Source organism: Balaenoptera borealis, assembly GCF_965194805.1.
Source record: "Balaenoptera borealis genome assembly, chromosome: 18".
In the NCBI taxonomy this organism is placed as follows: Eukaryota; Metazoa; Chordata; class Mammalia; order Artiodactyla; family Balaenopteridae; genus Balaenoptera; species Balaenoptera borealis.
Genome location: NC_138877.1, coordinates 29,957,148 through 30,029,236, shown reverse-complemented (window position 1 = coordinate 30,029,236; position 72,089 = coordinate 29,957,148). Strand labels below are relative to the sequence as shown.

Below are 72,089 nucleotides of genomic sequence, written 5' to 3'. Positions count from 1 at the left end.
CTAAGATCATTGATTGATATATAGATTAATAACTGGGTTAGTGGTGGGCAAGAAAACTTTAGGAACATTATAGAGAGCTGATATTTGTTCTGGTCTGTTTGTGGCTGAAGGCAGAGAACATTCAGGTTGGATTAAGACATGGGATTCTGGAAGCCCATGACATTCAGTGACAAACAGCTAATTAAATTATTACCTGTGGTCACCTAGAATGAAGTGTCTATTAATGACAAGGCTTTGAGAGATTGAGTCACTTCTCAAAAAGAACAGAGTGAAGGGCATGAGGAATTCAAGGCTCTAGGGTGGGCTGGTTGCTTTTAATTTTCCTGGACAGCTTAAAGACAATGCGTAACAAGCTCACAGTTCTAAATTCGCAGTTCGAAACTCATACAGACAACCAAAGATGTTCAGTGTCTCTCATTTCTTTTTGCCTCTAAGCTGAGATAGATGAAAATCAAACTAAAAGCTTGATCCTAAGGGTTTTCAATTTATGTAGGTTGAATTAAAAACCTGACAATACATCAAATGTGACAGAGCTTTGAAAGGGAAAGAATAAAACACTGAATGTAGGTATAAGGACACGTTGAGAAATTTGGACACTTTAAAATACACCAAATAACCAAACTCCAAATCAACCTTTATTTCCAACTGAGACATTACCCCTGTCTGATATGACTATCCCTATCCTATTCAAAAATCTTAAAATTATTTGACCAAAGCAGTTTCTTACAAAGAGAATTTAATCCTTCCCATATTCCATACTGAAGAGCTGTCTTATTGTCTTCAGACCACTAACTAAAGTCAAATTCCAGCAGATGCATAAAATTACATATTAAAACACATGAGAAAAAAACTTGTACTCAAAAGAAGAATATAAGATTTTGTTACATATTTTTTAAACAGGAATCTATATGAGATAATGTATTTTAAGTGTACTAGATAAGGAAAAAGAAGGAAGAACATATTTTTAAATGAAGCTGAACTTATAGATTTGGGTGCACTGAAAGAGATTCTGGGTTTATTGTGCTGGCTTGCATAGATATGATCATTTACTTGGATGGTTACTGAAATATTGATTCCAAGGTCATTCACACTAACATAAGTGGACAATCTAGAAATTATTTTGAATATGTAGAGGAAGGAAATGAAGGGCTTAGGGTTGTATTGTTGTGTATGGTATCCTAAAATATTCCTTAAAATAGGAAGGCCAGACAATATTCCCCTCACCAAAGCATTGGGAACACCTTTATTGAGGAGAGAAAATGCATCTGTAAAAAGACCAGGAGTGGCAATTCTCCTGGGAGTGTGCTTATTTAGGGGGGATAGTGTTACATTTGACATGTATCTCAGATTCAAAGTAGAAATTACAGGAATAGGACTAGAGAAATAATCAGACAGATATGATAAACAGGAATCTTTGAAGGTGGCTAATTTTTCATGGAGTCCATAAGACTGAGATGAATCTTTTACCAAATAGATTCTTTGTTATTATTAATAACCAAAAATTGTACTAAGTTTGGCAAATAGAGCACTGACAATTTTTTCCATACCTAATTTGGTTTCTATACCTGTTACTTCATGGACTTACAGTGTCTAGAATTAAGATAATGGCAGGTAATCTTGAGAAATGACACACAAATATGAACGATAAATATTTCTACTATCACTACTGAAATTCACCAGCAAACATTTACCAGGATCATTATTCACCACTGAAAGGGAAATAGCCAACATTTGGGAAATTGATTGGATTGGACACTGGGTCTCAGCTAATGTTAATTTCTGTGGTGCAGGACAACACTCCTGCCCACTGGTGAGACAAAACTTATAGATATTAGGTGATAAATGGAATTTTCACCTAGCACATAATTGCCATTTTGGGCTGTTAAATCCCTGGTTCCTGACTTTATGTTTGAAATAGTTACACACAAATAACACTATTTATGTTAGGTAGAGCCTAATGAAACCCACTAGAACTGTACTCTTCTTCCAAAATAGTAAACTAAAAGTGGAAAAATATTCTTGGGTTCATCATAAACATTATTACTGCTGAGTTTTAGAAGATCAAGGAAAGGTGTTGATTCCTATCTCATTCACTTGTAATTCCTGTTTGACTAAACAGAACATAGATAAGACAGGTTTTTAGAAATACACTAGGCTTGTTATAAACTAAATCAGTTCAATTTCACCTGTTAATTCAGCTGTCTACTTTTACTGAGGAAATTAACACAGCCCTTGACTTGTATGTAGACATTATCTACAATGTCTTTTTATACCTATCTGATTATGCAAAGACTCTCAGAAACTGTGTACTTTCACCTACTAGTGACATAAGTGCACGCTAAGCCCAAAACATCAAGTACCTGATGGGCCAGTTAGTCCAAAGTGACCTGGAACTTCTTTCCATACCATAGGATGTCACACTGTCAATTACACTGTGACATCATTCTGCTAATACTTGGGAAGCTAGAATCAACATTCTAGATGACACAAAATATCCCAAGTTATGAGCCAAAAAAACAACAAGAAAAGATAAGCTACCCAATTCAGTGATGTTCCTGGAGGTCTAGTGATCTTAGGATACATTGAAATAAAATTTCAAAGGAAAAGAACCAAGTCCTGCCCTCAGAATCCTTTATTATTGTAAAAGATACCAATTGCTTACTTTAGGAATTTGGAGACAACATTTGAGTATGCTACTCAGAACTGTATATTAGGAAACCTAGAAGGTTTCTACCTATATGAGGGATTAGAACAATAAATGTTGTCCATCTGTTCCAGACTGTGGCATAGTCATCTCTATTACTTGACCATTTGAGAAAACAGATACAATGTTCAGGCTACAAAATTTCCTTCACTGTGCAATTCCAGGAACACCATTCAAAGTTGATCAAAATGTGAATGATGCCTCTAAAATTAGGGAGCACCCAACTGTCACAATTATACATGATGGCCCTGACAATTATATGGAAAAGTAGGATTCTCTTTAAGTCTGTGAGAAAATCGTATGGGAAATTCAAAGTAGATTCCCCTATAATTTTGGACCATGACCTCTTTAGGAGACAAAAGAAAATGTGGATCTTCTAAAAAAGTGGCTCTTAGCTCTTCTGGGCTCTGATAGAAACTGCATGCTTTACTCTGAGACTCCAGGTGATCATACCACTTGAGTGTCCTCATGACTTGGTGTTATCTGATCCTTGAAGACAGATATACCCAGCAATATTCATTATTGAGCATTATAGATGGGACCAGGTTGAAACAGATTTTGAAGAGACAAGTAAGTTGCATAACATATAACTTATTAACCTAAAATACGCGCCCTACCACTCTTCCCTCAATCTACACTTATGGCTTCATGGGCATACATATATAGTTGATGTAGAAAAATATATTGAGCTTATTTTAAAGAGAGACCTTTAAAATTTTCTAGCACCAGAAAGGAATGGAATATTTTGGTATTTAAGCTCAAATGAGATGATAGCAGAGAAAGGAAATCATTTTGTACTGAGATGTCAATGATTATCACATTGCCACCTTTATTAGAAAGAAGAGATAGCTGGAGGTAAGGATTTCTACCATTTGGGGCTAATGTTTTGAATATATTTTAAGTGAGTTAGTAAGGGTAATATTGGAGTTCATATGGTTAGCTTTGTGGAAGAGTTAAGTAAACAGTACAGAAGCATGATTGTTCCGTGTGAATGCTCAACAAAGGCTTCAGCTGTGGAGAAGCTTGTGGATGTCAACTACCCACTTATCCTATACCCAATTTTCACATAAGGGATTCATGAACCAAGTGACAGTGTTGGCAGGGACAAACAGTATAGGTGGCCCAACATTGACTTCCCCTTATCAAGGCTGACCTGATTAACAAAACAAGTAGATGTAATAATACTAAATAATTCTCTAGTGACATGAACCAATCTTATGTGCCACAATACCTCAGACAATCAGGTAATATAACAATTTTTTTTTACATTTAATATTTCACAACATGAACAAGAGCCATTATTGATTTGAAATTACTGTTACATGTACCATATTTTAGTGAGCATCCCTTCAGCAAAGTTCCTGAATGTTCTATTTAATACCATGATCTAATCCACAAAAATATTTATGACCATAAAATGTTAAAGATACAAGGTTGTATACTACTGCTTATGAGATTCATTGTTCTTAACATGCACTCCATCTTTCAGCAGCTGCCCTAGAGTGTATGGGAATTAATATAAAATATTCCAATTAGGTGACCACATCTTAAAAATTTTATTTCTAACCCTAAAAAATAAAAGCAAATGACTAATAAAGGATATTATTTTTCCTCCCAGCCCTGATGTTTCCTTTTAATAATGTTCTATCCACTAAACCCCACCCCACACATTTCCTTGGCTATACATTCTCAGTTTTCCCTTTTTTCCTTGTTTTATTCAGAGTTGAGCCCAATCTATCACCCTTACTATAAGACTCCACTATAGTAACCCCTTGAATAAGATCTGTCTCACCATTCTTTAACAAGTGTCATGAATATTGTGTGCTTTAGTATCACCCAAGCCCATTCCACTATCAACAATTCCTGAGATAATCACAAGCTTCCAGACTGGTTTTCCAGATTGTCCACCGCTTTATTAGATTCTTTTCTCAAAATAGCAGTCACTATGCTCCTTTCAAAAGGTAAGCTTGGTATGTTATTACTCGGTTTAAAACGCTTCATAGGCTTACTGCAATATACAAAATTAAATACAAGGTCATCTAGCTTTTTAGTACAAAACCTAGAATAAAGTTTCTACACTATTTGGCCTTTTTAAACCAATCTGATCGTTTCTCCAACCACTTTCTTCCTTTCTCGTTCATTGCAGGAATATTGGTTATCTTTTAGAATCAATCTTTTTCCAAATTCTCATTGATTCCCCTGTGGTTAGAAGAAAAAAGATTATTGTCCACTTTCCACTCCAAATAATTTTTTATCTACTGAAGGCTAGAGGGGAAATTTTAGTGTAATAGGATTAGGTATTTTTTTCCATATTAACTCAATATGTTTTCTTAAAATATATATCTCTGCTCACCTGAAATATAAAAACATACACATATAGATTAACAGTAAATGTATGGAAAAATATATACCACAGATCAAAAGAAGGCAAGAGTTTAATTTCAGAGCGAAGAAACTTCAAAGCAGGGAAAGTTATCAGGGAGAAAGAAAGGCATTATATAATGATAAAAGTGTCAATTCTCCCAGAAGACATAATCATCTTTAATGTGTGTGTACCTAACAAAGTGCCAAACTACATAGGGCAAAAATGAACAGAACTTCAAGATGTAATAGATGAATCTACTGTCCTAATTGGAGATTTCAGCACCCCTCCATCAGAAATGGCAGAAAATCAGTAGAGACATATTTGAACTCAACAACACCATCAGTTCTTCCCAATCTGATCTACACTATATATCTCTGCTCTGCGTTTTAACAGAGCCTCCCATTAAAGACAATGCGAAGTTATGTATGGAAGATCTTAGTAAAAAAGAGATCATATTATAGAAAATATTATATTGAAAATAAGTTGGAGTTTGGAGAGTGTGAAAAATTAAGTAAAAGATAAGTTGGAAAAATTTCCAGGAAACTTAACTTCAGAATGACTAAGTCAAAACATTTTTTTAATCCTAAATAAATATCAGAATTCTTCAATATGCCAGCAAATTAGTGTCTAAGGACTGTGGTAGATTACATTAATGACCTCACTATTTTACTCATCCATGCCGCTACAGTCTATTATTTAACTTTGCAGTTTGTCCCATTTAAAATGTTGAATATATTTTTCCACATCTTGACTTTGACTTTTGCAAATGACTGACTTTAGCCTATTGAATGTTAGTAAGAGTAAGTTGACCAATGGCTAGAAAAGCACATGTGCAGTTGGGATTTCTATCCTGTGCTACAGCAAAATCCATGAGAAGAATATCCCTGCGCTAGCCTACTAGTCCCCAAAGACAGATGAAGGGCATGTGGAGCACTGCTGAGATTAGCCAAAACCCCCATAGGGAAATCCCCAGAATTGCTTGTGTGCTCAATAAAATTTCATTAAATCATTTTTTTGTAAAGACAATTGATAACTTTGTATATACAGATTTTCTGATTAAAGAGGTGTTAAAAGCATACACCATTTTTATTTCCTCTGCTATTTATTATAATAGAAGATGAAATAAAACAAAATTTAAAGGCCATTAAATAGCATTCAGAAAGACATTTTAAATAAAACTCAATGACAATTGCATTGAATAAAGTTCTAAAATGAATAGGAGCATATTGGTGACCAAGATGGAAACTCTGGTGGTCATTCTTTGGGAGGAGGAGTGGAAAGGAAGATGAAGGGGGTGATTAGAGAGGTCAGGGAAGAGATACTCTCAGAAAGATGAAAGAGATCTAGTCACAACATCTACTCACATTTCCTTTCTCTGTCAGTCTTCTCCTACATTCAAAATCCTGCATTTTCTTCCAAAACTTCTGTATCTGACTTTACTAGCCAAGATCTGACATAGAACAGAGGATCACCAAAGAAGCTTTAGGGCTTGGCAGATGGGAGAGCTGATTAAGGAGCCTAAAGAGTTTGAATTTATGTTGATTCTTGCTGAATTTATGAGTATATTTTTTCATAGAAATAAACTCATTCTCGTTATTTAGATTTTAAAGCACTCAGTGCATAACTATGGCTCAAGGTCATTATTGAAAAAAATAGTCTTTGGTGGGCAAAACAAGAAAATGTTAATCTTGTGTATGAGATTGCTAATAAGATAATGTGTTCATATGTTGTAACTTTCACACAATTGAGTTGCTTTAGAATCCTACTTACTCTTAATTGAGGCCTGCCTGTGTATATTAAAATAATAATTTAAAAAATCCCATCTTGCATAATGGGATAAATGCATGCGATTTCCAAGTTTAAACAAGTTCTGTGCATAAAATGAAAATAAATATTTTTAAAGATTTTTTATATTATTTAATATTTTGTTCTGATTATTTTTAAATATTATGAATTTGAAGAATCAAAATACATAAATAAGTGAATAAAAATACATGAATTATATTCTATGTTTTATCTGTCACTAGAAATTGGAAATGGAGAATTATTTAATAGTAATTTATTATAGTCACTAAACATTGAAATTCAGCAGCAAATATAAATTATTCATTTTTAGTGCCAACATAGAAACTAGATGAACAACTGTTAACATTTAAATATCTTTATTCATTAGAAGTAATCAAAATTTGATTCAAGTATTATTTGCATTTTTATTTCCCACAAAATATTCATGTTTTTAAAATCTTCATTTGGCTAAACATACCACAAAGTTTTGCCATACATAATAAAAGGCATGGATTTGAAAGAGAGATAAACTGCTTATGATTATTTTACCATTTTTTAAGATGACAAACTTAAGTATGTAAGGAGGGACTACTGGTAAGTGACTAAAAATTAATATTTTTTAAAATGGAACTTGAAGTAAGGAAACACTTGAAGAGTTTTGGCCTTGAATATACAACTATCAAAATTAGAATTTCGGAATGGTGTTACCAGGTCAAAGTCCATGTACACCAGTTGGTTAATATTTTCCAGAGGACTTTCTTGATGGTTGTTGGTTTCGGCATCTGAATCACTTCACCACCACATCTGAGGATGACTGAGAAGAAACCTCAGGGCTTTGATTAGGCTCCAGCTGGCATGATAGAAGGCCTTTCTTGGTTGCATGAGTGGAGTAGCCCACTACTTTCAAAGAGTTTACGTTCTCCTTGCAGTTTCTTTTCTTCTCTTTGTCATCTTTCCTTATTTGGCCAATTCTTCTCTGCAGCTGGTGCTATGGGTGGCTGCGTCATCCACATTCTTGTCACATGCTCTTAGGCTAAACAAGGCTTCTTGGGCAGTAAATTCCAGCTGCAACAAATTGTGAAATTTTTATAGTATCTAATATATAGGGTGAGAATTAAATAAACAAACATATGCAGAAGGTTGAGCATAGTGATTAGAATATGTGTTAATGAGTATCTCATGCATTTTAGTTATTATAATGCAAGTTAATACAACATACTACAGCAGTAGTTATGAGTCCAGATGAAAAGTTATAGCTTCCAGAGAAGGGGAAATATAAGGGGATAAGAAAAATTCATAGCTGAAGAAGACATTAGGTATTTGAATATGTAAACATACTGGAGGACTATCAGTGATAAAAGTGAAGGAAGCATGGGTAAAAACATTAAAAAAAATGTATATTTAATACAGAAAGTGATAGGTAATTTGTTTGATAGAATTTCGGAATAAGTGAACATTAACAAAGAACAATACATTTTAGTATACCGACATAAGGCATTCTTACTTGGTTTTCCAGTTGTGAAGAGAAATCTTGCCCAAATTTGAATCTTGTTTTTTTCACTAACTAGATGTATATCTTGAGAAGGTGACTTAGACTTTATATGCATTGCTTTTTCCATGTATAAAATGAAGTATAATAGTTTCTACTTCATGAGGTTGTTTCAAGAATTAAATGAAATACATATTAATATACATAGGTAGCATATATATGCTTACATATATATAATATTGCTTAGAATAGTTTTTGACGTGTAGTGAATGTTCATTAAATACTAGCTATTTCAATATCAAAATTATTAATAATATAATCCAAAAAGATTATCAAGAAATTGATAGGATGGGCTTATTAAAAACTGATGTCTTAAGCCTTAAAGGAAGGCATGCCCTTACCTTAAGAGGCATGAGAGAAGGTAGAGATTTAAGCTGAAAAGATGGAACTTACAGTTTGGATGATATTAAATTTAAGGTTCTTTTAGAACTTTCAGCCACAGTTGTTCAGGTGATAGTTAAGAGTTTTAGGGTTTAAAGGCTTTTAGAAATCATCAGAGGTATAACTGTGAAGTATGCTTGAGTAAAGGCTGGGATGCATGAAGGTTGGAAATAGAAGGCATACTCATGGATAAAACAACTTGCCGAAGGCCACTGGGCTAATGAGTGGCAAATTTGGGATTCAGAGGTTAGTTTGATAAGTGTAGATAACTTGATTTCTTTGTAACTCAATTACCTATAGAATGATGGGATAAGATTACAGAATGTCTTTTTTTTCCCTGTCAAGAAGAGTCTGATAAATTTAACAGAAACTCTCTAAATAACTTTAAATATGGACAATTGATTTGGGCACAATTTATTTTCTAACAAAAGTAGAAAAAATAAAATATTTGATTCTGTGAACCTTATATTATGCCACTTCAAAACTATCTTCATGGACCATAGTTGTTGTTGTTGTTTTTAAGTAATGGTATTAGTAATTATTTTAAATTAATTCTTTTTTTCAAGTTTATTTCTATTTTCTAAAATGATTTGTCAGGGAAAACAAAAAAAGAAAATAGATTAAAAGACCAATATATTCAATATTAAGTATGATGTTGTATTTGGTGTAGCATTGTAGCTTTCTGTGGCCTACTACGTATATAAGATGCATACACAAACGTTTATGTATGAACTATTTATCTCTTTCACATTGCTTAAAATTTTCAGTTAAAATCATTTTTTCTTGATGATAAAGCATTTTCTTACAATTTTAGTAAATGTCTATCCTTTAACGTTCAAATATTAATGCTGATAAAATTGTCTAATTTTCCTATTGTAAAAGTAAAGAAAATTACATTTTTTTAATGAAAATACTCAAATAGTACCTATTATTTCTTGGACATAAGGTATTTGAAACTTTATATTCATTTAGCTGAAGGGCATGGTCAAAAACAAACATATTCATATATACGTATTGGCTTTCTCTAAGACTTTATTTTTGTTTTATTTCTCTCATTACTATCGTATTCTTTATTTATATGCTTTATTTATTTATTTATTTATTTATTTAATTTTTTAAAATTATTTATTTATTTTTTATTTTTGGGTGTGTTGGGTCTTCGTTTCTGTGTGAGGGCTTTCTCTAGATGCGGCAAGCGTGGGCCACTCTTCATTGCTGTGCGCGGGCCTCTCACTGTCGCGGCCTCTCCTTGCGGAGCACAGGCTCCAGATGCGCAGGCTCAGTAGTTGTGGCTCACGGGCCCAGTTGCTCCGCGGCATGTGGGATCTTCCCAGACCAGGGCTCGAACCTGTGTCCCCTGCATTGGCAGGCAGATTCTCAACCACTGCGCCACTAAGGAAGCCCTATATGCTTTATTTAACAAAATATTCTAAAATCTCTAGATGGGACACAATTATAGTAAGATTTTTTCATTAAGAACTAGCTAATAAGAAGGAAGTATAAAAAAGACCCATTATAACTTTATAATCGACTCTTCTACTACTTTTTTCTAAGCTCTCATGCTCCTTTGTGCTACTGCTCTCATTCTCCAGAAATTCACAGCCACCGAAAGAATATTCTCCTATTCCTTGTCTCTGTGTCCTAACTGCCCATTTATATTCCAATACAGTTTTATTTGGTCTTTGCTCCTGCACTTCCTATTAAACTATGTGTATTAGCTTACCATTGCATTATAATTGCTTAATCCAACAAACAATTCATTCTTATATTATTTGTATTAGCAATTGCTTAATGACAAATTACTACAATTCTTTGTGCTTAAACAAACAACATTTATTATCTTAGTTTCTGTGGGTTAGGAATCTGGTTATGGTTTACTTGAATCGTCTAAATCTGTGTTTCTCACAAGGCTACAATCAAGGCATCAGACAAGGCTGAAAAGATCTTATAGCTTGATTGAAAGTAGATCTGCTTCCAAGCTCACTTACGTCACTGTTGACTGAATTCAGTTCATTCTGGGCTATTGTACAGAATGAAAATAAAAAATAAAAGTTATCATTTCTTTTATTTTTTTTTTTGGCTGCACCGTGCAGCATACAGGAATCTTATTTCTCCAACCAGGGATCGGAGCCCGGCTCCCACAGTGAAAATGCTGGGTCCTAACCACTGGACCTTCAGGGAATTCCTGAAAAGTTATCATTTCTAAAATGTCCACTGTTTGTCAGACACTGATAAGGCACATAAATATTTAATTTAAATCAATTCTATTAGATTTTATATATTGTTAATTTTATTTAGATAAGTACTATATACATTCATGTAATAAAAATTAGAGAAAGCAGACAAGCAAATGAAAGTAAGTAAAATAAAACACCGATTTCTGTAAGCAGTCCTGCAAGCATCTGGTGGACCGCTGAATCTTTTTAGACACATAACATGTTGAGTTTCTTTCTTACTACTAGGAAGCCTGTCCCTTTTCTCCAGACGTTCTTATTTTAGATACAATCAGTTCTTGCTGTTCACAATAATTATTTTCTGTAAAGTCACGGTGAACACTAAATTAGCAAATACTTAAGTACTGCTGCTGGGAAAATATAGGGTTAAGTTCCTGTGAACCTCCAATCACAACAACAAATACAAGACATAAACTTGTTTTATATGTGCTTCTGTTTAAGAACGTCATATACATTGTTGATTCATTAACATTGAACTTATGGTCAACAGCATTATAACTCATGCCTGAACTAAGCTTATCCAACCACACTTATTTTCTCCATGAGGCAAAGTCGTGAGCTTAGGAGTATCAGACATCAATTCAGTTCTACATTTGGGGACCATTTTCAACAGCAAAACCACAGACCAAAAAAAAAATAAAAAAAAAAAAAAAAGGACCAAAATGCCACACACACACACACACACAAAAGGTGCTAAATAGACTGAAAAAACAACACTTGCTTATACTAGGAGAACTTAAACAATAAAGCAGATCATTGCCTTATTAAACCTTGTTCAATGAAGAATATGCACCTTGGATTACTCAAATTTTTCAGCTCTCTGTGCATGTCCTCAAATGACTGTAAAAGCATTATGAGTCTAATATGAGGATTACAAACAAATTTTAGTGAACCGGTAAATTCACAAATATGAAATCGACAAATAATGAAGATGACCGTATTAAGATTCTTCTTACTCTGTCAATCAAGCAAGGTTTGTTATACTGTTCTTATTAATATTTTTGAATATTGTTTGACCATTTGAATTATTTTCTTTCCCCAATTTTCTATTGGGTGCTATAAGCTAAACCCTTCTCTCCTCTCTATTTTCCTACCTTAGGCTATTATATGCAGCAAAGACAGCAATGAGAAAGTGCTTTCACTTTCTCCCTTTTATACTCCTTACCAAGGACAAGGAATATGTTTTCTAATCGGAGGGATTGAGATGGATTTACATTGAGATGAGCATACAAAATTTAACATCTTCCTCTTATTTTTATGGAGTTCTTACATTCTTATACGATTAGAAGATACAGTTTTCTAGTTCTGCTGGTGACTAAGTGGGTTCATGTACTCAGTTGAATAGTACCTCCTCCAAAAATCATGTCCACTGGAACCCGTGAATATGACCTTATTTGGAAAGGAAATCTTTGCAGTTGTAAGCAAGTCAGAATGAGATCATACTAGATTAAGGTGGGCTCTAAATCAGATGACTGTTGTCCTCATAAGGAGAGGGAGATTTGGAGAGATATGAAGGTAAGATGGATGAATGCAGAAACTGGAGTGATGCAGCGATTGTCAAGGAATGCCAAGGATTGTTGGTGGCACCATGAATTAGGAAGAGGCAAGAAAGGTTTCTTCCCTACAGCCTTCAGTGGAAGCATGGTGGCTGTGCTGACACCTTGATTTCAGATTACTAGAGTCCAGTACTCTGAAAGAAAACTTTTTGTTGTTTTAAGCTATCCAGGTTATAGTAATTTGTAATGGCTGCTCTAGGAAACTAATAAGTCAATTTAATCCTGGAGTGAAATATTAGGGAACTGACATAGTTCTATGCCAAGTTCCACAAATAGCCAAACAGTAAGTCCCCTACATATGAACCTTCAAGTTGTGAACTTTCAAATATGTGAACATGCCCCAGTATGCCAGCTGTTGTACTGTACTACTGTACTTTTCAAGATACGTACCGTAAGATTAAAAATGTTTTCTTTATTTTTTGTGTTTGTTTTTTATGTATTATTTGTGTGAAAAATATTATAAACCTATTACAGTACAATACTATATAGCCAATTGTGTTAGTTGGGTACCTAAGGTAACTTTGTTGGACTTTTACAAATTGGACTTTCAGACACTCTTGGAATGGAACTCCTTCATATGTAGGGGACTAGGGGACTTACTGTATAAAGAATGTGTACTTATTCCTTTGCATTCTTTTCAAATATAACCTTGAGTAGGAGAATGAAGGGAAGCGGGAGCAGGTGAGTAATTTACTGTTTCATTAATATATCAACATTTTGTTTTCTCACGAGGAAGGCCATATTTATTAACATAAATATACTAGCAATTATAAATGAACTCTGGAAAATTTGTTGAAAAATACTTTCTAAGATTGAACAAAGAAAATCATCGAATACTTTGGAGTTGTATCTCCTAGAATTGATATTTTTTCTGATTTCAAGACTGTTTCATTGCCATTTATAAATGTATAATGTCACTTCCGCCACCAACCTGTGAGCCCCCCATTTGGAGGGACCATACCTATTATGATTGCTATTTGATCCTCTGTTATTTGAGCAGTGTCTGACATATAATTATCATTCAATATGTATCTATTTAATTATAAATTATTAAATGAATGTACAATTTGTACAATCCTTTTGGACACTAGTGTGATGTTTTTTTCAACATATCATTACAAAAGCCAAACATGAAGTCATGACACTTGCAACATATCTAGTAGGAGAAAGGAATAGAAAATTAGGGGAAAATAATGCAAAAAGCCAATAATCTATATATATATATAACAAAAGAAAACCTAACAAGTTTCTATTTGTTCCCCTTGATTGGCAAAGAATAACAAAAATATAATACCTAAGAACAGAGACAGCCTTGAGAAAAAGATCTAGCCCATGTGGTAATAAGGCAACTACACACACCACATGATCAACAAAACAAAACAAAACCCAAAAAATGGTTCTACTGTGGCTGTTCCCAGATGGTGGCATTTTATTTTGTTTGTTATTACTAATCTGTTTATTCTGTTATTCCATAAATATGTACTACTTTATTATCTTAAAAATTCACAATACACAATACCTAATGACAATTAACTTAAACATAATACTTAATGTTGAGTCTTAATCAGTGTCCGACACATAGCCATCACTTTATAAATAGTAACTGCCATCATTGCTATTGTCATTATTGAAAAATTATCAAGGGTCAGTGCATGCTCTGAGAAAATACGGGGCTGAAGATTGGATCCTGGAGAATAACAATGTCTATAATCTCAGAAAAAAATTATGTGTGTGTGTGTGTGCATTTACATATACCCATTAATGAGACAAGGAAGTTTTCTCATTTTCTTATGTGTTTTATAACTATGTATATAATGATTAAGTGTTTGATGTTTTTTCATTAAAGTGTAATGCGTAAGAGCAAGTAAATCAACAATCTCCATAAGGGAATGATCTGATAAAACGATGAAAATGATTCAATAGATGAGTCCAAGTTCTGATTATTCTAGCTAATGGAATGTAGCTTTGATTAAATGCCTTGAAAGCCCAATAGCTTCTTTTAAACTCTATAGAATCCAATAACGATACAGTCGAATGTTCAGGTAACTTGATTTTACTTTGGTAAATTCAAATGTAAGGGAAAAAAAAACTGACTTAAGATCAATTTGTTAGATCCTTAAAAACATAGAATTAATTTTAAATTAAATTAAAAAGATTTATTTTTAAAAATAATGAAATGTGTAATTTATGGAATTGTAAAGTTAGTATTGCACGCATGGCAAAACAAAAACAAAGTCAGTACAGTTTAGTAGTAACTGTCTAATTTCACTAACAGCCATTTTACTATAAATTCAATTCAACAGAGTAGCTACTACTTGTATATTCCAACTAGATTAGCAGACTCTGAAAATACAGTGTTTATAATAATGAAACACTCTTTTAGTTCCTATGACATAAGACTGGCTCAGAGTAGGGTTTCAATAAGTCTCCCTTTGAAATGATTTTTATTAAAGTTACAATTGATTTCATAATACAACAATAATATAACTTTTAAATTCCTGTTGTTATTCAAAATACATTTATTAAGCATTTCATTTTTGTTTTCCCTATATTGCTTAGAGGAAAAGGTAAATATTGAATTACTAGTTTACCCTACTTCCTGCCATATTCTCATTTTTATTAATCTATTTATCTGTGTATGGTGAGCATATTTATAACTGTTTCCCTGTGTACATATAATTATATCACAATGGGAGGATTTTGAGTAGAAATTTCTTTTCACCTCCCTACTTTATATACAGATAAATAAACTTGGATTTAGGAAACTATCACCATGGTAATATTAAGATTAATGGTAAGAGTATATATATATATATATATATATATATATATATATATATATATATACACATATATGTGTATATATATATACATATATAAGTACTTGCAGTTAAAATATATATTCTAACACTGTGGAAACTGAGGTGATCAGTATAAGTACCAAACATTCTCTAGACAATTATACTGAAAAGAGAACAAGGAAGAATTATTTTCCTCTTATTTTCAAAAGAGAAAATGTGTATCTCATTAAATAAGTTATTATCAATTCAAAAGAGAGCCCCTTAAAACTACTTCAAAATATGTGCTTTTCTTGGAACAAGTCTGAAGTAGACATTGGGGATACAAATGCAGTTTGAAACATTGTATTTCTACATTACTTATAGAGTCTCTGTTATTACAGTTTCTCTCATAGTTAAAGAAGAGATGGAGCACTGAACTTTGTGTCAACCAAAAGGAATAGAAAAACAACCCCAGAATTCAATACTGTTTAGTCCAATTTATGAAGTGATTTGAGGCAGGTAATTCAGATACTGGAAAAACTGTCTTTCACTTAAGTAGCGAAAAATCTAATTTAATGCAGTTGATATCTTCATTCCAGCCAGGAAAGCTGTTTCATCTTCATTTTAGTCTCGATTGCTATTATATGAAGTGACAGTGAGTTTACATGCTCTGGTTGTATATTTATTTTTTGAAAAGAGCTGAAATGCCATCATTTTTCAATTCCATTTGCCGTTTCGTATTTCCTTCTAGGAAGGCTCAAAGTATGAAATGGACATGGTGATCTCATTAGTTTAAATTAACTCAACTTCACAAAGAGGAAATGATGATTAGTTAAATAATTAGCACATGTCTAAGGATTGAGGATGTTAACATGTCTCCCATTCTGATACCTTAAATTAATCAAAATTATTTATTAAAATTCATTCAATTAATGCTTTTAAATAACTGTTACCAAGGTTTGAATGCCAAGTCTTTCTGATATGATTTTTTCTCTTTTCTGCTCTCAGACTGACATTTTTGTTTCAATTTCTATCTATCTATAAATCTATCTGTCTATAAATCTATCTACCATAATCATCTATACCTCTCATTTAAAAGATCATTTATTACTAAAATACTGAAACACATAAGTACTGAATAGTAGAAACAAGAAATGTAACTATAAGTAAGACAGAGGAGAAGGTTCTCTCAACACACATTAGAATCAGAAATGAGACTCCATCTGAGCAAAGAACTCATCACTCAAATCAAAGGATGGTAGGAAAAGAAAAATGGACTTTGCAAATACAGGGTGCAACTGTAAAACAATGATACAATTACTGTTATTATCTGCATTTATATTTTAATTCATGCACTGCTTGTTCATAAGTAATTTATTTGGGTCTTTTCTTGCTTGAAACACTATCTTTACAATATGTCTTGCATCTATTTCTATTTTTCAGTACCTTGTGATTATACTAGACTCACCTCAAATAGTTTTCTTGTCAAATAATTCAGCTATCCACAAATAATTGATTGATTTTCTCTGGAATAGTTACATTTTTCCATAAAATCAACCTTATTAATATTCCACCACTACCCCAAAGTTATTGGATAAAGTATAAACTAAATTTCTTAGAATTCAAGTACTTCTACAGTCTAGTAAATCTAACCCTGATTGACATTATCAAGAATCTTCAGTCCCTATTTTCAGATATAAGTTTCAGAAAGACTCATCTTTCAAATCTAGAAATGTAGATGTATATGAATTATATGAAGTCAAAACCCTATACCTTCAAATGAAATGTCCCAGAAATTTAAAATAATTCATATATGTAACTAGATATCAGCTAACAAAACAAATCCCCAAATAAATTTTAAAAAAAAACCTCTAGAATATAGGTATTTTGATAGGAATCTCTGATGTTCACTCCTTTTTACTACATTTTTATTCTCCCATATTCATCATTACTGTTGGATAATGTGCTGCTCTATTTCCTATCCGTTATTGTCATCAGTATTTGTTGTACTCCCGGACACATGATTCTCTTTGAATTAGACAGTCTTTGTCAGCACCATTATCTGGGAGTGTCAGAAAAACTCCAGTTTTCATTTCTTCCATGCCTGTCCCAACCTGGTTTAATGAAAGTTGTCCACAACTCCCAAATAATGCAGTCAATCAGTTGGTGGTCTGCCTATTGAACGAAATATCCTAGACAGATCAGATATCAAAAGAAAATAGGTTATATATATCCCAATAAGTTTTAAGAGTGAGATAAAATACATATTTAAAGGGTTTTGCTTTATACTGAAAGAAAAATGGAAATGAAGAATTTCAAAGCATTTGGCATCAACCTATTAACAGAGCTTAGTACATTACACTGTGACTATGACATGATCAGGCAGGTTCTATTTGTGAATAGAGATTACTAACAAAATATTTCCTCAAAAAAAGAGATTCTATAGTATCCAGTTTTGACAACTGTGGTATGAAGTGAACATAATTTCAAACTCAAATATAAATAAAAGTAAAAATAATGAACATTATTCATTGCTGAGAGTACTGAGCTAGAGTCACCCAAACCCCTTCTGACCAGTATCTGGATTGGTCCTGGGCTCACAATTCACAGTAAAATCAAGTTTTGTGGGAAAAAAAAAAAAAAAAAAATATATATATATATATATATATATATATATATATATATATATATATATATAATGAGATACATAAAAACTTGTAAGTTAGAAATTTTTGTTTTTTCAGTCCACTCCAGTTAATACACCACCCTTAACTCTCTCTATCCACAACCATAGATATTTGGAAGGTTGGCCATTCTCTCCATAGCGTCATCTGTAATGTTTGCATGGACCTCTTTGTTACCTACTTTGAACAAAGTGATAAATAAGTAGTATGATTTTGATTATGAATTTGACTAATACGGATACTTTTTTTCTTCCTTTACAATGCATAGATATTAGTCTTGATCTCTGGTGTGCATTTTTTAGGAAGGAAGGGTTGTAAGCCAAGTTTAATTCAGTAATCAGGCAGAAGACTTCTGGAGTCAAACAGTTTGTATTTAAATGCTTACTTCAACTATTCTAAACCTCTGATCTTGAACAACTCTCAGAGTCTTCATCTCTAAAATGGAAATAATTGTACCTACCATATATTTGCTGTGAGGATTCAACGTAAATTGTTTGTAATGTAGTAGTTGTTCAAGATGTTAATTATTTTATTTTCTTACTTTATTCTTCCATTCTCATCCTTTTGTTACAAGACTGCTCTCATGTTACGTTCTCACCTTTTCAGAGGAATCTTCTCCTGCCCTTCTTTTTTTCTGCATAAACTGTTATTTTTCAAGTTTATATTGTATTGCTGTTAAACACATTAAATAAGGCACCATAGAATTTGCTTTTCATCTGTCTGGACCTCAATTTCTTTATAAGTAAATAGGGTTGAGGAGAGGTAAGAGTACCAAACATCACCATTGTTGAAAAGATTAAATGCAAAGTACAGTACTTTACCTGGTATATGTTTAAAAAATCATAGACATCATTATTAAAATCATGAATGATTACAGCATTTAAGAAACCTAAATATACATTCTAAAAATTTTAAAAGTTGACCAAAATCACATCTGGTCTTCCATAGACATTTTGCATAAGCAGTTCTTACTATGTTAAAATATTTGTTCATCAAATATAAAAAGGAATTGTGATTTTGCGATTAATGCTTGTGTGTGCAATGGAGACAGTTGCCATTTATAATACAGGACCGCTTATGACCTCTAGGACTCTGTAAAGATCATTGTTTATGCATATTTTTAAAATTTAAAGCATTAAGATTTGACACAAAAACAACAACCACTATCTTAAACTTCACCTTTCACTAGTGTGAAAATATATAAATCATGTCTGTAATTGTTTTCAGTATTCATCACTTAAAAATCTCAAGAATCCCAATCTTTTAAGAAAATCAAGAGAGCCAGTTTTACCTACTTAGTAGTGAAGATTTACATTAATATAAAAAATAAGCCTGATGAAATAATCTTAAATGACTGCCTCTCCAAAATGAGTATAAGAGACTTGAACAAAGAAGATATGAGGGTTTTGTGTGTGTGTGTGTGTGTTTGTGTGTTCCTGATCTGATAGCATGTGTTCTCTGGTTAGTGTATATAAGTTTTAGTTTTAAATTATGTGATGGGTAGCACCATAATCTACTCAATACTTATTTCCTCTGAGGTCTTTTTCTAGCTTTTGTTATTATTACTATCTACATTTTAAAGGTAAAGAAATTGGATTCAAAGAAATTAAGTAATTTTTCCTTGACTACCCCAGTGGTAAATAGAAAAACTTGATTCCAAATCTTTATGCTTGAGTTGGTGCTTTTTCCATAGTGTATTGGAGTTATTAACACCATCCTTGCATATTTAACATAGAATACTGAAAAAATAAGCACTTTGTGTTGAAACTTAATTTAAAAATGTGAATTAATTCTTAAAAGAAGTGTTTCCCTAAAAATATTATACTTGGAATAATTTTGCTTCCTTAATCAAGTTAAGCAGGAAAACACTGAGTCGATTTGATATTTGAGAAAAGATTTCTTAGTATGCACTTTTGTTTCCTAGTTAATATGTGGATGAATAAAAATTAGATGTTACAATGTGCTTTTGATAAGAAATATACTACCAGCTTTAAGAGCTAGTATAAAATGTTTTCCATTTATTCAGTTTTTTCTACTTATGTATTCAAATGGAAGTATTAGTATTTATTTTCAAAAACACTTGGGAGAATGAACGCTTTGAAAGGTAATTATAAAAATGCTGACATTCGAGCTTTACAAAAATATCACAATAAGAAATATTATGAGATCAGAGATCAAATTTTGAGAATTCTTATTAAGCCAGTGGACTTGAAGTATTATTGGGATATTCAAGGCACATTCCACGAGCACTTCTCGAAATTTATCCATCTGAATTTGTACGAAGATATGAGTTTCTATATCATAATTCAGAAACACTTCAATTTCGGAGATGTTCAAAATATATGGGGCAATAAAAACAATGTTGATTATGTAAAAGTAGTCAGTTTCTGTTAATCAAGAATATGCTTCTCAATTCTTCTCTGTATCTCTGGTTTCATAACCTCAGAAGCCCAGTAATGAAAGAATATATTAGACTTCCTGGTGTCTGAAGCTATGATCTGTTTACTGAGTTTTTCTTAATCAAAAATCCACAGGGGATCCAATAGTGTTACTAATGCTTAGAGGATTGAACAGACATGTAAACAAATCACTCCAATAGGGTATACTAATGGGAGGATATGTGAATTGCTATTGGGGTTGTATACGTGCATCTTAGTGCAATGTTTAGGGAAGATACTATTAAGGAGATGGCCTTTGGAATGATTCTTTAAAATACAAGCATTATTAGCAATAAAGCAAGATATCACAGGCATTCTAGTCATGGACTAAGATAGAATTATTTTGGGCATTTGGAGTATAGAGTGCATGTAGAATAGGTGTAAAGTAGTCAAAAGAACATATTTGAAGAACAACTATTTCACTGTATCTGGCTAAGTAGTGGAAGAATGATCTTTTTATTGCATTATACATAGACATTATCATATCTATCCCAGGACATAGAACAGAAGGAGAAAATCTCAAAACATTTAAAACATCAACTTCACTTTAATTCCAAAAATTGAGAAAGAATAAAGAAAACAAATAAATGAAAAGGAAACTCTAGGCCATCTTATTTATGAAAAAGTACTAATTAAATTTTAGCTAATTGAAACTTACAATGTATTATAGCAAAAAAAAAAAAAAAACCCAATAATTTATCAATATGATTCATTGCATACACCAATCGAAGGAATAAAACATTATGATCCTATTAATTTAAATTTAAATTTAAAGTTATTAAACTCAACTATACTTCTTATAATATAAAAATAAAATAAAAATAGAAACAAACAGGATAAGGTTACTTGACATTTAATTTCTTTCAAGACACTGACAGTATTAGTCTACTGTCTTTTAACTACTGTTGTTGTTGCTGAGAAGTTACCCATGGGTCCCACTGTTATTCCTCTATAAGTTACCTGTCTTTTCTTTCTGCTTGTCTTTGTCTTTGGTTTTTGAAGTTTTACTATTATGAATGTCCAGGTTTGGTTTTCTTTTAATTTATTCTGTTTGAAGTTCATTGAACTTCTTTGGTACACTCATAGTGCCTTAGGCTTTAGAGAACTTTCATCCATTACCACATGGGTATTTTTTTCTTTTTAATTATTTGTATTATCTCTGATGGAACATCAGTATTATGTATACTGGACTTCCCATTCTGTTATCAATGAGTCAGTATCTTATTGTTTCCTATCTCTTTGTTTCACCATAATAAAGTGTTCTGGAAATTTTCTTTGAATCAACTTTTAATGCTCTAATTCTATCTTCTGCTGACTTTCATCTACTCTCTAACTCTTCCATTAGTTTTCTATTTCAATTACTACAACAATTTGTCCTAAAAGTTTTAAATGTACTATTTTTCATTATGACTGTTATCTCTAGTTTCTTGCTCAATATTTAAAGCCACTCTTTAATTTTTTAAAAAATATTGGACATGCTTATTTTATAATCTTTATCGGATGACCTATATAACTAAAACCTTATGGAACTCATTTTTCTGTCTGATAATATCCTAACTCTCTTGTAGAATGTCCTGCTGCCATGCTGATTTTGTGATTTTTGACAGTGGGCTGAAGTTGTCTTCCTCCAGAAGGAATGTGCATTGAGTCCTACCAGTCATTTGAAGCACTACTAACCTAGGAATCTTTTCATTTAAACTCTCCCCATGAGATGTTTTTGTCACAAAATAAGGATAATATGGATTTAGTACACAAAATTATGTAAGGACTGACTTGTGGTTATAAATTGTCCTGGAAGATGCTCTCTTCAGCACTAATCCATACAGAGCCATTGAGATCAGAAATGGCTCATCTTATGGATAAAGAAGATGTGGCACATATATACAATGGAATATTACTCAGCCATAAAAAGAAATGAAATGGAGGTATTTGTAATGAGGTGGATGGAGTTAGAGTCTGTCATACAGAGTGAAGTAAGTCAGAAAGAGAAAAACAAATACAGTATGCTAACACATATATACGGAATCTAAGGAAAAAAAAAAAAAAAAAGGCCATGAAGCACCTAGTGGCAAGACGGGAATAAAGACACAGACCTACCAGAGAATGGACTTGAGGATATGGGGAGGGGGTGGGGTGAGATGTGGCAGGGTGAGAGAGTGTCATGGACATATATACACTACCAAATGTAAAATAGATAGCTAGTGGGAAGCAGCCGCATAGCACAGGGAGATCAGCTCGGTGCTTTGTGACCACCTAGAGGAGTGGGATGGAGAGGGTGGGAGGGAGGGAGATGCAAGAGGGAAGAGAAATGGGAACATATTGTATATGTATAACTGATTCACTTTGTTATAAAGCAGAAGCTAACACACCATTGTAAGGCAATTATACTTCAATAAAGATGTTTAAAAAAAAAAAAAGAAATGGCTCATCTTCTAACCTTGTATTGTGGATTTATTATTTTTTTATTTATCTTTTTTTGCAAGTAGTGAATCCCATTGGATCTTAAATTCTGATTAATTTCCAATTAGTGTTCCAAACCTGAGTGAGCACTATACATTTTCTCCTGTGCAGCCATGTACCCTGTGGAGCCTTGAAAATGAAAGTTCAGCATACTCAGGGGTCGGCAGACACCATCAGTGTAAAATCTGTGGTGCTTATTTTTCTCCCCAAATGTCTAATTTCACTTTGTTTTTAATCTCTTATAATTTTATTTATCCCTCAGATTTTTAGAAGTTTTAATTTTTTTTCAGATTACATAATCAAATATACTGATGAAAAGCATGCATTTCAAATAATTCCAATCTTAAATATTTAACTGTTTTGTTTAGTGTACATTTGTTTAGGACTTTTAATTTTGAGGAGGAGAAATTAGACCTTTTATTAGAATATAATTTTATCTTATTTTATCTTGATTTTTTAACCCAAAATTACCATGTATATAAATGCAGAGTGTATATCTGTGTTTTATTTGTTTGCTTTCTCTTAATAGTCCCTTGACTTCCTTTATGTCAATGTTTCTTTAGCACTTTACTTCTCACAATTATTCCATAGTTGGGTTTTTATTATGAGTATCAGAAGCAAACCAAATTATAAAAGTCTATTTCATTATTGAGGTATAGTTGATTTACAATATTGTGTTAGTTACAGGTGTACAGCATAGTTATTCATTTTTTTTGCAGACTATATTACAATATAGTTCATTACAGGATATTGGGTATAACTCCCTGTGCTATACAGTAAATTCTTGTTGCTTATCTATTTTATGTAGAGTAGTTTGTATCTGTTAATCCCATATTCCAAATTTGTCTCCCCCCCCTTCCCTTTCCCCTGTGGTAACCATAGCTTGTTTTCTATATCTGTGAGTTTGTTTATGTTTTAAATATGGAATTATTTGTATTAGTTTTTAGATTCCACATATAAATGATATCATAAAGTATTTGTCTTTGCTGCAAATTGTACTATTTCATTGTGTATATATACCACATCTTCTTAGGTCAGTCATCTCTTGATGGACACTTGGGTTGCTTCCGTGTCTTGGTTATTGTAAATAGTACTGCTATGAACAATGGAGTGCATGTATCTTTTTGAATCAGTTTTCTTTTTTTTTTTTTTTCTGCATATATACCCAGAAGTGCAATTGCTGGATCATACAGTAGCTCTATTTTTAGTTTTTTTTAAAGAACCTCCATACTGTTTCCATAGTGGCTGCACCAATTTACATCCTCACCAACATTCTTATTAGAACTTAATTTTATCTCTTATTCAGGAAGCATGGAAATCCAGGACTGCCATGAATATTCTACTTGGTCAGAGTGCCAGGCTTATTCAGCCATGATGCTCTACCATATTTGGCTCCCATCCTGAAGGCCATGTTAGGTTCCAAATTGTTGTTGGAGCTCTAGCTATTATATTTACACTCAGCCAGTAGGAAATAAGAAAAGACATTTTAATGTCCTTTTCATTCAAGATTAGTTCCCCAAAATTGCACATATTACATCAAATTACATTTTGACCAAATTTAATAATATGGCCACACCTAGTTGCAAGTCAGTCATAAATATTTAATCTTACTATATGTTAAGTCTTCTGATTTACAAGAAAAAATTATAGGAATATTGTTTGAGAAACAGACTGTTTTTTCCAATCTGTCAAGGCTCCAAATTTTGTGATAATTAGCCACTGAATACGCTTCCTTTAGCAAAGCTTCATTCCCTTCTATCCCCACTTGAAGACTGATTGGCTAATTCTAGCTGAGTACTTCTCTCTTGAAAGACTTTAATAGCAATGGCAAAAGTGGATGAACAAAACCAACATTTTAAAGTTTCAACTATTTCTCTTAATGCTGCTTTTGACTCTATCTGAAAATGGAATGAGACAACTTCCACTTTATAACAAGGATCATCAGATTGTCAGCCTTCAATATTTGAGTACTTAACACTTGTGACATATCTGCTGTGATTCTAATGTCACATATTTTTAGTTCTGTCATGTGCAGAAATCTTCTAGATTCCAATTATTTTAGTTATCACAAATCACCTTATGAGAGTTTCAAAACATACAAAATAACAGGAGTTAAACAAGATAGTTTTCTTTTGCCTGATCTTGAAAAAGTCTGGAAGTAGGTATGTTAATACCAGTATGTCACTCCATATCTACAAGGATACAAGACTCCTTAATCTTGTTTCTTGGTAAACTTTCTATTCTCAAGGTCATATCAGAGGCCAAAATGGCTGGTGGATTTCCATCTACTACATCCACATTACATTTGAATTAAGGGAAGAAGAAGAATGCTCTCTAATGTTAAAGATGCTGCCTGGAATTTAGAGACACTCTTTCTGGTTATATATCTGGGAAGGGAAAGGTTAAGAATACAATCTACATTTAAGGAAAGAATAAAGGCAGGTGACTTGTTTTAATGTCCTTTCAGGCATGTTAATCACAGACTTCCTGGCAAGTAAACTAATGATATTTGCTATCAGCAGAGTTTGTATCTATAGGACATATTTAGCAGGAGATAATTAGCAGATTGTCCAAGATTGTTTATAAGAAACAATTATAAAATCTATGGATCTGTGGGGAAAGTCTCCCTGGAAAATGTCACTGAAGAGTTATCACTATCTGAATATAAAATGGAAATGTTTTACAACTAAGATTACTCTCTTCTGTATAAATACTGCAGATGCTCACCTCACTTGATACCTCACATTTAAATTGGGACCAGAGCAAGTCTGAGGCAGTGAGAAAGAGCCCAGGAATCCCATTGGAAGACCTGGACCATTTTTCACGATTCCTTGTGATCACTTGATGAATTGAAATTACTGGTAAAATTTAATACTAGGTAAGATTTATGATTTGTCTAAGACATTTTGACTAGCCAATACAATATAATACCTCATTCTCCTTGACCAGTACTTAGTCACATATGGATACAAATTAGGCTAAAGTATACATTATTCTGAGAGACCATGTGTCCAGCTAAATATCAGGAATTCTTATTTTACCTTAAAGAAGGAGGGTAACTAGGATAGGATAACTAGAAGGATAAATAGGGATCTCTGTAATTCACTTCTTTTTTATGAAGTATAGTTGATTTACAATACAATATTAGTTTCAGGTGTACAACATAGTGATTCAATATTTTTATAAATTATACTCCATTTAAAGTTATTAAAAATAATGACTATATTTCTCTGTGTTGTACAGTACATCCTTGTTGCTTATTTATTTTACACATAGTAGTTTGTACTTCTTAATCCCAAATACCTATCTTTCCCCTCCCCCACCCCCCACCACTGGTAACCACTAGTTTGTTTTCTATATCTATAAGCCTGTTTCTGTTTTGTTTCATCATATCTGTTTGCTTTCTTTTTTTGGATTCCACATATAGCTGATAACATAAAGTATTTGTGCTTCTCTATCTGACTTATTTCGGTAGGCAGAATACTATCTAGGTTCATCCACATTGCTGCAAATGACATAATTTCATTTGTTTTTTTATAGCTGAGTAATATTCCTTTTTTTAAATATACTAAATTTTCTTTATCCATTCATCTGTTTATAGACATTTGGGTTGCTTTCATACCTTGACTGCTATAAATAATGCTGCTATGAACATTGGTGTGCATGTATTAGTGTTTTCATTATTTTCAGATATATATTTCCTTCCTTCTGCTGACTTTGGGCTTTGTTTGTTCTTCTTTTTCTAATTCCTTTTGATGGCAGGTTAGGTTGTTTACTTGAGATTTTTCTTGTTTCTTCAGGTAGGCCTGTAGAGCTATAAATTTCCCTCTTAGAACTGTTTTTGCTGCAGCCTATAGATTTAGAAAGTTGTGTTTTCCATTTTTATTTGTCTCAGTATTTTCTGATTTCCTCTTTGTTTTCTTCATTGACTTATTTGTTTTTTAGTAGCACATTGTTTAGTCTCCACGTGTTTGTATTTTTCCCATTTTCTTCCTGTAATTGACCTCTAGTTTCATATAATTGCGATGGAAAAAAATGTTTGGTGTAATTTCTATCCTCTTAAATTTGTTGAGACTTGTTTTGTGGCCTAATATGTGTACTTGAAAAGAATGTGTATTCTACTGTTTCTGGATAGAATGTCCTCTAGATATTTATTAAGTCCAACTGGTCTATTGTGTCATTTAAGACCACTCTTGCCTTATTAATCTTCAGACCACTCTTGCCTTATTAATCTTCTGTCTGGATGATCTGTTCATTGATGTAAGTGAGGTGTTAAAGTCCTTTACTATTATTGTATTATTGTCAAGTTCTTCCTATTTCTCTTAATATTTTCTTTATATATTTAGGTGCTCCTGTATTGGGTGCATAGACATTAATGAGTATAATATCTTCTTGTGTTGATCACTTTATCATTATATAATGACTTTCTTTATCTTTTGTTATAGACTTTGTTTTAAAATCTATTTTGTCTGACATGTGTATTACTGACCCCACTTTCTTTTCCTTTTCATTTGCACGAAATATCTTTTTTTTTTTTTTGCTTCACTTTCAGTCTGTGTGTGTCTTTAGCTCTGAAGTGAGTCTCTTACAAGCAACATATAGATGGGTCCTGTTTTTTTAAACCAATCAGCCACCTTATATCGTTTGACTGGAGCATTTAGCCTATTAACATTTAAAGGAATTATTGATAGGCAGGTACTTATTTCCATTTTATTACTTGTTTTCTGATTGTTTTTGAAGTACTACTGTGTTCTTTTCCTCTTCTTTTTTTTTTCCCCTTGTGATTCAATTATTTTATTTAGTGGTATACTTGTGTTTCTTTCTCTCTAATTTTTGGGTATCTATCATAGTTTTTTCTTTTTTTCTTTTTTTTTTTTTGATATGTGGTTACCATGGGGTTCATATACTTTGACCTATAACTATATCTACTTGTTTTAAACTATATCTACTTGTTTTAAACTTAAATTCCTTTAAGCTCAGATGAATTTTAAAAGATCTACATTGTTTACTCCCTTCCACTAGTTTGTGTTTTTGATGTCATATTTTACAACTTCATGTTATCAGTTTTCTGATTATAGTATAGTTATTTTACAATTTTTTGTCTTTTGATCATTATACTAGGTTATTTAGGTGGTTATCCTTAGCCTTTACTATACATTTGCCTTTACTAGTGGGATGTTTCCTTTCTTATAAATACTTCTTCTTACAGCATTTTCTTTTCCACTTAGAGAAGATCCTTTAACATTTCTTTTCAGTCAGTTTTGTATTGATGGATTCTTTTAGTTTTTGTCTGTCTGAGAAATTCTTTATCTCTCCATCTATTCTGAATGATAATCTTGCAGCTTAGAGTATCTTAGATTGCAGTTTTTTCCCTTTCAGCAATTTTAAAATATCATGACACGCCATTATGGCCTGCAGAGTTTCTGCAGAAAAATCAGCTGATAACCTTATCAGGGTTCCCTGTATATGACTCTATTTTTCTCTTTCTGTCTTTAGAATTCTTTCTTTTTCCTTAACTTTTACCTTTCTTAATTATATGTCTTGCTGTGGGTCTGTTTTGGTTCATCTTGTTTGAGACCCTCTCCTACTCCTGTACCTGGATATCTGTTTCCTTCTTCAGATTTGGGAAGTTTTTAGTCCTAATTTCATTAAATACATTTTCTACCCCCTTCTCTCTCTCTCTTATTCTTCTTCTCGGGCCTCTATAATAGAGAACGTTGATATGCTTGTTGTTAACTCAAATATCCTTTAAATGTTTTCACGTTTTTTAATTTGTTTTGCTTTTTGCTATTCTGATTCGGTGATTTACATTATTTTATCTTCTAGACCACTTATGTGTTTTTCTGTATCATCTGGTCTACTATTAATTCCATCTAATGTGTTTTTTCATTTTCAGTTAGTTTTTTTCTTCAGTTCTGAGTTGTTTTGTTTTATATTTTCCTTGTTAAAATTCTTCCAGTGTTTACCTATTTTTTTTCTCTAATTCAGTTAGCATTCTATTACTAATGCTTTGAATTCTTTATCTGGTAAATTGTTTATTTCTTTTTCATTAGTTGTGTTTTCAGGAGTTTTCTATTGCTCCTTCAACTGAGACAAATTCTTCTGTCTTCTAATTTTGCTTAGCTTTCTCTTTCTCTATGAAATTAGGTGAAACAGTTACCTAATTCAGTCTTGAACAGGTGTCCTTAAGTGAAAGTGTCCCTGTACAGCCTGCATGTGCCCAGTGCCTTGGTGGGAGAGCTAGATTTGATATGAAAACAACTTATGTCTTTCCTTAGGGTATGCTTCAGTTATCACCTTGGTAGGAGGTGGAGCTGGAGAAGTGGGGACTAAGTCAAGAGCTAGATGTGATCCAGGGTTTTCCCTCTACTCAGTCACTGTCACCACACCCTATTGGGGGCAGGGTCCAGGTCTCAAGTTGCTGGAGCAAAAGCCCTGAGTTTTGGGACCAAGCTGGCTTTATTTCCTTTAAGTGTGTGCATTTCCTTGTCCCAGCACTTGTACTCCCACTTCAGAGGGGAGCAGTGCTAGAGCAAGAGGGGTTGGCATGGGTACTCAATATTTGTCAGATTGTGGGCTGTTGTCGTCCACCCAGGGTCAGAGATCCAGACTTCTGATGTGCTCCTTGTGAAAGCACTAAAAATGACTGCCTCCACCTTGTTTAGTCACCATCTTCGGCCAAAGTCTCCTCTGTCTCTCGAAGCTGGGCTCTCCCCCAAATCCTAGTGTGGAGCAATGCTGCAGGGCAGACAGTTTTTGGGTGGTGTCTCAACATGTGTTGAGGTGCAAGTTGTGGTGATCTGGCTGCAGACAGAAATGGGATTTCTTCTGATGAGCTGCCTGTGTAAGTTCCAGCAATGGCTGCCCCTGCCTTGCTCAGATGCTGATTTGGGTCTGAGTCATGTGAGTCTCATCTATCTCAAGGCCAAGCTCCCAAGCAGGGATGGAGTGTTTATTTGGCCCAGGCTAATGTGCACACCAGGGTGGTCATGGGAAACTAACCAGCCACTCCTGCTGTTTTCAATCTACCTTGCCTCAGGAGCAAGCAAGCAAGTGAATGCGCCTCATGAGTGGAGTCCAGGCTTCCCACAGCCTCTTGTTAATCCCACTGGCCCTCCAACCAGCAAAGAGACTTGTCTTCCCTGTGTCAGGGCCCAGGGCTGGGGTGCCCAATATGTGTCTCAAACTGCTCACCCCCTAGGGAGTATCTCTGCCCATGTAACCACCCTTTTAACCTGAGTCCCCTCCCAAGGTGTCAGGGCCTTACCTGATCATTTCTCTTCCTACCTGATTCTATGTGGATCTTTCCTACAGCCTTGGTAATACAGGAGTATTTATGTCAGTGTCTAGTTAAGTTTTCAGTGATAATTGTTCCACATGTAGATGAATTTTTGATATGTTTATGGGGGAAGGTGAGTTTCCAATCCTTTTACTCTACCATCTTGATCCCTCCAAGAATCTGTAACTGACTTCCAAATATATGTCCTATATAAGCTCTCATAAATGTGCATCACAAGACATGTATAAACATGTTCACACATTGGAACTGATATTTTGGGAATTGTAAAGAGTAATGAAGATGGTTGCCTTTGTTCCTTTGTCTCCTCACCTGCAAAGCCCCATTGGCAGTAACTGCAGGAGTAGAAAGAATAACCCTGGTCCTCAGCTTTTCAGTCACTGGGATACAGATGTCAGCAGGTCCTTCCAGATATTCATTCAGACCAGAGTCGTTCTTTTTGTTATGTCTGAAGGCCTGAACATCTCCAGAAAATGCTGCCTTATTCTTGCTTCAGGATTTTCCATAGCTGGTCACTTGGTTTGGTCTTCAGGTGACAACTGTCTCCTTCCAGTCTAGAGCTGAGCTCATGACTTTGTTCACATCATGATGACATATCCAAAATGATGTTAGGATTCAGGATTGCAGTAGGCAAGGAAGGGCAGCAAGCATGCATTCAAGATGCTGAAGCTGTCTTCCATCAACTGTCTTCTCTGTCTATCATTTTTTAAAGTAAATATAGCATATAAAATATGATTTTATTTTTATAAAATATTTCTTAGTCGATCTGAATAAATATATAAAAATATACCTGGTTGAGTTAATGTCATCTATTGTTATTTCTGAGCGTTAGAATTAGGCTGATTTTTAAATACCATTGTGTTAGCTTCCTACATTGCCTTAATTCTTCAAGTAATCATATAATTTTAAAATGAGATATTTTTTCTGAATCTCTTAAGTAGTAAAGCAATATGAACTCTATGAAAACACAGATTTAAAACAATTTCCCTGTAGATAAAGGCCCTAATTCCACACCTACAAAACATTCTGTAAATACAGTGGTTTACCTCATAATTTGTTAGAAATTTAACAAAAATTAAATATTATTTTTGAAGAGTTTTATATTTAAAGCATCTATATGTTATACATCTCATGTTTTTCTATGCAAGTACTTATCAGCAAAAATAACTATGCTTCAAATCAAGCATAGCATGTTACATCTAACCTCTCCTATATAAAATAAAAAGTTCTATATCAATATCAACAGATATATTCACAAGAGAATATAATGTTAAAATATAATGCTGCTAGAATAGTTTCTGTTTAACTCACAATGTTTCTAAAGTCAACAAAATCCAGATTATCTACTAAATCTGTTTTGCATTCAACAAGCACCTTTACAATCACTTTGTAAAATACATTTTTGGAAGAAGTGTATTTTCCATCAATTAACTACAGATTCCATGCATCCTAAAGATCAAAGGCTTATCTGTACTTGCACCCAGGTATACCACAACAGTAAAAATTTATATTTTTTTTGCATGCTTAGCTGGTGCATATGCATGGCAATGAGAAGTGTCTAATTCTCTGCACATGATTTCAGTAGCTGAGGTGAATTTGCTTTCCTGTTTTCTTTGGCTCAAATTAATAACTTAGAGAGTTGTTCAAAATGCAATATGATTAGTCATCTTTAATCGTTAATAAATTGACTAATAAGAATCTGCCCTGTGATCACTCTCTAGAGAAGTACATTAATCTATGTATACACTTGCACCTTCTACCCAGAGAGGTCACTTATACTGTCTGCACTGCTGCCATATTAAGTGCACCCCAGACAAGATAAACATCCATCTTACTTCAAGAAATGATAGCTTAGGTACCTGGCTAACTTAGAAGATTAAAATCTCAGCATGCATATGGGATAGACTTTAAAATTAAAGCAAAAAATAAACAAAACAGACAAACAAAAGAACCCAAAACCCCCCAAAAACAGGCTTCAAATGGTTAGCATTTTTTTCTAAGTTAGGAGGCTAGCTTATTAAAATGAATGTTTCTTTTCAAAAGCAACAGATTAAGTGTATAAAGAATAAAATGCATTTTATTATATCACTTTTGTTTTAAAATTTTGTAATTTAGCACAATACTTATAATACTAAAAATAAAGAGTTTTAGGCAAGCAATCATGAAATGTGTCAGAGTTAAGCTACAGAATTTTCTTAAAGAGAAAAAAGATGTTTTACAGTTTCTAGATCATTTGTCATAATATAACAATTCTATAAATATGGTGCATTCAAATTTAAAAGCTGTAATATTCAAATCAGTTTAAATTAAATGATGAAAAAGAAACATAAATCTTCAACTAGGTATTCAGAAATGTATTAAAACCACAATGTCCTTGGAACAATGCATACTGAAAGACATAATGCTGTAATTCTTGTAATGTGTCGCAAATTAGAGCCATAGCCTGCATGTAAGATAACTTTTGCATTCATTCTGCAATATACCTAACAGTCCAGCCCCTAGTCCTCGCATTTTTTAAACAATAAATTCCGTAAGACTAGGGAAAGTGAAGGCCATTTATTTCCAACTTCTCACTGGACTATAAGGCAGCCCTCAGGTGTGTTTTTTGCATTTTTGAAGTTGGTGGAGAGAGAAAGAAAATAAGTATGTTTATGGTGCTTGTAACCTGACTTTCAGGAATTTGCTGCTCCCACTCTGCGATGTTAGCAATAACACATATTTATATTATACCATCACACTATACCAAGTGTTATTTTCTCTATTTTCACAAATGAGAAACATGGAACTTAGTTGTGGGGCTTAACTTTCTTTGAATGAGTCAGGTGGCAAAAGACATCAGCATATTTGGCTTTAAATTCTTACACTTATAACTATTACAAGTGTAGTTGACCTACAAATGCATGTGCTTTATATTGCATGGCTAGATATGACCCTAGTGTTATGGACAGTTGCCATCGTCTATATTTGACAAAGTGCTTCATTTCACATGAACAAAAGATGTGAACCTGTGTAGGTCAGAACTTGAATTGGAAGCCACTTTTATATTCTTACATAAATGGAATATTTATATTCTTAAAACAGATGAGAGAGCCAAGAGACAGCTTGCAGGTACAGAAAAGAAAGAAACATGAAATATAATCTTGGGTAATGTCCAATATTGAAAATAAAGAAGTCACAACTGTAGAAGGAAAACCAATGAGAAAACCAGGTGCCACTAAATCAAATTAAGAGAAATTTTAAAATTAATGATGCATTAAAAATAGAAAAGGGAGTTCCACAATGTCAAAGACCTGGCTGGAGATGGTGTCAGGCAAAATGTGGATTTCACAAGCTGAAGTTACTGAGGAAGTATGGAGCCAAGAAGATTCTTTTGGACAACAGAGAGACAAGGGAAAATGTGAAAAAATTTGCTCTTCATAGAAAAGATCTCAAGTATAAAATGTGATAGACCCTGCTGGTGAAGAGACACTCAGGGTAGATCTATTGGAAAGGAAATGATTCCAATCAAGATGAGATGATGAAGATATGAAATAAAAAAGTCTCTAAAGAAGAGAAGCTGGATTTTATGGAGTATTTCAGATTTATCAATGGGATATTTAATTTTGCCTTTTATTAAACAATCTCTCATAATTTTAAATAAATAGATGTGGTTCTTGCCTCCCACATTATCCTGCAATATTGATGTAAACACTGATGCATATTAGTAGCACGATGAACTGGAAGACTTAGAAATCACTTATGTGGACACAGCAATATAAGATCTAAAATACGATATGTGAGGACAAATATATATAAGAAAATTATATGGAAGAGATTAAATATATGTATGGCTCATTCCCATATTCCAAAACTCATTATATGTAATGCGTGTGCTTTCTCAATAAACAAACCTAATATCATCTCTAATAAATGTAAACTAGTGGGACCAGAAGAAGACCTAAGAAAAAATAGATTAACATTACAGTAAAACTCTGACATAACATGACTATATTCCTCCCACCCCTGTCTCCTCTTCCAGCTTTGTTCATGGTCACAAATGAGGCAGAAATGCCATAATTCTAGTCAAAAGAAGGTCTGTATCAGAGCTTTAGTGGATGAAATTTTTTCAACCCATTTAAAAGAAACATATCAATAAACATAAGAAAAGATTCTCAACTTCAGTGGTTATAGAAAATGCAAATTAAAATCACAGAATAGCAAAGATCAAAAGTCTTGACCATGCTAAGTTCAGTCAAGTGTATGGAACATGGGAGCTCTCGTACGATGCTAGAGGGAGTACAAATTGGTAGAAGCAATATGGAAGACAAGGAAGCATCTCCTAACTGTGAATATATGAACCCAGTAATTTTAATTCCAGTTATATACCTGATATAAATGTGTACATATGTTCCTCTAAAGATATATAAGAATATTCATAGAAATACTATTTGCAATAATCCCAAACTGGAAACTACCCAAATGCTCATCAACAGTAAAATGAATAAATGTATGCATTTATATTCATCTAACAGATGATACAAAGCAATGAGAATGAGTAAGCTGTAAATATGAACAAGAAATCAAATGAATTCCAGAAGCATAATGTTGAGTTAATAAGTTAGAGATAAAATAGCACTTATTGTATACTGATTCCATATATATATATATATATATATATATATATATATATATATATGGAGTACACACACATACACACATATATATTGATATATATATATATACACACATATATATGACTTGGATATTTCAAGAATAGGCATACAAATGGTTACTATTGGTGATGTAGTAAGTGGAAGGAGGTCTGATGGAGTTTCTGGAGGTTATGGTGAACTTATATATCTTAATGTATGGAGTGTTTCATGAGTTAAGTTTTATATGAAAATTCAACAAGCAAAACTTACTTTTCCATATGTATGTTATTCACCAATTGTATTAGTCTATCAGGGCTGCCACAACAAACCACAGACTGAGTGGTCTAAACAACAGAAATGCATTTTCTCACAGTTCTGGAGACTAGAAGTCCAACATCAAAGTGTCAGCAAGTTTGGTTTATCCTAAGGCTTCTTTCCTTGGCTTGTAGACAGCTGTCTTCTCACTCTGTCCTCAAATGGCCGTTTCTTGTTGTGCACTTGTTGGTATGTCTTCCTCTTCTTATAAGGACACCAGTCCTATTGGAGTAGGGCCCTACTGTTTTGATTTCATTTAATCTTAATTACCACTTTAAAGGTTCTATCTCCAAACACAGTCATATGGAAGGGTTAGGGCTATAACATATTAATTTTGGGGGTACATAATTCAGTTCATAAATATTAAACAATAAATAATAATAATTAGTTCACAAAAAGAAAGAAAAATAAGAAATATAGCATCTACAATCTGAAAAGTACCTTACATGGCAATTTTCTTCCCTCATTCCTTTCGTTTGCTATTCTAGTATTTCCCTTACACAACTTGGCGTAAAAAGAACATTAATATTGCTCTCCCTTCTTCACCTCTATGTTTACATCAACTGTATTGTGCATCTACCTTTAACCAGCAGACTTAGCATCATTGCTTATGTTTCTAATGAAAAGAGTTGGGAATATTTATCCTGCAAACTTTAGACAAAACAATGAAAAATTTGAGGGTAACAAGTTTCCCTTTGTCTGACCTTTTTAAAATAAAACTACATTAAGAAATTTTTAAAATCTCATCTTTCAACCACATTCAAATTTAAATCAAAGTTGGAATCTAAATTACTGGTGTAGCATTATGTTAATTAATGAATACTTGCTATGAAATTAATTACTAAGAAATTTCAGTGTCATAAACTTTATTAAGCTTAAGAATTTTAAAGGTCAAATTAGAAAACAACTGTTAAAGGTTAAGACTTTTTAACAATTAAATATGTTATAAATCTGTATTGTACATAAAAATGTTTACTCTGAAACAATTTATCAATATTCTATTCTACCCAATTTTGTTGTTGAATAATATGCAGGAGACAGTGTCTGATCTGGGATTATACAGCTTGTTCTTAGAATTTAGCAAGCAGTTTTAGAAATTTTAGATATCCAAGATAACAATTTTGAAGTTGGATAAACTGTAATCTTTGAATAAAATCAATCTAACACCCAAGATTTTCAATACAAATCATATACAGTACATTTCAAAAGTATACCAAAAATAAAGGACTGAAATACACGTAACTAATCCATAGCCCCAAAGGTTTATGAACAGCTGGCTTATTTTTCACTACCCATAGGCCTTTGAATTTAGCTGTCTGTTTTTTACATTTCAACATGTGGTGCTTATAACATCCTTAATAATCAAAACTACATAGCTGTCATACATAAAAGCCCCTAGTTACAACATATTAAACACATAAATAAACACATATTAAATACACACAGCTATTCAAGAGTATAGAGTAATTTGCAAATATTATATATTTAAAAATAATATTTAAATACCTCCATCAATTTTCATTTTCAAGAAGATTATATATCTATTTTTCTACTTAGTATTTCAAAATAGAACAAAGGTGTGGCTTGAACATAGCCTATGAAAATGCATCATATTTCCTCTAAACCACATATGCAATGGAAGAAACTCATCTGATCTTTTAGCATATCTGTTTGCTTTTCTGAATTATAGTAAATAGGTCAACTTATAGATTCTTTGATAAACCTATTGCATGTTTATGTCTATTGAAATAAATTTAAAGGACTATAAACTCAGTTTCATCAATTAATCTTATGTATAAAGATGCTGATAATATATATTATTTTATATATATCAGAAGGCTGATGTAAAAATTTGGTATTTTTTCATGCTTATTGATTTAATTAAAAATTAATTGTAACTTGATTAAAAAAAATTCCTAATTCCTTCCAGGTTTGTAAAACTATATGCATCCACTAAACTAATGTAAATATTACTTATTATGTAATGTGATAAAGTTTGGGGGGCACTTTCTGCATAACTGGAATTGCCATAGCCTTTATAGTATAGAACAGTCAGTCCACTAGGACCTATGGGCCAAATTTGGCCTACCACTTATTTTAATAAAATTTCCTTGGAACACTGACCCACCCATTCATTTACATTTATTTTCTGTGAGTACTTTCTCTCTACAATGCCAGAGTTGTATAGTTGCAACAGAGACTGCATGACTAGCAAAGTAAAAATATATACTATCTGGCCCTTCACCAGAAAACTGTGTCAAACCTTCATATGGAGGATTATGTGTATATGCAGAAAAGTTAACCTCTTTACGGACAATAAAGAGAGTGGAAACTCACAGGGCTTTTGCAATTATCAGAAGATGCATTATATGAAAGCACCCTAGTGCCAATATTAGTGCATGTTTAGATATTCAATAGATGTTTAACAAAATTAATTAAAAATGTATCTACTAATATACACTGAGCACATAGCAAATGTCAATTAGTCAGGTGTTTATATAAATGTGAAGAGTTCTTTCTGAGTTTCATCTGTCTTGTTACTTCAAATACACCAATACTTTATATCTTACTTTACATTGTAGTTAAAGTTATACCAATAACAAAAAAAATAATAAATTTTATGTTTGAGAATGCCCTTTATTTTCTGAATAATCATAGAAATTTTACTTTACTTTTGCACCCGCCCTTGCCAGACCTCTTGTTTTTAAATCCAGAGCCCCACTACTACCCAACTTAAGATTTTGTTCAGCTTAATATCTTTCAGATTCTAAAAAGATGCAGTGATGAACATATGTGACTATCCATGAAGTGGTGGGAAGAGATTGGATTCTGGATATATTTTGAAGGTACAGTCAACACAGTTTCCTGAATAATAGCATGTGGAGTGTGAGAGGAGTCAAGGATTATTGCCATATATGTTTTGTGGGGTATTTTTCCTGAAAAACAGGGAGAATAGTCCTGCTCTTGACAGACATGGAAAAGACTATGTATTGTAGATTTTAAGTAAAAGCATTAGGAGTGTATTTTCAAATATGTTAACTAAACTGTTTAAACTTTATGTGGGTGATTTTATGTTCTAGATTCTTAACACATAAAAGCATACATGAGGATGACACCTAGACTTTTCTCAAATAGATTTCTGCTTAAGTGTATTTGAACAGGACAGAATAAGGTAGGATGGCAGAAAGTTATTTCTTTTCCTATACATTAACAAAAAAAAAAAGAAAATAAATGGCAGAAGCAAAATTGAACTCAAGTGTTGATCTCATGATGCCTCAGTTTCCCATATTAGTACATCAATTAAATTTGAACTATTTCCTGAGGCTATCACAATGACAGAAAAATGATTTATATTGAAATAAATTGCTTTTATTAAATGTATAGAGAAATGAGATGGATATTTCTGAAAATGCATACATAAATTTAAATACATTTTCAAAACAGCAAGTATGTAACATTTCCCACTATTTCACTATGGTGTTATGAAGTCAATTTGATTTCCCAACTGAATGAACATTCTCACAGCTTTTTACTTATGCAATGAAGAAGTGAATGGATTGCAATTTATAGTTACACTGTGTAGTTGTCACCAGGGGAAGAAATAGAGCTATATATAAAAGCATACATTTTTTATTCCCTTAAAACTCCAACCCAGTCACCTTCAATGAACATTAGACTCATTCTATGTTACTGTTCCTTGGCCTAAATGAATACACTGTAGAACTTTTCTTTATCAGTTGTATGAATGGCAAAACAAAACGTCTTTTAAAATAAAATTAAAAGGAAATCTTTTAGGTTAAATAATGAACGGCAATATTATCTTCAAGAACAAAATCAAAGTGTCCTGATGCATGTTACTTAAAATGAAGGTTTATAAGCTATTAATTTGTTTGTACCCTGAATATAGTCTGGAGTAATTAAATTATTAAAGATAGTGTGTATGCATGCCCATGTTGCCAGAAATGGGAAGGACACCTCCCAGGAATAACTCCTCAGAACTGTTACCTGACAAGCTTGTACTGCTAATCCAACAGCAGGCTAATAAACCAAGAGATGAGATGTTGGGGCAAGGAATAGTGACTTTATTTGGAAAACCAATGGCCAAGAAGATGGTGGACTACTGTTCCAAAGAACCATCTTACCTGACTGAGAATTCAGGCTCTTTTATACCAAAAGGGGAGGGGGTGCAGCGCTTATTGCAGACTTCTTGGTGCCAGCCAGACCCAGAAGGGGTGTGATAACTTTTTGTTCTTGCAGCTATTCATGTTTTGACATCTTGAAGTTAATCCTAAGTATTATCATTTAGAACGCTTAATACACTCTAACATTTAAAGGTATTTTTGTTTGTTTCTTTTTTCTGCATAGACAAACTTGATTTATTTTTTAATTGGAAGACGTTTTGTTACTGGAAGTATTATATTCCATATATGATCCATAAGTTTCAAAATAACCTTTTTATTCCCAAATTCCTGCCCTATCCAATCTGATTCACGTATCATAAGTAACAAAATAGCAATGGTTTTTGTTGTTTTTGTTTGTTTCTGGTGGAGCTATGACAGTTTAACTTTACTTGAAATGCTTTCTGATAACTAATGGTTTAAAAATTAACCGGTACATAATCTATAAAAAATTTCAATAACTTATTGAGTAATTGAAAGTTAAAATCAATCTTATTCTCAAACATTTGTTTCATAAATTATTTGCCTGAATGAGAAAGTAATATTTCCCAGTGCTTTGGGTGATAATTTTAATGATTTGATTTTGTCAGCTGGAATGTTTCCAAAGGCTAACCTATTCAAAAAATAATTTAAAAAACACTTTAATCTGTTTTTGAACTTTAAACAAATAATCCATCTACTGTGAAAGTAATAATACTGGTATTATTGCAAACTACGTAGATAAATACTGTTCTTTTTTATCATCCCATCATTAACAGCAGTATATCTCAAAAGTGTTACATAATTATTAGCATCCCTTATATACCATCTTGTTTCACTGTTCTTCGCAAACACAGAATAACACATCAAGGTATTTCATCTTAATTTCACTGGAAATATGAATGCTTGCTTTGAAAAATGTAGAACTAAAAGCTCACAGTGCAAATACATCATTTATATTTATACATTACATATGACTGAGTTGAAGTTTTAAAAAATCTATGTACATTAATAATGGCAAAATGTGAAACTATCCTTACATAAATTAACCTAATTAGTTTTATATGTTTAAAGCAATAAAAATGTGGTGATTGCACTAAAATTTTCCTCCAATACATGCTAAGTAGGTAGCCAATTATTTACCCTATATGTGCTGAGAAAAAAATGCTTTCTGTTTTTCTTTCATACATTATTATGCTTAGTTTTATATATCAACTTGCCTAGGTTATAGTACCTAGTTATTCAATTAAGCACTAATCTAAGTGTCACTGTGAAGGTATTTTGTAAATGTGATTATCATCTAAAATTAGTTGATTTTAGGTAAAAGGGATTATCCATGAAAGTGTGAGTGGGCCTCATCCAGTCATTTGAAAGACCTTTAGAGCAAAAACTGAAGTTTCTCTGAGGAAGAGGAAATATGTTCATTAGTTGCCGCTTCAACTCTTGCCCTAGACTATCCAGTCTCTTGGTCTGCTCTATAGATTTGCCCACTGCCCAGCCAGATCTTAAAATTCTGTATGCCAATTTTTATCCTACTATCCTACTGGTTTGATAGAACCCAACTGATACACATGTCTTTTACCCTTTGTTGGAAATCTCAAGACAAATTAAATCTGTTAGCCATCATTTATTTATGATTTGGATGGCTGGGAAATATTTGCAATACAGCATGGACAGGAACAAAGCTGATAAAAGTTACAGCTGAACTCATGCAGACTCATTCATGAAGTTTGAGTGTATTGGGAACTAGTGAGCTATATCTTGAAATAACCAAAACAAAGATGTCAAAATTACTCGTATGAAGAATATTGACCTACAATTTAATTATCAAATATAATTTAAAAATTCATTTCAATGATTTGACAGTAGAATAATCAAAATACTTAACAGAGAATGGAGGTATTAAGAATTTTACTGCCTATATTAGGAAAAGAATTTTATTATCAAACTGTAGGACAGTAATAATAGATATTATTGTAAAGAATTACACATTAAAACTGCCTGTTATTTACTTCTCCAATTTATTATAATATTATATATTAGTAGCATACAATGTCTAATATTTTATATAATGTTTTATAATTAGACAACAAAATGAGAAATAGAATCATTGACTTTTGTTTATTTAATTCTTCAAACTAACCTGACTGAATCTAATATTTCTACTAACTATGCAGTCATACAATCAGTAAATACAGACATTCAACCACATGCTTAAGTTAAAATGTTATTGCATAATGTAAAATTTTTTCTTTCAATATATTAGATCTCAATCTTGCTTCTTGATCTCTTGGTGATTATGGACACCCAGAGAAGGCCAAATCATTACAGACTAAACTGAAAGAAATAGAATTATATTTTCTTTGCTAATTATTTAAACATAAGAACATACTAACAAAATATTTATTATCTGATGACACCTTTTGTTGCTTTCATATAACTCAATTCCTTTATTATTACAGACATATTTTTATTGAGTCTGAAGAGACAACTCCACACAAGAAAGTATTCAAGAAAACTAGATACATGATTGGAAGTTTGTCATAAAGAAAAAATACTATATTTTAATAATTTTATTCCTGTGTTCACACACAAATAAAAACAATCAGATATAATCAAAATTTAATCATTTCAAGATAGTTTAGTTCAGTATGATGACCCTTTAAATGGATTAGTTCCATGTCCAATGATATTTCAGAGTAATCACCAAATCTCTCATTCACAATCATAAAGTGTTAATTTCTCTTTTTATGAAATAATTGAGTAAGTTACTTCTAGTGATATTTAATACTCATAAATACAACTAATATAATATGCATAAATTGATATTACAGTTATAGTGTAATACAAATATATTTAATATAGTAGTTATATACATGTTTGTTTCTATATCAGCAGATAGGAGATGAAAAAATGAATTTTAAAAGCTCTAGAGAGCATTCTAAATTATGAAATTGAAGGTTTTAGCAGGCACAAAGTAATTTATCCTTATATTTTCTTTCACATTTAGTATGTTGAAAGAACTTAGATTTCTTCATTTTCGTGTCAGAATTATATTCTATCATCACCAGTAGACTTTTTCCTTTAACAACTTTAATTATATTTGGCTTTTTGGACATTCATGCGAGTTTTTCCTATCATTGCTACTTATAAGACAGCTATCCCAAGCATCAAGTGAAATTTAGCAATATTTTTACAGTTTTTACTCATTCAACTAATATTCCTAAATGACCACCATGTCTAAGGGACTACTGGGACAGCAATGATGACAAATGCAGTCTTTACTCCTGTGGACTTTACATTCTTATGGAAGTTCACAACTCAGTACAACTCAGATTCCATTAAGAGTACATCATGATGAAAGAATAATAGATGGTAGGAATCACAGTTACTCTAGAGAAGAGGTTTAAGGAAATTTTGAGTAAAAAAATAAAAGCTTTATGTTTTGTAAGAATGAATAATGTAAATCTGCCATTTGGGATCAGGGGAAGAATATTCTGTATAGAAGGAACATCATGTGCTGCAAGACCTATAGGATTGTACACTCATTTTGTTATTTCTGTTGCCATTGTTTTATTTCTTCTCCAGCCTTGATTTTAACACATAATCATAGATTCAAAATAAATATAGTTTCAAAGTGATGATAAAAAAAAAGTTATGCAAGAAGCATTCATTGTTATTCATTATTTATAATATTATGACACTAAATATGTCAACATATTTTTGGTCATTAAAAGACTCCTGAAAGAATGGCACACTGACTTCTAAGTTGATTTCCCATTACACTTCCAAAGAGAAAGAGTGCGTATAGCAGCTTTCTTCTCCTAGGCCAACAGAAGAGTTTCTCTGTTAGTCTGCTGTCATGGAGTCTTATACAATACAATGTACTCAAGGGAGTGACATCTTTTCACCATTGTTATGTTTTATAGATTGTAAACAAGTCACAGTTTCCATCTTTACTCAGGGCAAAAGTGTTATACAAACCACTGAATCATCAGGGCCATTCCTTAAGGTGTCCTTCCTTTCTTTGTATACCTAGTGAAACATTATTTTTTTATTTTTCTTTAACATCTTTATTGGAGTATAATTGCTTTACAATGGTGTTTTAGTTTCTGCTTTATAACAAAGTGAATCAGTTATACATATAAATATGTTCTCAACTTTGGCAAAATAGTTAACATTTGTTAAAGTATGAACAGTGAATCAATGGCTGTCTCATATTACTTTTTATAGTTTTAAAATGTTTACATTTTTCTAGGCTTCCCTGGTGGTGCAGTGGTTGGGAGTCCACCTGCCAGTGCAGGGGACATGGGTTTGAGCCCTGGTCTGGGAGGATACCACATGCTGTGGAACAACTAAGCCCATGAACCACAACTGCTGAGCCCATGTGCCACAACTACTGAGGCCCAGGCACCTAGAAGCTGTGCTCTGCAACAAGAGAGGCCCATGCACTGCAGCAAAGAGTGGCACCCACTTGCCACACCTGGGGAGAGCCTGCGAGCAGCAACAAAGACCCAACACAGCCAAAAATAAATAAAATAAAATAAAATAAATAAATAAGTAAAACTTTTTAAAAAGCTTACATATTTGATGGGTAAATTTTTAAGGATATAAGTGATATCTCTTTACACGTACAGCCTTCTTTTTAGAGTTTTTCTTATTTATCAGGTGGCATTAATCGTGCATTTTTTTTCTTCCCTCCATTAAGGATAGATAACATATTAAAAAGACATGAAGTGAAGAAGAACTACAATCCTGCAGCCTGTGGAACAAAAACCACATTCACAGAAAGATAGACAAGATGAAAAGGTAGAGGGCTATGAACCAGATGAAGGAAGAAGAAAAAAACTCAGAAAAACAACTGAATGAAGTGGAGATAGGAAACCTTCAAGAAAAAGAATTCAGAATAATGATAATGAAGATGATCCAGAACCTCAGAAAAAGAATGGAGGCAAAGATCGAGAAGATGCAAGAAATGTTTAACAAAGACCTGGAAGAACTAAAGAAAAAACAAACAGAGATGAACAATACAATAACTGAAATGGAAACTACACTAGAAGGAATCAATAGCAGAATAACTGAAGCAGAAGAACGGAAAAGTGACTTGGAGGACAGAACGGTGGAATTCACTGCCTTGGAACAGAATAAAGAAAAAAGAATGAAAAGAAATGAAGACAGCCTAAGAGACCTCTGGGACAACATTAAATGCAACAACAATCTCATTATAGCCGTCCCAGAAGGAGAAAAGAGAAAGGAAGGACCCGAGAAAATATTTGAAGAGATTATAGATGAAAACTTCCTTAACATGGGAAAGGAAAGAGCCACCAAAGTCCAGGAAGTGCAGAGAGTCCCACACAGGATAAACCCAATGAGAAACATGCCAAGACACATAATAATCAAATTAACAAAAATTAAAGACAAAGAAAAATTATTGAAAGCAACAAGGGAAAAATGACAAATAATCTACAAGGGAACTCCCATAAGGTTAATAGCTGATTTCTCAGCAGAACCTCTACAAGCCATAAAGGAGTGGCATGATATACTTAAAGTGATGAAAGGAAAGAGCCTACAACCAAGATTACTCTACCCAGAAAGGATCTCATTCAGATTCAATGGAGAAATCAAAACCTTTACAGACAAGCAAAAGCTAAGAGAATTCAGCACCACAAAACCAGCTCTACAACAAATGCTACAGGAACTTCTCTAGGTAGGAAACACAAGAGAAGAAAATGACCTACAAAAACAAACCCACAACAATTAAGAAAATGTTAATAGGGACATACATATTGATAATTACCTTAAACGTGAATGGATTAAATGCTCCAACCAAAAGACAAAGGCTTCCTGAATGGATACAAAAACAAGTCCCATATATATGCTGTCTACAAGAGACCCACTGAAGACCTAGGGACATATAGAGACTGAAAGTGAGGGGATGGAAAAAGATATTCCATGCAAATGGAAATCAAAAGAAAGCTGTAGTAGCAATACTCATATCAGATAAAATAGACTTTAAAATAAAGAATGCTACAAGAGACAAGCAAGGACACTACATAACGACAAAGGGATCAATCCAAGAAGAAGATATAACAATTATAAATATATATGCACCCAACATAGGAGCACCTCAGTACATAAGGCAACTGCTAACAGCTCTAAAAGAGGAATTCAACAGTAACACAATAAGAGTGGGGGACTTTAACACCTCACTTACACCAATGGACAGAATCCAAAATGAAAATAAATAAGGAAAGAGAAGTTTTAAATGACACAATAGACCACACAGATTTAATTGTTATTTATAGGACATTCCATCCAAAAACAGCAGATTACATTTCCTTCTCAAGTGCGCACAGAACATTCTCCAGGATAGATCACATCTTGGGTCACAAATAAAGCCTCAGTAAATTTAAGAAAATTGAAATCATATCAAGCATCTTTTCCGACTACAACTATATGAGATTAGAAATGAATTACACGGAAGAAAATGTAAAAAACACAAACACATGGAGGCTAAATAATACGTTACTAAATAACCAAGAGGTCACTGAAGAAATTAAAGAGGAAATCAAAAAATACCTAGAGACAAATGACAATGAAAACACGATGATCCAAAGCCTATGAGATGCAGCAAAAGCAGTTCTAAGAGGGAAGTTTACAGCTATGCAAGCCTACCTCAAGAAAAAAGAAAAATCTCAAATAAACAATCTAAACTTACACCTAAAGGAACTAGAGAAAGAAGAACAAACAAAAACCAAAGTTAGCAGAAGGAAAGAAATCATAAAGACCAGAGCAGAAATAAATGAAATAGAAAAAAAAGAAAACAATAGCAAAGATCAATAAAAATAAAACTTGTTCTTTGAGAAGATAAACAAAATTGATAAACCATTAGCCAGACTCATCAAGAAAAAGAGGGAGAGAACTCAAATCAATAAAATTCAAAATGAAAAAGGAGAAGTTACAACAGACACAGCAGAAATACAAAGCATCTTAAGAGACTACTACAAGCAACTCTATGCCAGTAAAAGGGGCAACCTGGAAGAAATGGACAAATTCTTAGAAAGGTATAACCTTCCAAGACTGAACCAGGAAGAAATAGAACATATGAACAGACCAATCATAAGTAATGAAATTGAAACTGTGATAAAAAATCTTCCAGCAAACAAATGTTCAGGACCAGATGGCTTCAAAGGTGAATTCTACCAAACATCTAGAGAAGACCTAACACCAATCCTTCTCAAACTCTTCCAAAAAATTGCAGAGGAAGGAACACTCCCAAACTCATTCTATGAGGCCATCATCACCCTGATACCAAACCCAGAAAAAGATACTACAAAAAAAGAAAATTACAGACCAATATCACTGATGAATATAGATGCAAAAATCCTCAACAAAATACTAGCAAACAGAATCCAACAACACATTAAAAGGATCATACACCATGATCAAGTGGGATTTATCCCAGGGATGCAAGGGTTCTTCAATATATGCAAATCAATCAATGTGAAACACCATATTAACAAATTGAAGAAGAAAAACCATACGATCATCTCAATAGATGCAGAAAAAGCTTTTAACAAAATTCAACATGCATTTATGATAAAAACTCTCCAGAAGGTGGGCATAGAGGGAACCTACCTCAACATAATAAAGGCCTTATATGACAAACCCACAGTAAACATCATTCTTAATGGTGAAAAACTGAAAGCATTTCCTCTAAGATCAGGAACAAGACAAGGAGGTCCATTCTCACCACTATTATTCAACATAGTTTTGGAAGTCCTAGCTACAGCAATCAGAGAAGAAAAAAATAAATAAATAAAAGGAATACAAATAGGAAAAGAAGAATTAAAACTGTCACTGTTTGAAGATGACATGATAGAATATATCCTATAGATGCTACCAGAAAGAGCTAATCAATGAATTTGGTAAAGTTGCAGGATACCAAATTAATACAGAGAAATCTCTTGCATTCCTACACACTAATGATGAGAAACCTGATACAGAAATTAAGGAAACACTCCCAATTACCATTGCAACAACAAGAATAAAATACCTAGGAATAAACCTACCTAGGGAGACAAAAGACCTGTATGCAGACTATAAAACACTGATGAAAGAAATTAAAGATTATACCAACAGATGGAGAGATATACCATGTTCTTGGATTAGAAGAATCAATATTGTGAAAATGACTATACTACCCAAAACAATCTACAGATTCAATGCAATCCCTATCAAATTACCAATGACATTTTTTACAGGACTAGAGCAAAAAATCTTAAAATTTGTATGCAGACATAAAAGACCCCGAATAGCCAAAGCAGTCTTGAGGGCAAAAAGCAGAGCTGGAGGAATCAGACTCCCTGATTTCAGACTATACTACAAAGCTCCAGGAATCCAGACAATATTGTACTGGCACAAAAACAAAAATATAGATCAATGGAACAAGATAGAAAGCCCAGAGATAAACCCATGCACCTATGCTCAACTAAACTGTGACAAAGGAGATAAGGATATACAATGGGGAAAAGACAGTTCTTCAATAAGTTGTGCTGGGAAAACTGGACAACTACATGTAAAAGAATGAAATTAGAACACTCCCTAACACCATACACAAAAATAAAGTTAAAATGGATTAGAGACCTAAATGTAAGACTGGACACTATAAAACTCTTAGAGGAAAACATAGGAAGAACACTCTGACATAAATCACAGAAAGATCTTTTTGATCCACCTCTTAGAGTAATGGAAATAAAAACAAAAATGAACAAATGGGACCTAATGAAACTTAAAAGCTTTATCACATCAAAGGAAACCATAAACAAATGAAAAGACAACCTTCAGAATGGGAGAAAATATTTACAAATGAATCAACGGACAAAGGATTAATCTCCAAAATATATAAACAGCTCATGCAGCTCAATATTAAAAAAAAAAAAACAACCAATCCAAAAATGGGCAGAAGACCTAACTAGACATTTCTCCAAAGAAGACATACAAATGGACAAGAAGCACATGAAAAGCTGCTCAACATCACTAATTATTAGAGAAATGCAAATCAAAACTACAATGAGTTACCACCTCACAACAGTTAGAATGGACATCATCAGAAAATCTACAAACAACAAATGCTGGAGAGGGTGTGGAGAAAAGGGAACCCTATTGCACTGTTGGTGGGAATGTAAATTGATACAGCCACTATGGAGAACAGTATGGAGGTTCCTTAAAAAACTAAAAATAAAATTACCATATGATCCAGCAATCCCACTACTGGGCATATACCCAGAGAAAATCATAATTCAAAAAGACACATGCACCCCAATGTTCATTGCAGCACTATGTACAATAACCAGGTAATGGAAGTAACCTAAATACCCATCGACAGACAAATGGATAAAGAAGTTGTGGTACATATATACAATGGAATATTACTCAGCCATAAAAAGTAATGAAATTGGGTCATTTGTTGAGACGTGGATGGATCTAGATACTGTCATACAGAGTGAAGTACGTCAGAAAGAGAAAAACAAATATCGTATATTAACGCATATATGTGGAACCTAGAAAAATTGTACAGATGAACCAGTTTTCAAGGCAGAAATTGAGACACAGGTGTAGAGGACAAATGTATGGACACCAAGGGGGCAAAGCAGCAGGTGGGGGGTGGTGGTGGTGAGATGAATTGGGCGATTGGGATTGACATGTATACACTGATGTGTATAAAATTGATGACTAATAAGAACCTGCTGTATAAAAAAATAAATAATATAAAATTAAAAAATTAAAAAAAAATAGTGTTCTTTGATGAAGAACTCTTAAATTTTAATGTAGTCTAATTTGTCTATTTTCACTTCTTTTTGCTTCTGGTGTAAAACTCTTATTTTTTAAAATTGCTGGATTTATTTTGTTAATATTCTGTTAAGGAATACTCTGCATCTGTATTCATGAGTGAAACTGGCCTGTAATTTGCATTTCTTATATTTTCCTTTCCTGGTTTTGTATCAAAATTATACTAGCCTCATAAAATGAGTTGAATAGTGAAAAGAAAAAAAAAAGACACTATGTGTATACACACATATCACACATATATGCATACATTTCTGTATATATACATATTTTTCTTTTGATTTCATATTCCATATTGTTCTAGAAAGGATATACAGGTACTCAAGTATAAAAAGTAAATTCACACTTTTATTTCCAGCTGAAGTTCTTATTAAGTTGGATATACTGACATCAATTTGTGTATGTCCACTGCTTGCTGCACAGAAAATACTTAAGGCATGTTTGTTAACTGAACTACAGAGGAAAAAGTTAAGTGAGATTTTCTCTCAAGAGTTTAAAGGATAAAATCCTTTTGATGTGAACATATTATATTCTTCACTGATTATAAGGCTATTTAAATAATTTTAAGTAAAAGAAAAACTGTTTACTCATAATTCATTAGTTTTATGCTTTTGCCTGTTTTGCTTTTTAATATGCCATGAAACCATTGTTTCTCAAAATGTAATGTAATACGTTCCTTAGATATGCTTCATTAGATCTACTAAATCAGAAATCTCATGGTATTGGGTCTAGAAACTGACACTATAACAATCTCCCAAGTAATTAATATAAGCAATAATTAGAAGGATCTTTTCTGAGACTTCATGCATATGCACTGCACAAAATATATCATATAAACAATGAACTTTTATTATTACTCTCACTATACTGACCAGGCAAAAAAAATCACATTGAATGCCTGGTCTGAAATAAGGGGAAAAGACGACTTGATTGTGTAGTCAATATTTCCAATAAAGTGTGACTCTCCCTGCATATAACTATGTTAAACTAAGCCTTAATTTGAAATGACAATAAAAGAGAAATAATTGCACTATTTTACTTATATACAAAAATTACTGTGTTTATTTGAAGCACTAATGTAACAGTATTTTTACTTTTTATAAATAATTTTTTTATAAATAAAATTTAATAACACAGAAAATATGTTTAACTATTGCTTGCATATACTTCATGTATATAGATTATATAAACACATAAAATATGCGATTGTAGGTATTTTTCATGAATGACCTGAAATTCTGAAATCCTGAAATTCTGAAAAGGATTTCACAAACTTTCAGATGATAATATATTTTCTACTATATCTACTATACTCCCTTACATATTGGTGAAATAAGATATCCTGAGAAATGACAAATTATCACTTTCAAGGATTAAAACTAGAGAAAATTGACCTATTGTAACAAAAAAGATCAAGGGAAGGCAGAATTTACTGAAATTTCCTATTTACTATTTAAGGAAGTAGATTTTGGTAATAAAGTGTACTTTTCTAGAAGATACATTCCTATCTACCTTAGATAATAATGTTAACTTGGGGATATATTAAAAATCACCACTATTGATACATAGTTTATCTTTAGCTATGGCCAGAAAAAGGAAATCTATGAATAAAATAATGCTTATATTTCTAAAATGTACAGATATTCATTTAGGTGGTTTATTCAATGTTCTGTTTTCTCAAAATATACTGATATTGTAGAGTTATATGTTATAAAATATATATGATGGAGATCAATTGTTGAGTAATTCATGAACATGCTAAGTTTATCTGAAATTGAGCATTTCTGAAGTTTAGGTACAAGAAGCAAGCCAAATGTCAACATAGTAAAAAAGCAACATGGTTTCATCTGTTATTCAAATTTGGGCTTTATTGATCAAAATAGCAATTTTCTTTGTAATCTATATTTGCTTGTGTGGGCATGTGTGCTGAAAGCTTCATAAATTCATATAAGGATTAGAATTACTTTTTTGAGTTTGTTGTTAAAAAAAAAGAACTTCAGGTTTTTCAATGAAAATGTCAAAAGACATTACAAAAAACTTTCATAAGTATAGTCTATTCCCTGATAAATCCTGTTCATATTTAATACATTTTCAATAAACACTAGAGAGTTGGCTTCAGCAATACGTTTGTTTTTGTGGTATGAAACTCCTCCTCAAAGTGATATTCAACCAATGGCAAGAAAGCCTGTGTTTTTATTGTTAAAACTTTGAAATACTCTTTACTCATTGAATAACAGATACTATATTAAATTTCTTGAGTGTCTGTCCTTCTACTGCTACTGTCCTATCCTCTCCTTGACTATCCCAGTGCTCCCCATGATTAGTCATCCAAAAGGTTAGCATTTGCCTTATGAGGGAACCCCCAAGATTCTGACCCAGCACTTCAGACCTCATTCATTATAAATGGTCAATGTCAATGTGATGATTTCCTCAAAAGTCCAGCTTTGAGGCTACCCCTATTGGCTACCGAAGGAGACACAAGAGAATCAATTTCATTTCCAAGTACTCTTCTCTCAGGGCTTAGGCAACTGGCAGCCCAGGACAGGCACTGATAAGGAAGACCATCCATAGACACTCCTTCTTTTCTTCAATTTCCCACTCAGATGCCAGAGGGAGAAACGGAATCCTTTCAGATAAATACCTAATACTAGAGATTGCTACTTGTCTTGATTAAAATCCCTGACATTTCTTGCTTGGTTAAACAAATTCTTTATCATTAGATAATTTATTCTGTTACAATAATATCTTTACTTCCTCTTCTTTCCTGCTATCTCTTTTTATACTTCCTCACCTTTGAACTCACTTCAATCTGTATTCTATAATTATTTGTATTCAAATCTGCCTCTGCAATTGTATTAGAAGCTTCTCTGAGATGGGTGAGCTTCAAATATGATTTCAATAAAGCATATAGCTCCTGGATGCTCAGCATATGGTTCTAGAATAAATGGATCAATGAACTAATTGAATAACTGTCATTAAGAGATGAGTATAATTTCTCACTTTTAAATATTCAAGTTAAAAAAGAAACTGCTACTAAATTATCAAACTGTTATTTTACGTGATGCTCATATTGACCAGGACATAAACATATGGATGTAATTTTGAAATGCATCATTCATTATCAGGTTATATTTAGAGTAATTCAACAACATGACAGGAGTTTCCCACTCTCTTTAGATTTTGGGTGATTTCTATCAGCTAATGTGACATTCATAAAAAAGAACACAATATCAAGGGACAGGCCAAGGAGAGATGAGCAAATGTACCAGAAAAGAAGAATCTTTTTAATTAAACTGCATTTCCATCCTCTTATTGCATAATTTAATTATAGAGTTTGATTACTTGTTTAGAAAATTTAGCTGCTACACAAGAAAACTGACCGGCATTTATATTCATATGGACTTTTGTTATTTATAATAATGATTTACTTTTTTCATATTTTATCTTGCCTTAAGTGGATTCCTAGTGATTGAGTTTATAGTGATCACAAATATGTGAGATCACTTAATATTACATTTTGGTTTTAGATGTTTGCATATGTAAAATGCTCATTAACATTTACACAATATTTTATTTCTTGACAATTTTAAGGTAACACAGTTCACCAAACTATCTAACATATATATGTGTATGTGTGTGTGTGTATACACACTAACCCTAACTCTAAGCCTATCATTAGATCATTACTATTAACATCAATATAATTCAACCTAAATTTTTAATTCACACATTTTTTTATTTTCATTTTTTTAGAATAAAATACATAAAATAAAGTGAAACACAATGCTTTTTCCCCACCCATTTTGAAAGTTTTCTCATATTTTGCACCATATATATTTAATTTCATCATAATGTTCACAATTAATTTAGATAAGCTATTAATCAAAAACAGCCTGATGTTAATATATGTTTTCTTTGTTGTTAATTAAAGCCCAATCAAGCACTAATTACAATTACCCTAGAGAGTCCTCAATATGTTTATACTAGTGTTGTAGTAGAACAAATGTGTATGATTGGAAAAATTCTTTAAAATAGTGTGAGTACTGTAAAATATTTTCAGTGAACCAAAATACCTTTGCATAAACTATTCGGAGCCATTTGGTTAGCAAGTTTTAGTCTCTTCTAGATGTATCGAGATTGTTTCTGAATTTTGTATCTACTAAAGAAAACTCACTTGATTATTTTGAAATAAAAATACATTTATTCTTGCCATTTATTTGCTTTTATGAGAAAGCTTATGTTAATTTCTGTTAGATATACAGACTAGCACACTTTTTAAATTTCGGTTTTACAGTAATAGATAACACATCTTCTAACTAATATCTATATTTTCATACTAAATTTTTGAAAACCTACTTATTCATTGCAAATTATGAAATTAGCTATTTCAGTTTAGGCCTTATTAATTTGAAATAGACATATTGACTTAGATTATTATATGGACAATTTTTAGATGATATTCTAATCACTTTATTCTATTCCCACAGAAGGTATAAAATAGTCACAAAAATTATCCACAGGTAGAACTTTTCTCCCCATCACATAGAGTGATGAAAGAATAGGAATTCTCAGGCCATCCACAAGTAATGTTGCTATTTCTCTCAACTTTTTCAGAGCAGTTGTTTACACTAGATAAAGTGACATCCAGATCTTGGAGATACTTTTGGATTTTACAATAATACTAATTATTAGAGATTTCAGAATGTATCTGTGGTCAATGGGTCAGAGTGGGCTTAATGGAATCAGGAGATAAATGCTGTTTTGATCTAAGTCTACTATGGTAGATTGATGCATATCTATCACCCATACAATGTTTATTTCCCCACACCCTGCGTGTACTATCATAATAAATATTTTGACTAACTGAAAGAACACCCACAATGTTATCTTGCACAGAGATAATGGTTATGATGTTAGAAAAAGTCAGGTGGAAGTATTCAGAATCCCCACTCCCTCCCAAAATAGTAAATAGAAAATCAATTCCAATGGTATAACTTCAAGGGGATTACAAGAATTAGTGTCATACTGAAGGACTGTAAGGTTCAAAGATATTGATTCTTAAAACATCCACATTTCCACTCTCCAGCATAAGGATAGATCGTATTTGAGAATGGCAGTGGATTGTTTTAAGATTAATCATCTGTAAATACAATTACAGCCATTGTTTTTGATGTAAACTTACTGACTGAGCAAATCAAACAGTCCTTGGCAATCAATATGCAGTTATTAAGTGGGAAATACTGTTATCTCTAGTCCAAAGAACAGAGAATTTCATAATTGGCTGACTATTATCTGGAATAGATAGCAATACATGTTTCCTACCTTGGAAGACTGCTGAGAAGGAGAGTTGCAGAATGTTCAGAGGGATAACTACTAAAAACAGACTTAATTTGTAGAGTATTTTTGTCCCACATGAATTCTCTTACAGAGTTCCGCTATGAATATGCTCACTGATCAAGTGTAAAGGTGATGCTGGTCATCCACAGATCCCAACTTGTTTGACAGACTCATGGACAAAGTAGGTAGAATGGTAGCAATGGAGACTGTACATGGGGTAAAAAAAAATGGATTCTCTAAACCAGGGCCAATCTAGCCACCACTATTTTTTCAGTGCTCAAGTTGCCAGTGGCAGGGAAAAACCCAAACATTTGATATGGTGCTATAAACCATAGCGGACGAGCCAGCTTTATGTGGCAAATCGATTACACTGAACCTTTTCCTTCATTGAAGAACTAGTAATATGTTCTCATGGGAAGAGATGATATATTTGGATTGGATTTCCTTATCTCCTATTATTACAGTTGTCTATTCCTACATAACAAAATTTCCCAAATCTGAGCAGTTCGCTTCTAAGTCACGTGACATATGTTAGGGTGGGCTTCTGCTAGGGTATCCACTTCCAAGGTGGCTTCTTCTTTCACATGTCTTGTTCCTAATTGACCCTGAGTCAGCCTCTCTGTCTCTGTCTCTGTCTCTCTCTCTATCCATGTGCTATCTACCTCCAACTTCTATTTACATGCCTTGAGCTTTTCACAGTATAAGAGTTTCTGGGCCTATTTCCCAAATTAAGTGTCCCAGTGTCCCAAAAGCAAGCACTCCATGAAGTCTAAGCAGTGGCTGCAAAACTTATCATGACCAAGACTCAACAGTCCAAGACTTATTCTATTTGCTAATCAAGTCACTAAGGATATCTTTATCCAAGAAGAGGAAAATAATAGACATCTTGGAGTCAGAGAAGATGGAGGAAGAGTTAGATGCGGAGATCACCTTCCTCCCCACAGATACATCAGAAATACATCTACACGTGGAACTGCTCCTATAGAACACCCACTGAACGCTGGCAGAACACCTCAGACCTCCCAAAAGGCAAGAAACTCCCCACGTACCTGGGTAGGGCAAAAGAAAAAAGAAAGAACAGAGACAAAAGAATAGGGACGGGACCTGCACCAGTGGGAGGGAGCTGTGAGGAGGAAAGGTTTCCACACACTAGGAAGCCCCTTCACGGGCGGAGACTGCGGGTGGTAGAGGGGGGAAGCTTGAGAGCCACGGAGGAGAGTGCAGCCACAGGGGTGCGGAGGGCAAAGTGGAGAGATTCCCACACAGAGGATTGGTGCCGTCCAGCACTCACCAGCCCGAGAGGCTTGTCTGCTCACCCGCTGGGACGGGTGGGGGCTGGGAGCTGAGGCTTGGGCTTCGGAGGTCAGATCCCAAGGAGAGAACTGGGGTTGGTGGAGTGAACACAGCCTGAAGGGGGCTAGTGAGCCACAGCTAGCCAGGAGGGAGTCCGGGAAAAAGTCTGGACCTGCCGAAGAAGCAAGAGACTTTTTCTTCCCTCTTTGTTTCCTGGTGTATGAGGAGAGGGGATTAAAAGCGCTGCTTAAAGGAGCTCCAGAGACGGGCGCAAGCCGCGACTATCAGCATGGACCCCAGAGATGGGCATGAGATGCTAAGGCTGCTGCCACCACCACCAAGAAGCCTGTGTGCAAACATAGGTCACTATCCACACCTCCCTTCCCGGGAGCCTGTGCAGCCCGCTACTGCCAGGGTCCCGTGATCCAGGGACAACTTCCCCAGGAGAATGCACGGTGCGCCTCAGGCTACTGCAACATCATGCCAGCCTCAGCCCCCTGAGGCTCGCCCCACATCGGTACCACTCCCTCCCCCCGGCCTGAGTGAGCCAGAGCCCCCGAATCAGCTGCTCCTTTAACCCCGTACTCTCTGAGCGAAGAACAGATGCCCTCAGGTGACGTACACGCAGAGGCAGGGCCAAATCTAAAGCTGAACCCCAGGAGCTGTGCTAACAAAGAGGAGAAAAGGAAATCCCTCCCAGCAGCCTCAAGAGCAGTGGATTAAAGCTCCACAATCAACTTGATGTACGCTGCATCTGTGGAATACCTGAATAGACCACGAATCATCCCAAAATGAGGAGGTGGACTTTGGAAGCAAGATATATTATTTTTCCCCTTTTCCTCTTTTGTGTGTATGTGTATGCTTCAGTGTGAGATTTTGTCTGTATAGCTTTGCTTTCACCATTTGTCCTAGGGCTCGGTCCGTCCACTTTCTTTTTCTTTTTTATACTTTAAAAAAAACTTTGTTCTTAATAATTATTTTTTATTTTTTGTTTTAGTAATATTTTATTTTATCCTCTTTCTTTCTTTCTAATTTTTCTCCCTTTTATTCTGAGCTGTGTGGATGAAAGGCACTTGGTGCTCCAACCAGGAGTCAGTACTGTGCCTCTGAGGTGGGAGAGCAAACTTCAGGACACTGGTCCACAAGAGACCTCCCAGCTCCACGTAATATCAAACAGTGAAAATCTCCCAGAGATCTCCATCTCAACACCAAGACCCAGCTTCACTCAAAGGGGAGCAAGCTACAGTGCTGGACACCCTATGCCAAACAACTTGCAAGACAGGAACACAACCCCACCCATTAGCAGAGAGGCTGCCTAAAATCATAATAAGGCCACAGACACCCCAAAACACACCACCAGACGTGGACGTGCCCACCAGAAAGACAAGATCCAGCCTCATCCACCAGAACACAGGCACTAGTTTCCTCTACCAGGCAGCCTACACAACCCACTGAACCAACCTTAGCCACTGGGGACAGACAACAAAAACAACAGGAACAACAAACCAGCAGCCTGCAAAAAGGAGACCCCAAACACAGTAAGTTAAGCAAAATGAGAAGACAGAAAAACACACAGCAGATGAAGGAGCAGGGTCAAAACCCACGAGACCTAACAAATGAAGAGGAAATAGGCAGTCTACATGAAAAATAATTCAGAATAATGATAGTAAAGATGATCCAAAATCTTGGAAATAGAATAGAGAAAATGCAAGAAACATTTAACAAGGACCTACAAGAACTAAAGAGGAAACAAGCAATGATGAACAACACAATAAATGAAATTAAAAATACTCTAGAAGGGATCAATAGCAGAATAACTGAGAAAGAAGAAAGGATAAGTGACCTGAAAGATACAATAGTGGAAATAACTACCACAGAGCAGAATAAAGAAAAAAGAGTGAAAAGAACTGAGGACAGTCTCAGAGACCTCTGGGGCAACATTAAACGCACCAACATTTGAACTATACGGGTCCCAGAGGAAGAAGAGAAAAAGAAAGGGACTGAGAAAATATTTGAAGAGATTATAGATGAAAACTTCCCTAATATGGGAAAAGAAATAGTTAATCAAGTCCAGGAAGAACAAAGAATCCCATACAGGATAAATCTAAGGAGAAACACACCAAGAAACATATTAGTCAAACTATCGAAAATTAAATACAAAGAAAACATATTAAAAGCAGCAAGGGCAAAACAACAAATAACACACAAGGGAATCCACATAAGATTAACAGCTGATATTTCAGCAGAAACTCTGCAAGCCAGAAGGGAGTGGCAGGACATATTTAAAGTGATGAAAGAGAAAAACCGACAACCAAGATTACTCTACCCAGCATGGATATCATTCAGATTTGATGGAGAAATTAAAACCTTTACAGACAAGCAAAAGCTGAGAGAGTTCAGCACCACCGAACCACCTTTACAACAAATGCTAAAGGAACTTCTCTAGGTAAGAACACAAGAGAAGGAAAAGACTTACAATAACAAACCCAAAACAATTAAGAAAATGGAAATAGGAACATACATATTGATAATTACCTTAAATGTAAATGGATTAAATGCTTCCACCAAAAGACACAGACTGGCTGAATGGATACAAAAACAAGACCCATATATATGCTGTCTACAAGAGACCCACTTCAGACCTAGGGACACATACAGACTGAAAGTGAGGGGATGGAAAAAGGTATTCCATGCAAATGGAAATCAAAAGAAAGCTGGAGTAGAAATTCTCATATCAGACAAGATAGACTTTAAAATAAAAACTATTACAAGAGACAAAGAAGGACACTACATAATGATCAAGGGATCAATCCAAGAAAAAGATATAACAAAGGTAAATATTTATGCACCCAACATAGGAGCACCTCAATACATAAGGCAAATACTAACAGCCATAAAAGGGGAAATCGACAGTAACACAATTATAGAAGGTGACTTTAACACCCCACTTTCACCAATGGACAGATCATCCAAAATGAAAATAAATAAGGAAACCCAAGCTTTAAATAACACATTAAACAAGATGGACTTAATTGATATTTGTAAGACATTCCATCCAAAAACAACAGAATACATATTTTTCTCAAGTGCTCATGGAACATTTTCCAGGATAGATCATATCTTGTGTCACAAATCAAGCCTTGGTAAATTTAAGAAAATTGAAATTGTATCAAGTATCTTTTCCAACCACAATGCTATGAGACTAGATATCAAATACAGGAAAAGATCTGTAAAAAGTACAAACACATGGAGGCTAAACAATACACTACTTAATAACCAAGTGATCACTGAAGAAATCAAAGAGGAAATCAAAAAATACCTAGAAATAAATGACAATGGAGACACGACCACCCAAAACCTATGGGATGCAGCAAAAGCAGTTCTAAGAGGGAAGTTTACAGCAATATAAGCCTACCTCAAGAAACAGGAAACATCTGAAATCAATAACCTAAACTTTTACCTAAAGCAATTAGAGAAAGAAGAAGAACAACAAAAAAAAACCAAAGTTAGCAAAAGGAAAGAAATCATAAAGATCAGATCAGAAATAAATGAAAAAGAAATGAAGGAAACGATAGCAAAGATCAATGAAACTAAAAGCTGGTTCTTTGAGAAGATAAACAAAATTGGTAAAACATTAGCCAGACTCATCAAGAAAAAGAGGGAGAGGACACAAATCCATACAATTAGAAATGAAAAAGGAGAATTAACAACTGACACTGCAGAAATACAAAGGATCATGAGAGATTACTACAAGCAACTCTATGCTAATAAAATGGAAAACCTGGAAGAAATGGACAAATTCTTAGAAATGCCCAATCTGCTTAGACTGAACCAGGAAGAAATAGAAAATATGAACAGACCAATCACAAACACTGAAATTGAAACTGTGATTAAAAATCTTCAAACAAACAAAAACCCAGGACCAGATGGCTTCACAGGCGAATTCTATCAAACTTTTAGAGAAGAGCTAACACCTATCCTTCTCAAACTCTTCCAAAATATAGCAGAAGGAGGAACACTCCCAAACTGATTCTACGAGGCCACCATCACCCTGATACCAAAACCAGACAAAGATGTCACAAAGAAAGAAAACTACAGGCCAATATCACTGAAGAACATAGATGCAAAAATCCTCAACAAAATACAAGCAAACGTAATCCAGCAGCACATTAAAAGGATCATACACCATGACCAAGTGGGGTTTATTCCAGGAATGTAAGGATTCTTCAATATATGCAAATCAATCAATGTGATACACCATATTAACAAATTGAAGGAGAAAAATCATGTGATCATCTCAATAGATGCAGAGAAAGCTTTCGACAAAATTCAACACCCATTTATGATAAAAACCCTGCAGAAAGTAGGCATAGAGGGAACTTTCCTCAACATTATAAAGGCAATATATGACAAACCCACAGCCAAAATTGTTCTCAATGGTGAAAAAATGAAACCATTTCCACTAAGATCAGGAACAAGACAAGGTTGCCCACTCTCACCACTATCATTCAACATAGTTTTGGAAGTTTTAGCCACAGCAATCAGAGAAGAAAAAGAAATAAAAGGAATCCAAATCAGAAAAGAAGAAGTAAAGCTGTCATTGTTTGCACATGACATCATAGTCTACATAGAGAATCCTAAAGATGCTACCAGAAAACTACTAGAGCTAATCAATGAATTTGGTAAAGTAGAAGGATACAAAATGAATGCACAGAAATCTCTGGCATTCCTATACACTAATAATGAAAAATCTGAAAGTGAAATTAAGAAAACACTCCCATTTACCATTGCAAGAAAAAGAATAAAATATCTAGGAATAAACCTACCTAAGGAGACAAAAGTCCTGTATACAGAAAATTATAAGACACTGATGAAAGAAATTAAAGATGATACAAATAGATGGAGAGATATACCATGTTCCTGGATTGGAAGACTCAACATCGTGGAAATGACTCTACTACCCAAAGCAATCTACAGATTCAATGCAATCCCTATCAAACTACCACTGGCATTTTTCACAGAACTAGAACAAAAAATTTCACAATTTGTGTTTAAACACAAAAGACCCCGAATAGCCAAACCAATCTTGAGAACAAAATATGGAGCTGGAGGAATCAGGCTCCCTGACTTCAGACTATAGTACAAAGCTACAGTAATCAAGACAGTATGGTACTGACAGAAAAGCAGAAATATAGATCAATGGAACAGGATAGAAAGCCCAGAGATACACCCTCGCACATATGGTTACCTTATCTTTGATAAAGGAGGCAAGCATATATAGCGGAGAAAAGACAGCCTCTTCAATAAGTGGTGCTGGGAAACCTGGACAGGTACATGTAAAATATGAAATTAGAACACTCCCTAACACCATACACAAAAATAAACTCAAAATGGATTAAAGACCTAAATGTAAGGCCAGACACTATCAAACTCTTAGAGGAAAACATAGGAAGAACACTCTATGACATAAATCACAGCAAGATCCTTTTTGACCCACCTCCTAGCAAAATGGAAATAAAAACAAAAATAAACAAATGGGACCTAATGAAACTTAAAAGCTTTTGCACAACAAAGGAAACCATAAACAAGACCAAAAGACAACCCTCAGAATGGGAGAAAATATTTGCAAATGAAGCAACTGACAAAGTATTAATCTCCAAGATTTACAAGCAGCTCATGCAGCTCAAAAACAAAAAAACAAACAACCCAATCCAAAAATGGGCAGAATACCTAAATAGACATTTCTCCAAAGAAGATATACAGATTGTCAACAAACACATGAAAGAATGCTCAACATCATTAATCATTAGAGAAATGCACATCAAAACTACAGTGAGATATCATCTCACACCAGTCAGAATGGCCATCATCAAAAAATCTAAAAACAATAAATGCTGGAGAGGATGTGGAGAAAAGGGAACACTCTTACACTGTTGGTGGTGATGTAAATTGATACAGCCACTATGGAGAACAGTATGGAGGTTCCTTAAAAAACTAAAAATACAACTACCATATGACCCAGCAATCCCACTACTGGGCATATACCCTGAGAAAACCATAATTCAAAAAGAATCATGTACCAAAATGTTCATTGCAGCTCTATTTACAATAGTCAGGACATGGAATCCACCTAAGTGTTCATCATCAAATGAATGGATAAAGAAGATGTGGCACATATATACAATGGACTATTACTCAGCCATAAAAAGAAACGAAATTGAGATATTTGTAGTGAGGTAGATGGACCTAGAGTCTGTCATACAGAGTGAAGTAAGTCAGAAGGAGAAAAACAAATACTGTATGCTAACACATATATATGGAATCTATGAAAAAAAGAAAAAAGGTCATGAAGAACCTAGGGGTAAGACGGGAATAAAGACACAGTCCTACTAGAGAATGGACTTGAGGATATGGGGAGGGGAAAGGGTACCCTGTGACAAAGTGAGAGAGTGGCATGGACATATATACACTACCAAACGTAAAATAGATAGCTAGTGGGAAGCAGCCCCATAGCACAGGGAGATCAGCTCGGTGCTTTGTGACCACCTGGAGGGGTGGGATAAGGATGCTGGGAGGGAGGGAGACGCAAGAGGGAAGAGATATGGGAACATATGTATATGTGTAACTGATTCACTTTGTTATAAAACAGAAAGTAACACACCATTGTAAAGCAATTATACTCCAATAAAGATGTTAAAAAAAAAAAAAAAAAGAATAGACATCTCTTCTCAATGGGAAATGGTATCTACGTATCAAAGGGAAGAAATTGTTTGAATCCATCTTAAAGATGAGCCACTACAGTTAGTTTTGTGTTTGTTTCTGCTAACAGTAGTATATATTATTCATTACCATGGTACTGCACAAAACTCATAAAAGAAATGAAGATATTCTTTTAATTATGTATAAAATGTGTAGAAGTTAACTTTATTGAAGTATGGAATGGCTTATTGAAGACACAGTTATAGGCTCAGAAAGATAAAATTTCTTCCATGTTTGAGATTATGCCCCACAAGAAGTGGCATAGCATCCAAACCAGGTATCAATAAGCAGTGAGCTCTCTTATATAACTAGAATGTATGTGTTCTAAAATCAAGGAATGGAAATTAGAATGGCAACTCTCACAGTTACACTTACTGATCCCCGCTCATGAAGACACCTCTCCCGCCAACGCTAGGTTCTTCAGTTTTGGGAGATGTAATACTCAAATAAGAAATGTTTTCATCAGGAGTTACACAATGCTTCATTTCAAATGAAAATTGAGACTGCCTCCCAACCTTTCGGTTTCCTCTTACCTCTGAGCTAATAGAACTCAATGGAGGTTACAGTGTTGATTGAGATTGAGCTTGACTATCTAAAGGAAAGAAGTTTGTTTCTAAAGAATTGAGTGTGAAAGGAAAAGAAATAGAATCTAGGTATACTTCCCTGGCATTCTCTATTTATTGCCATGTCTATAGAAAAAAAATTTAATTTAATTTTTATTTTATATGGGAGTTTAGTTGATTTACAGTGTTGTGTTAGTTTCAGATATACAGCAAAGTGATTCAGTTATACATATACATATATCCATTATTTTTCAGATTGTTTTCCCATACAAATTATTACAGAATATTGAGTAGTGTCCCCGTTCTATACAGTGGGTCCTTGTTGATTACAGGAAATGTTAATAAAAGTTAACTCTAATACTATGGAAATTAAACCACTAAAGACTTACAATTGATGAAAAATCAAAATTTAAGCAAATAAAATAACTTCTGTTTCTTTCTCTTCTCTTAATATTTTTGCCTATAGGCTGTTGAATACCATGATATAGTACAAAGACTAAAACCAGAGGGGAAACAAATATCACCTAGAGATCCTGAACTTGGGTCTGAATGCAGCAGGAAATACATATTTATATATTGTTTTTTTAGTTGGTTGGTTGTCTTCCTCCTTTTCTTCCTTCTTCTATCTTTCACTCTTCCTTTCTCCCTCCCTTCCTTCCTTCTTTCTTTCCTTCCTTCCTTCCTTCCTTCCTTCCTTCCTTCCTTCCTTCCTTCCTTCCTTCCTTCTTTCTTTCCTTCTTTTCTTCCTTCCTTTCTTCCCTTTCTTCCCTCCTCTCTCCTCTTTGGAGAGGGAATACATTTTTAACGTCATTTGAGGGATGGTTTAAAATGTACCATTGCATTTTATTAGGAACACATTTTATTTGCTTTTTAAATTGGAATTGGAATCTAGAAAAAATGGTGTATATTGATTGTGACATCCATAATATGGAACATAGTGGACGTTTCTACTCATTTAGGTGTTAAGAAATTTAACCCCCTTCTTATACATTGGGATTTTTACCATTGTATATGTTTATTCCAATCAGATATGTTTATTTGGAACTTTGAATCTGGCCTAGTGATTAACATAAGCAGAGACAAAGAAATTCAATTCAACAATGGCAGCAATGGCAGCCATATCAGTTTTGAGAGGTATCTGTAACAAGTGTGCCAAGACAGGCAATTGATGCTTGGTAACATTGGTGATGGTGGTGGTGGTACAAGCTGAGACAATCTGTATGAACTTGTGGCAAGATTTCCTTATAGATTGCTTCTATGGTATGATTCAGATGGCAACCCTTATTATCTATATTCTCTTTTTCCTTCCCCATTTTCTAAGCTTTGTCCTCCTGTTTTGCTGGTGAATTTATGAGATACCCAATAATCAATCAGTAAATTCTCCTATTGCTTATATTAGTCAGAATCCTTTTCTGTTGCATGCATCTGAGAATCCTCTTATAAACATATATTCACAAAGACCTACGCCTTTTAAGTACATTCTGAATGAAAGACACAGTAAATACGTTTTAAAAATTGTAATTGATTTTATAAATTCTCTACATCAGTGTGATTGATATTTCCCTCACACAAAATATGAAATGTATACTATGCATACCCCATTAAAAAGTAAGAATTACAAGTCTACCTGACGATAGTACAATTATATCAATTTTCTATAAAATATAAGGGAGCACTCATTTCTTTATTGTGGGAAAAACAGATATTCATTGGCATATTCTGTGAAAGAAATGTAAGAGTTTTATAGAATACCAAATAAGTATTGATCTCTAGCAGTATTATGAAGAATGCAAGCATTGGTATTACACCACCATTGCTTCACCCTGCAGTATTGGAATTATATTTAGTCATAAAAAATCAAAAAGCCTTGAGATGTCATTTTCTTATTATTTAAGGATAACTATATCTACCAAACACTCATAGACACAAATTAATAAAGATGTACTTTCAGATTATACAGGATTTAAAATGTTTCACAAGTACTTGACATAAGTATGATCCTTATATTGGTAATTTCACTCTGACAGCTCACAGGAAGGTCATTATGTCTTTGGGTTATGTTGATTGGAAATAATTATTTTTAATGCCATTTAAGCTAGAAAAAATCAGTATTTATTATAACATAAAACTAAATAAATAGAAAATTAAGAGTTGTAAATGAAAGTAGTGTAACCATTTAATGTATTTACTATTTTTTAATCTCAAATTTTGTCTGTAAGAATGTTATATACTTTTATTTTTATTTATTTAATTTTTTTGCACATTTATTTGAATATTTCTTTTTTATTATTAGTTTTTTTTTTATTGGAGTGTGGTTGATTTACAGTGTTGTGTTAGTTTCTGCTGTACAGCAAAGTGAATCAGCCACACATATGCATATATCCACTCCCTTCTAGACTCCATTCTCATAAAGGTCATTGTAGAACACCAAACAAAGTTCCCTGTGCTATACAGTAGGTTCTTATTAATTATCTTCTATATATAGTAGTGTGTACATGTCATTCTGAATCTCACAATTTATATTTGTGATCCAAAATGTCTAAGACAATACTTTGTACATTGTAGTAATCAAAACATTACTATAATAAGTAACTGAGTTTCATGAACTTGACATAAAATAATTTATTAAGAGAATAGTCTAAGAAGAAGGTACCGTGTTTTTCAACAAGATTTAGAAAGAATGTTTGTGAAAATAGATGATGCACATATATATAAGTACTTTTCTTTTTCTTTTCTTTTTTTACATTAGAATTGGTTACTGATCAGAAAAAAATGGATGTCAAGGCTTTAAAATACCATTTTTATTACAATATTGTGGATTTACCTTACTGGTTTGTCTTCATTTAATTTCAGGAGATATATATATATATATATTTATATATGTATATATATATGTATATATATATATATATACATATATATATACACACATATCTATATATATATATACATATATAGATATATATATATCACAACAATGCTTTATGGTAGGGTACTATTTGAACCCCTTTATTTATCCTCCAAGAGACTGTATAACTCCTTTTTTGGACTATGTTGTCAAATTGTTTATAATCTTCCCAGCCTGGAGTAATTGTTCCTCTATCTGGTCTTCACATTTGATTAAAACATACATTGTTAAGTTCTGCTGAAATATATGTCAGCATAATTTTGTGTATTGGCAAGTGGTCTATGAGTTACTGGACAGCAAGATGTGTAGTTATATCTATTTGAATATTCAGTATCTATACTTTATCTGGTATAGTATAGTATCTTACTGTGTATGTATGAATGTATCAATCAATCAATGAATGCTACCTTTATAAGTTTAGAGTTTCTTTTTTTTTTTTAACTTTTGATGCCCCAGTAAAGTAGAATGATGTCTGACTCAGTAGTTTCTCTCAGTGCTTGATGGTGAATGAATAATTACCCATTACTAGAATATAAGAGGGATAGCCTAGACTCATTTATTTATTTTTTTTTAGTGTTCAATAAACTTTTCATAACACACAAAAAATGTGCTGAATAAATGCAATCATGTGTAATGAGGAACAAGATTATAGTTTGTTATAGATAAACATTATATACTTACTATATTTTAACTTTACTTCAGCTACCCTATGTTCTTAGCTCTAACAGAGCATTTAGATAAGAGTTTGAAATTTCCTCTACAATTTTTATTTTACTTAGCTGGTTATGATTCATAGTGACATTGAAATTTCAATCTGTGGTATTAATTTTATTGACATAAGGTGATTTACATGCTTTATGCCTTTGGAAGTTTACAAGTTTCAGAGGGATAGTCATATCTTATGATAACTTTATTGAATAACAACAATGTGCCAGATACTGACTATTCTACCCATAATAACACATTTAATAAATTAAAAAAATACTATTGCACAGGGATTATTATTTTTTTGTTTACATATTAAGAAACTGGGGAACAGAGAGTGAATAACTTGCCCCAGATCACAGCGCTAGAAAGTGTTAAATCTAGAATTTAATGGCAGCCTGACTCTGGAGTTAACGTTTGTAATCACTACCCTCAGATGATGAAGGAGAATAGCTCTATTGGGTAGATTAGGAAAAATGAGTTTTCATGATTTTGCCTTAGTAGTTCCTAACATAAAAAATATTGTCTTCAAAAATTAAAATTATGATGCTTTCCAGTAATCCCCAGTTTTCTTTGTCTTTGTCCCATTTCCTTCTCCTCTCCCCCAGACATCATATGTGTCACCACAGAACAAATATCTTCCTAGGTAGACCCAGTAGCTCTTGATAGGTAAGGAGTCTGTGCTTATTTAGAGAAGGATGTATTTTCAAGATGGAGGTGTTTCATTTTTCTTGGAGAATTTTACGTAGGAACTTCCCTTCTTGCCAAAAAATGTTCTCCTCTAGTACTGATTACTGAAAGACTTACAAACCTAGGTAAGAAAGATATCAGGACCTGAAACACTGAAACTCACCCTGAAGACCAAACAGGTACAAATAATTACATAGTTATCTATCTCTATTTTCACAAATTTCTTCAAAAAAATTGTCTTTTGTTATCTTTCAAGGGCAAATAAAATATAAAAAATTTAATCAAAGGAAACAAATCCATAAGTATACCTCAACAATTGACTGATAGATGAACTGCCAGAAAATTTTTGTTGTACTGATAAATATGCATTTAAAAGAGTTCAATCAAAGCTAAAAGTTACATATTTTCTGAACCTACTGAACCTTCAGAAATAAAAAACAAAATGTTATCCAAAATGTTCAAAAGTGAACTGATACTTTATTTTTCCATGATTTAAATATAATATTCTTTTACATATTACATAATGAAGTACCCCCAAAGAAAAATTACTTTACATCATGAAGTAATTTTTCTTATTCTTCCTGACAAACTAAAGATTCATATCTAGATGCTGAGTCTACCAATTTTTTCTTTAGAAACAATGTTCATACACTGAAGAAAATTAATATGGGTATAAATATATAATATTATTACTATAATATTAATAGCATACTTGAATATATGATATATATATATGACAGATGATAAACAAATGTATAAATAATATTATAAAATTCAGAGAGTGAATATTTCCATTAGCAACACATTCAAATATTTTATGGCATACTTTGCTCAAGTAAACTACTTCAAAACAAGTGTAAAAAGTTATTATTCGGGTTCTTTGTTAGACTTTTTTATTTATTGCTTTGCTAAAAGTTCCATCTTTTTATGATTTTACAATGCATTTAGCAGCCTCATAATAACGATTTTATTAACTACAGACATACTCACACACCTCTGCTGCCTGTCAAAAATATGCGTAAATTTGTTTAGCCACCAAGAGAAAGCTCTCTTCACACCATTCATCAGAAGCTTAAGAAGTATAAGCAAGAAATAATTTGCAGTTCACTTAACTACGTCTTCAGAATAAGATATCCAGGGCTCATAGGACAATATGGTATGTCTTCATTTATCATGATTCATTCTGAAAGGACTTTGCATCTGATGAGAACTAATGAGTAAATATGATTCTACGTTTAGAGATAAATGTGATGGACAATAAAAATCAATTCTCCAATATTATGGCTTAGGGACAGTGAATTGATGATTAGTGAAGCCGCTGTTCATACGGATAATTCTTGAATTCTTATTCAGATTATATACATAAACCCAAACCTACAAGGAGGTGTAAAAGTATGGATAACAGTAAAATAATGTATACTGGAATTCTCTTTTTACAGGATTCACTTATTTCATTGGGAGTGGACTGCTCATTTATCATTACTGGGGCTTTTCAACAAGAGTGTTTTTTGTACAACCTGCTATATTGTATTTTCGGGCTGACAAAATTGAAATATGGGAAAACAGATAAGATTAGACAATCTTAGAAGTTAAACATTAACTAAAATAGAAAATAAAACATTTTAAACTCACCTTGCAATTAAAGAAGGGAGAATTTACATAGTGAATATAAATTAACTGTAATATAGACTACTATGTTAAAGAATGGAGAGAGGAGAGAAGATGGCGGAAGAGTAAGACGCAGAGATCACCTTCCTTCCCACAGATACAGTAGAAATACATCTACACGTGGAACTGCTCCTACAGAACACCCACTGAACGCTGGCAGAAAACGTCAGGCCTCCCAAAAGGCAAGAAACTCCCCCCGTACTTGGGTAGGGCAAAAGAAAAAAGAAATAACAGAGACAAAAGAATAGGGACGGCACCTGCACCAGTGGGAGGGAGCTGTGAAGGAGGAAAGATTTCCACGCACTAGGAAGCCCTTTTGTGGGCGGAGACTGCGGGTGGCAGAGGGGGGAAGCTTCGGAGCCACGGAGGAGAGCGCAGCCACAGGGGTGCAGAGGGCAAAGTGGAGAGATTCCCGCACGGAGGATTGGTGCCGACCAGCACTCACCAGCCCGAGAGGCTTGTCTGCTCAGCCGCCGGGGCGGGCGGGGCTGGGAGCTGAGGCTCGGGCTTTGGTCGGATCGCAGGGAGAGGACTGGGGTTGGCGGTGTGAACACAGCCTGAAGGGGTTAGTGCACTACAGCTAGCCGGGAGGGAGTCCAGGAAAAGTCTGCAGCTGCCGAAGAGGCAAGAGACTTTTTCTTCCCTGTTTCCTGGTGCGCGAGGAGAGGGGATTCAGAGCGCCGCCTAAACGAACTTCAGAGACGGGCGCGAGCCGCGGCTAACAGCGCGGATCCCACAGCAACAGGGGCGCAGAGGGAAAAACGGAGAGATTCCCGCACAGAGACTCAGCGCCGAGCAGCGCTCACCAGCCCGAGAGGCTTGTCTGCTCCCCCGCCGGGGCGGGCGGGGCTGGGAGCGGAGGCTCGGGCTTTGGTCGGATCGCAGGGAGAGGATTGGGGTTGGCTGCGTGAACACAGCCTGAAGGGGTTAGCGCACCACAGCTGGCTGGGAGGGAGACGGGGAAAAAGTCTGCAGCTGCCGAAGAGGCAAGAGACTTTTTCTTGCCTCTTTGTTTCGCGACGCGCAAGGAGAGGGGATTCAGAGCGCCGCCTAAACGAACTCCAGAGACTGCCGCGAGCCGCGGCTATCAGCGCGGACCCCAGAGACGGGCGTGAGACGCTGGGGCTGCTGCTGCCGCCTCCAAAAAGCCTGTGTGCGAGCACAGGTCACTCTCCACACCGCCCCTCCCGGGAGCCCGTGCAGCCCGCCACTGCCAGGGTCCCGTGATCCAGGGACAACATCCCCCGGGAGAACGCACTGCGCGCCTCAGGCTGCTGCAACGTCACGCCGGCATCTGACGCCGCAGGCTCGCCCTGCCTCCTCTGTACCCCTCCCTCCCCGCGGCCTGGGTGAGCCAGATCCCCCGAAGCAGCTGCTCCTTTAACCCCGTCCTGTCTGGGCGGGGAACAGACGCCCTCAGGCGACCTACACGCAGAGGCGGGTGCAAATCCAAAGCTGATCCCCAGGAGCTGTGCGAACAGAGACGAGGAGGGGAAATCTCTCCCAGCAGCCTCAGAAGCAGCGGATTAAAACTCCACAAACAACTTGATGTGCCTGCATCTGTTGAATACCTGAATAGACAACGAATCATCCCAAATTCAGGAGGTGGACTGTGGGAGCAGGATATATTAATTTTTCCCCTTTTCCTTTTTTTTGTGAGTGTATCTGTATATGCTTCTGGGGGAGATTTTGTGTGTATAGCTTTGCTTTATAATAGCTTTATTTTACTTCACTATATTATAGCCTCTTTCTTTCTTTCTTTCTTTCTTTCTATTTTTTCTGCCTTTTACTCTGAGCCGTGTGGACGAAAGGCTCTTGGTGCTTCAGCCAGGCATCAGGGCCGTACCTCGGAGGTGGAAGAGCCAACTTCAGGACATTGGTCCACAAGAGACCTCCCAGCTCCACGTAATACCAAACGGCAAAAATCTCTCAGAGATCTCCATCTCAACATCAAGACCCAGCATTACTCAATGACCAGCAAGCTACACTGCTGAACACCCTATGCCAAACAACTAGCAAGACAGGAACACAGCCCCATCCATTAGCAGAGAGGCTGCCTAAAATCATAATAAGGCCACAGACACCCCAAAATACACCACCAGACGTGGACGTGCCCACCAGAAAGACAAGATCCAGCCTCATCCACCAGAGCTCAGGCACTAGTTCCCTCCACCAGGAAGCCTACACAACCCACTGAACCAACCTTAGCCACTGGGGACAGATACCAAAAACAACGGGAACTACGAACCTGCAACCTGTGATAAGGAGACCCCCAAAACAGTAAGATAAGCAAAATGAGATGACAGAAAAACACACAGCAGATGAAGGAGCAGGGTCAAAACACACTAGACTTAACAAATGAAGAGGAAATAGGTAGTCTACCTGAAAAAGAATTCAGAATAATAATAGTAAGGATGATCCAAAATCTTGGAAATAGAATAGACAAAATTCAAGAAACATTTAACAAGGACGTAGAAGAACTAAAGAGGAACCAAGCAATGATGAAAAACACAATAAATGAAATTAAAAATACTCTAGATGGGATCAATAGCAGAATAACTGAGGCAGAAGAACGGGTAAGTGACCTGGAAGATAAAATGGTGGAAATAACTACTGCAGAGCAGGATAAAGAAAAAAGAATGAAAAGAACTGAGGACAGTCTCAGAGACCTCTGGGACAACATTAAACGCACCAACATTCGAATTATACGGGTCCCAGAAGAAGAAGAGAAAAAGAAAGGGACTGAGAAAATATTTGAAGAGATTATAGTTGAAAACTTCCCTAATATGGGAAAGGAAATAGTTAATCAAGTCCTGGAAGCACAGAGAGTCCCATACAGGATAAACCCAAGGAGAAACATGCCAAGACACATATTAATCAAACTGTCAAAAATTAAATATAAGGAAAACATATTAAAGGCAGCAAGGGAAAAAAAACAAATAACATACAAGGGAATCCCCATAAGGTTAACATCTGATCTT

The 72,089-nt window shown here is 34.1% G+C and overlaps 1 long non-coding RNA gene across 1 annotated transcript; it reads left to right on the top strand.

Annotated features, from left to right (window-relative positions):
• The first annotated feature begins 27,169 nt into the window (after positions 1–27,169).
• LOC309615769 lies at positions 27,170–49,131 on the top strand. The gene is made up of 2 exons (XR_014237065.1): positions 27,170–38,025; positions 44,045–49,131. It is a non-coding gene; the product is annotated as an uncharacterized lncRNA (long non-coding RNA).
• The last annotated feature ends 22,958 nt before the right edge of the window (positions 49,132–72,089 follow it).